Below are 72,089 nucleotides of genomic sequence, written 5' to 3' on the forward strand. Positions count from 1 at the left end.
GAGAACCAGTTCAAAGGTCACTCGGTACCATTACACATTTGTCACAGAGAAATCTACGTTCATTCCAAATGGTTGAAGAGCTCTCATCTCAAAGATCCAATTAAGCTCCTTTTTACGTAGAATCCGATCCTTGTCCCCCCCACGTCTCAGAGGGCCGACAGAATCAATGATTCTAAACCTGAGTTGGTTGACCGAGTGTCCACGTTCCAGAAAATGTTTCGCCACCGGCTTATCAATCTGGGCCCTACGAATATTGCTCTTATGGGAGTTGATGCGTTCCCTGGCTTCCATTGTGGTCTCCGCTATGTAAATAAGGCCACACGGGCATGTGATCATATATATCACGTCCCGTGATCTGCATGTAAAGAAATTTTTAATCTTATAGGGCTTGCCACTATAGAGATGGGCAAAGGTATCTCCCTTTAACATGTTGCCGCAGTTGCAACAACCAAGGCAGGGAAAGCATCCCAACTTCCTTGGTGCCAGATACCTTTGCCCATCCCCATGTGGCTCACCAACCTCGGTTCTCACCAATTTATCACTTAGGTTGGCCCCTCTCTTATATGCCATCATGGGGAAACCCACAAATTCGTCTATCATGGGTAACCCTTTTTGCAAAACATGCCACTATTTGCGTATAATACGCGCTATGTCACCACTGTTGGTTCCATACGTTGAAACAAACGGGATCCATTTAAGGTCCCTCTCCTTCTTCTTTCCCTGGAACGTGGACTCCCGGTCAACCTCCCCTACTTTTTGTGAGATCCTCTCCACCAATCGTCGTGGATATCCCCTCTCAAGGAACTTCCTCCCCATTTCCTCCACCCTTGTCCCAAATCGCTCATCCCCTGATACCACCCGTCTCACCCTCAGCATCTGACTCCAGGGCAGTGACTCCACCATCCGTCGTGGGTGATTACTCCTGAACTCTAATAGGTTGTTTCTGTCTGTCGGTTTGTGGAAAATATCAGTTTCAATGCTCCCCTCCCTGAGGTGTACCATCACATCCAAAAATTGAAGAGAGACTGTCGACATTGTCATGGTGAACCCCAACCCGGGCACCATGCCATTAAGGAATTCAAAAAACTGTTGTAGTTCACCATGAGAGCCTCCCCACACCACAAAAATGTCGTCGATGTAGCGCCACCAGCACCGGGCTCTCCCAAACAGGGCCACTTGGTAGATGAGTCTGTCCTCCACCTCCGCGATGAACATATTGGCGTACGTGGGCGCCATGTTCGAGCCCATGGCCACTCCACGTAATTGTTGGTAGTAGGTGTCCCCAAATCGGAAATAATTCCGCCTTAGGACCACCTCTAAGAGATGGAGGACAAACCCACGACCGCCCAGGGAGAGCCCGGTGCCGGCCAGGGCCACATCGACGACATTCAGTCCATATGTGTGCTCTATGGAGGTGTATAGAGAGACTACATCGAAGCTGACAAGGAGAGGGTCGGCAGGTAAGCTCAAATCTCTGAGCTTCAATAAAAAATGGCTGGTGTCCCTGATGTAGGATGGGGCGCTGGTGGCATGGACACGCAACACCCTGTCGAAGAATATAGCTATATTGCTCAAAATCGATCCCCTGCCCGACACAATCGGCCGGCCAGGGGGATCGACCAAGCTTTTATGTATCTTGGGAAGTACATAGAACAGGGGAGTGACCGGGTGTTTAATCAGAAGAAATTCCCTGACATCATTATCGATGATACCCTCAACCAAGGCTTCACTGATAATTTTTTCCAAGTTACGCTTGATGTCCCATTTGGGGTCATTCTGAAGCTCAATGTACACCTCCCGGTCACCCAGCTGTCTATGTACCTCCCGTTCATAGCTTGGTGTGTCCATCACCACCACCGCCCCTCCCTTGTCAGCAGGTTTAATCGTCAGGGATTTGTCCTCTGTCAGCTGTCGAAGTGCCTCTCTCTCTCCCCTTGTCAGGTTCGACACAGTCCCCCTCTCCTTCTGCTCTCTCAATGCATCAATCTGTTTGGAAACAATCGCAATATATGCCTCCACAACGTGGTTATTACGTGGTGGAACAAAATCACTCTTATTCCTCTAATCAAGTGTTTTCAAAACAAAGTCAGCACTCCCAACTACATCAGTAGCTGACACCGCCTTTCTTCCCTCCTTGTCCAGGAAGAAGGCCTTCAATCTCAGCATACGATAAAAGCGATGAAGGTCAAGTTCCAATTCGAACCAGTCCCTGTCATGTCCAGGGCAGAAGGACAATCCACGTCCCAAGACAAGATGTTGATCATTAGATAACTGTCTTGTTGAAATATTGACAACCAGGTTTGGAGCTATGACTGGTTGCGTCTCGTCGTCCGTCCCCGTGTGCTCTTGTATTTCTGAAATGGTGGAGGCAAGCCCTATAAGATTAAAATTTCTTTTTATGCAGATCACGGGACGTGATATATATGATCACGTGCCCGTGTGGCCTTATTTACATAGGGGAGACCACAATGGAAGCCAGGGAACACATCAACTCCCATAAGAGCAATATTCGTAGGGCCCAGATTGATAAGCCGGTGGCGAAACATTTTCTGGAACGTGGACACTCGGTCAACCAACTCAGGTTTAGAATCATTGATTCTGTCGGCCCTCTGAGACGTGGGGGGGACAAGGATCGGATTCTACGTAAAAAGGAGCTTAAGTGGATCTTTGAGATGAGAGCTCTTCAACCATTTGGAATGAACGTAGATTTCTCTGTGACAAATGTGTAATGGTTCCGAGTGACCTTTGAACTGGTTCTCTGTATAGTGTTTTTTAATTGTACTTTGATTTTTGATTAATGCACATTTACACTTGTTCCTAACCCACATTGGATCATGGCACATCAATAGATTATGGGGCTCGTTCCTGCCTGCACCCCTGCTGTGAGTGTGGGTGTCTCCCACCACACGTCACTGCTGGGGGCGGTGTTAGATCCTGGTTGCGTCTCTGGCAACACGGGGTTGGTCGGATGGTAGAGAGGCGGGGCTATGACGTCACCTAGGCCGGGTCTCGGCTTGAGACATGGAGGTTGGGAGCCTCCGCCTGCACCTCTGCGGACGACCCCCGGTGGTGCCAGATGATGTGATGTGGTGGCCGGTGAGTTCTGACTACCGCACCGCTTGATTCAGGACCTGACTGCTGACGCTGATGACGTGGTGGTGTGAGGCGATCGCTTTCATCGCATGGAGGTGGGCGGACCGGCTCAGTGGCGTCCTTGGCAACGGCGCACATGACATGGGATGTTTATGATGATCGCCTGGGCGGAGTCGCTCGCGATCAGCTGATCTCGGGTTAGTCAGGCAGTGACGTAACTCCCTCTTCCCTGACATGCGCGCTGGCGGCCTGGGAACGCCGAGGAACATGTGTGCCCTGAAGGTATGTGGGGTAATGGATCTGATACCTATTGTAGGTGTATACTGAGACACTAAGTAGGAGCACTAGAGGACGCATCCTTGATGACATCAGCACCTTATTCACTGTGTTATTGGCCACTCCTGTGTGAGTGGGTGTGTTTTAATTTATTTAAACAGGTACTTTTAGATTTCACATTGTGTTTGATAAAGGCTGTGGATCATCCGAAACGTCACAACCTGTTGCACGTCTTTTCACTTGGCGGTTCCCATTAAAGGGATTTTTTATACCGGACATGCTGCCTCCATCTTCTTTTCTGGAACCGTAAAAGGTGACATCCTGGCAAGACTGGGGATGAATATATTGGTCTGGGCTCAGCGGGTTCACGAGTGGGAATTTAAAGAAATGGATGCAGCCTGACGTATTGAATCCCACTGCTATGCTGGACCATCTGTTGGCGGATGTGTTTTGGAGGGCTTTACCGTACCCTTTCCAGCACTGGATCGGCCAGGTGTCTACTGGTAATGCCTTAGAGATGGTCGACCTGGTGGAACGCTACGAGGCCACCAGAAATCTGCAGGGGGGTTCTTTTGGGAGGGGGAATGTCAAACCCCGTAAATCTCTGCCCCAAACCCGGTAGCCGGTGCCAGCCAAACGCGCCTGGGATGCATCCCCTGCAGACCCAGCCCCGGTGATTTGCTGACGGTTTCACGAGCCTGCACACATAAGGGCCTACTATCCCCATTAGGGTGAATCCATGGATACCAACTATGGCTACCGCCACTCATTGTATGCCAGGAAGATGTGTGCCACAGGTAACTCAGACTGTAGAGAATAACCACCTGTGCCAGGTGGAAGTGTGAGACACTCTGGCGGTGGCACTGCTGGATTCAGGGAGCCTGGTGTCCCTTGTAAGAGCGTCCCTGGTGCGGCCAATCATGTATACTGGCCGAATGGTCGGCATTATGTGCATTCATGGGGACTTAAAGGACTATCCTACCGCCCTGATCGCTATATCAATGGTGGTTGGCAGGTGGACTCATGAGGTGGCCATCACCACAAAATTACCGTATGAACTAAAAATTGGGAGACACTACCTCGGTTTCCCAGCACTATGGCCGGATAAGAAAGTTACCAGTACCCGTAAGACAGATGTGACCCTAGAAAAGTGGCCCGGCTCAGGTGGGAGACCAGAACCATGGGAACCTGAGTCCAAAGGGCCAGCAGTAGGAGTGACCACCACTTCTGTAGAAGAGGGGTAGACAACCCCGCTAAGTATGATGGTGGGAGACATGGAGGAATTGCCGCCAGGTCCAGAGCTAGCCAATACCTCCATAGTAAGATCACTAATACAATGGGAGGGTAGGAGGAGGCTGTGTGACCTACCTATAACAGGCCATGTGACACAGGCTACCAGGTGCACAGAATGTTACCAACGATAAAGTATGGCACATTCCATATATATCAAGAAGAAAAATATCACAGAATGAAGTGGCCTAAATGGGAGGAAGTGCTCAAAATCCCTAACACTGTAGCGTGTTTATATCAGGGGGAGCAATCCCTCTGCATGTGATCCGCTGCTAACGGCAATCCCCAGCAAAAATGCATACAATGGAGGATGTCGGCAGTGGACCACATGCACCACAAAAACATCCTACACAAGATGGAATAATGTGTGGATGAGAATCTAAAAATCTATAAATCACTGCAAAAGGTGCACTACAATAATATGCTACTGACAATACTGGCCAAACCCTCATGCTCATGTTAAAAACAGACTTTGGCCAATATATTCCAGTCAGTAATAGAGATGGCCTTGCGGTTCGCCCGGCGCCATATTCTTTTGCATTGTGCTGAACTTGACACATCCATCAAGTGGGACAGGACAGCCAATTGAGACGTTTCAGCACATGGACACACCCTACCCTATAAATAAACCCGATCTGGCCACCATTTTACATTCAGTCTTTTCCCAGTGTAGGCAGAGGTTGCTGTGTGGAGCAGGGACAGACTGTTAGAGAAACCAAACGCTAGCTAATAGGGCCACAAAAGTCATTTTAAGGACTGGTATAGGTGTGCTATCGATAGGTGTGACATACTGAAGGGTGTGATATACTTATAATATAGTTTCTAAAGTATATCATAGTGCATTTGTATTGTGCAGCAGTTGTGTGCGGTTCTGCTGCAATACCGCAGCTATACAGAGGTACAAAAGCTATTGGAACAACTAATTGCAACTGGTGTGATTATACCAGTTCCCCTCCCCCCCCCAAAAAAATAAAAAGATTAAGGCAGGGGTGTGATATACCTATAATATACTTTCTATATAGTGCATTTGTATTATGCAGCAATTGTGTGGAGTTCTGCTGAGATACCACAGCTATACAGAGGGACAAACGCTATTAGAACAACTAATTGCAACTGGTGTGATATACCAGTTGCCCCCCAAAAAAGCTGATTGAGGCAGGGATGTGATATACCTATAATATAATTTATATATAGTGCATGTGCAGCATTTGTTTGCGGTTCTGCTGTGGAGGTCAATGTTAAAGGGACGGCCACTGTGGATGTCAATGTTAAAGGGACGAGCACTGTGGAGGTCATTGTTAAAGGGGCGGGTACTGCAGAGGTCACTGTTATGGGAGAAACTGTCGATATCTTTTTACGACACACTGAAACATAAAATGAAATAGATAAAATATACCCGTGTGAATCTGTGTCATTCTGCTACTAATTTATATATAGTGCATGTGCAGCATTTGTGTGCGGTTCTGCTGAGATACCGCAGCTATACAGAGGCACAAATGCTCCTGAAACAACTAATTTCAACTGGTGTGATATACCAGTTGCCCCCAAAAAAACGGATTGAGGCAGGTGTGTGATATACCTATAATATCTATTATGATATAAATACTACTGGCAGCACCAGCCTTAAAAGAAAATAAAGGCAGGTGCAAAGTCCAAGTACGGTAACTGGATCTTACCCACTTGTAGACAATGGAAAAAAAATCAGACTGCACTCGAATGTGGCCCCCAGGTACGCCAATATTTACCTGCGCCGATTTGAGGAAGATGTCGTCTATGGCTCCCGCCACGCCCAATACATCAGGGGGTGGTGGAGATACATAGACGACATCTTCCTCATTTGGACTGGAACAGTGCAACAACTACAAGACTTCCACCGACATCTGAATAGTGTAGACGAGGAATTACAGTTTACTATTATCTACTCGGATGTTTCTGTACAATTTTTGGACACTAATGTTATTGTGTCCAATGGATCTTTAAGTACGCAACTTTATATAAAACCCACGGACAGAAACATGACGTTGAGGTATGAGAGTTGTCACCCCCGCAGCATGGTGAAACATCTACCGTACTCACAGTTTTTGAGGGCAAGGAGGATTGTCACTGACAGGGACACTCTAGACAAAACTGTTGAGGAGATGATCTCTAAATTTAAGCTACGAGGGTACCCCAGTACATTACTGGAGATACAGAAAGACAAAGCATTAGCTTTGGACAGAGATTCTTTGCTACAGGCTAGTAACAAAAGCAGGAAGACAGAAAAGAGAGTTACATTTGTATCTACTTATTCTGAATATAGTAATGACATTAATAAGATTTTGAGACGACATTGGCCCGTATTAAGTGGTTGCAAAAAAGTTGCGCCTGAATTTAAGATACCTCCCCTTTGTGCATATCGGAGATGCAAAAATATCAGAGATCTATTAGTTAGAGCAGATGTGGGACCCAAAATTGTTACCAGACAAACCACATTGGCACCATCGGGCACTGGTTGTTTCCCGTGCCTGCATTGTGTCAATTGTCGATTTTTTTTTTAGATCTAGGTCCTTTACACATCCCAATACGGGAATATCATACCCTATTAAATTTCATCTATCATGCGATTCTACTTTTGGAGTATATGTTCTTTCCTGTCCCTGTCAGTTACTGTATGTCGGTGAAACCTCCACTGACCTAAAAACCAGGCTCAATAACCATAGGTTCACTATCAGAAAGGGCCGTACAGATCTTCCAGTGCCAAGACATTTTTCACTCAAAAAACATAATGAAAAAGACTTGAGATGCTGGATTATTGACCAGATACAAATGCCCCGTAGGGGTGGTGCTCGTGTAGCATTACTTAAAAAGAGAGAATCATTTTGGATTCAGACTCTTAATAGCTTACAGGACAGCCTAATGGTTTGAATATTGATTATAGGTATGGAGGCGGACTGTGAGGGGAGAAGTTTGCCCTCTGTATATGCTGCTTATGTTATGTCGAGTATTTCCTCCTGCAGAGGACATATTCATTGATAAAAATATCTTGTATAAAAAATGTAAATTGTAAAAAATAATAACAAAAAACAATAGAAAAAAGTAAAACAAGGGCATTGGGCCTTTTGGGTGTCACTTGTATCACTAATACTGTGTATCATTTCAGATTTATTGGAATTCCGGGGAAAGATATGAAGGAAAAATGATGAGCCTGGACGGTGGATGAGGAGCCCACAAAGTATTCGCCTTTCCTTTTTTGTGTAAATGGTTGCGTTTTTTTTCTTTGGGGTGTAATGTTGTTGTCCCGATTACATATAAAGAAGGGTGGTTTGTAGATCAGATCTATATTGCTGACCGCTTGTAAATTATCATTCTGGCATATGTAATTGAGGAGAACCCTCTAGGTCACGAGCCGCAGTAAGAACGTAACCCGCGGTGCTGATGGCACTAGCGTGCTTGCAGCATCGGGGTCACATGCAGAGGAGGGTTTCCCATCTAGGAAAAGTGGGGACCCTCCTCTTGATTGCGATTAGTGGAATCTATCCACTGTGACCTGATATTGAACTTAACAGGCTCTCAGCATATAATATACAAACCGGATTCCAAAAAAGTTGGGACACTAAACAAATTGTGAATAAAAACTGAATGCAATGATGTGGAGATGGCAAATGTCAATATTTTATTTGTAATAGAACGTAGATGACAGATCAAACGTTTAATCCGAGTAAATGTATAATTTTAAAGGAAAAATACGTTGATTCAAATTTTCTCGGTGTCAAATCCCAAAAAAAGTTGGGACAAGTAGCAATAAGAGGCTGGAAAAAGTAAATTTGAGCATAACGAAGAGCTGGAAGACCAAGTAACACTATTTAGGTCAATTGGCAACATGATTGGGTATAAAAAGAGCTTCTCAGAGCGGCAGTGTCTCTCAGAAGCCAAGATGGGTAGAGGATAACCAATTCCCACAATGTTGCGCAGAAAGATAGTGGAGCAATATCAGAAAGGTGCTACCCAGCAAAAAATTGCAAAGACTTTGCATCTATCATCATCAACTGTGCATAACATCATCCGAAGATTCCGAGAATCTGGAACAATCTCTGTGCGTAAGGGTCAAGGCCGTAAAACCATACTGGATGCCCGTGATCTCCGGGCCCTTAAACGACACTGCACCACAAACAGGAATGCTACTGTAAAGGAAATCACAGAATGGGCTCAGGAATACTTCCAGAAACCATTGTCAGTGAACACAATCCACCGTGCCATCCGCCGTTGCCAGCTAAAACTCTACAGTGCAAAGAAGAAGCCATTTCTAAGCAAGATCCACAAGCTCAGGCGTTTTCACTGGGCCAGGGATCATTTAAAATGGAGTGTGGCAAAATGGAAGACTGTTCTGTGGTCAGACGAGTCACGATTCAAAGTTCTTTTTGGAAATCTGGGAAGCCATGTCATCCGGACCAAAGAGGACAAGGACAACCCAAGTTGTTATCAACGCTCAGTTCAGAAGCCTGCATCTCTGATGGTATGGGGTTGCATGAGTGCATGTGGCATGGGCAGCTTGCATGTCTGGAAAGGCACCATCAATGCAGAAAAATATATTCAGGTTCTAGAACAACATATGCTCCCATCCAGACGTCATCTCTTTCAGGGAAGACCCTGCATTTTTCAACAAGATAATGCCAGACCACATTCTGCATCAATCACAACATCGTGGCTGCATAAGAGAAGGATCCGGGTACTGAAATGGCCAGTCTGCAGTCCAGATCTTTCACCTATAGAGAACATTTGGCGCATCATAAAGAGGAAGGTGCAACAAAGAAGGCCCAAGACGATTGAACAGTTAGAGGCCTGTATTAGACAAGAATGGGAGAGCATTCCTATTTCTAAACTTGAGAAACTGGTCTCCTTGGTCCCCAGACGTCTGTTGAGTGTTGTAAAAAGAAGGGGAGTTGCCGCACAGTGGTGAAAATGGCCTTGTCCCAACTTTTTGGGGATTTGTTGACACCATGAAATTCTGATTCAACATATTTTTCCCTTAAAATGGTACATTTTCTCAGTTTAAACTTTTGTTCCGTGATTTATGTTCTATTCTGAATAAAATATTAGAAGTTGGCACCTCCACATCATTGCATTCAGTTTTTAGTCACGATTTGTATAGTGTCCCAACTTTTTGGGAATCCGGTTTGTAGTATAAACACATATACTGGCTATACTCCCTTCAACATTATGGTGGCCTTAGGCTTCAATGATGGGGGTGCGCATGCACTTCCTCCCTCTACTATCAGTATACCTGACTTAGCAGGAGTCAGCGATATGCGCCGGTTACGCAACTGAAGAGCGACATCACTGGACAAGCGTGGTGCTGCTCGGACGCGGACTGATTAGGTATATGCGACCGGGACATGCGCACTTGCACCCTAGAGACGCGATAGTATGCGTGGGCTACATCACTCCCCCAGGTACTAACTCATCATTATATCCCCGCCACATATGTGCACAATTAATGTATTATTAATAATTATGTACAAACCGGATTCCCAAAAAGTTAGGACACTATACAAATCGTGAATAAAAACTGAATGCAATGATGTGGAGGTGCCAACTTCTAATATTTTATTCAGAATAGAACATAAATCACGGAACAAAAGTTTAAACTGAGAAAATGTACCATTTTAAGGGAAAAATATGTTGAATCAGAATTTCATGGTGTCAACAAATCCCCAAAAAGTTGGGACAAGGCCATTTTCACCACTGTGTGGCATCTCCCCCTCTTCTTACAACACTCAACAGACGTCTGGGGACGAAGGAGACCAGTTTCTCAAGTTTAGAAATAGGAATGCTCTCCCATTCTTGTCTAATACAGGCCTCTAACTGTTCAATCGTCTTGGGCCTTCTTTGTTGCACCTTTCTCTTTATGATGTGCCAAATGTTCTCTATAGGTGAAAGATCTGGACTGCAGACTGGCCATTTCAGTACCCGGATCCTTCTCCTATGCAGCCATGATTTTGTGATTGATGCAGAATGTGGTCTGGCATTATCTTGTTGAAAAATGCAGGGTCTTCCCTGAAAGAGATGACGTCTGGATGGGAGCAGATGTTGTTCTAGAACCTGAATATATTTTTCTGCATTGATGGTGCCTTTCCAGACATGCAAGCTGCCCATGCCACACGCACTCATGCAACCCCATACCATCAGAGGTGCAGGCTTCTGAACTGAGCGTTGATAACAACTTGGGTTGTCCTTGTCCTCTTTGGTCCGGATGACATGGCGTCCCAGATTTCCAAAAAGAACTTTGAATCGTGACTCGTCTGACCACAGAACAGTCTTCCATTTTGCCACACTCCATTTTAAATGATCCCTGGCCCAGTGAAAACGCCTGAGCTTGTGGATCTTGCTTAGAAATGGCTTCTTCTTTGCACTGTAGAGTTTCAGCTGGCAACGGCGGATGGCACAGTGGATTGTGTTCACTGACAATGGTTTCTGGAAGTATTCCTGAGCCCATTCATAGTAACATAGTAACATAGTACATAAGGCCGAAAAAAGACATTTGTCCATCCAGTTCGGCCTGTTATCCCGCAAGTTGATCCAGAGGAAGACCCCTCTCTAGTAGCTATAGCCTGTAATATTATTAAGCTCCAGAAATACGTCCATGGCCCTCTTGAATTCCTTTATTGTACTCACCATCACCACCTCCTCAGGCAGAGAGTTCCATATTCTCACTGCTCTTACCGTAAAGAATCCTTTTCTATGTTTGTGTACAAACCTTCTTTCCTCCAGACGCAGAGGATGTCCCCTCGTCACAGTCACAGTCCTGGGGATAAATAGCTGATGGGATAGATCTCTGTACTGACCCTTGATATATTTATACATATTAATTAGATCTCCCCTCAGTCGTCTTTTTTCTAAAGTGAATAACCCTAATTTTGATAATCTTTCAGGGTACTGTAGTTGCCCCATTCCAGTTATTACTTTAGTTGCCCTCCTCTGGACCTTCTCCAGCTCTGCTATGTCTGCCTTGTTTACAGGAGCCCAGAACTGTACACAGTACTCCATGTGTGGTCTGACTAGCGATTTGTAAAGTGGTAGGACTATGTTCTTATCACTGGAATCTATGCCCCTTCTGATGCAACCCATTATCTTGTTGGCCTTGGCAGCAGCTGCCTGACACTGGTTTTTGCAGCTTAGTTTGCTGTTTATTAAAATTCCTAGATCCTTTTCCATGTCAGTGTTACCGAGTGTTTTACCATTTAGTATGTACGGTTGACTTGCATTTTTCCTTCCCATGTGCATAACTTTACATTTATCAGTGTTAAACCCCATCTGCCACTTATCTGCCCAAGCCTCCAGTCTATCCAGATCCCTCTGTAGTAGTATACTGTCCTCATCAGTGTAAATTACTTTACACAGTTTAGTGTCATCTGCGAAAATTGATACTTTACTATGCAAGCCTTCTACAAGATCATTAATAAATATATTGAAGAGAATAGGGCCCAATACTGACCCCTGAGGTACCCCACTAGTGACAGTGACCCAATCTGAGTGTGTACCGTTAATAACCACCCTCTGTTTTCTATCACTGAGCCAGTTACTTACCCACATACAGATGTTTTCTCCCAGTCCGAGCATTCTCATTTTATATACTAACCTTTTATGTGGTACAGTGTCAAATGCTTTGGAGAAGTCCAGATATACGACATCCATTGATTCGCCGCTGTCAAGTCTAGAACTTACCTCCTCATAGAAACTGATTAAATTAGTCTGACATGACCGATCCCTCACGAAGCCATGCTGATATGGCGTTATTTGCTTATTTCTGTTGAGATGCTCTAATATAGCATCTCTCAGAAAACCTTCAAACAGTTTACCCACAACAGATGTTAAACTTACCGGCCTATAGTTTCCAGGGTCTGTTTTTGGCCCCTTTTTGAATATTGGCACCACATATGCCATGCGCCAATCCTGTGGGACATTCCCTGTCAGTATAGAGTCTGCAAATATCAGAAATAAGGGTCTGGCTATGACATTACTTAATTCCTTTAGGATACGGGGGTGTATGTCATCCGGTCCTGGCGATTTGTCTATTTTAATCTTTTCAAGTCGCTGATGTACTTCTTCCTGGGTCAGACAGGACACTTTTAATGGGGAATTTATTTTTGCATTCTGCATGTCATCTGACAATTTATTTTCCTCAGTGAATACATTGGAGAAAAAAATATTTAACAGCTTTGCTTTCTCCTCATCGCTCTCTGCGACTTCCCCCTCATTACTCTTTAAAGGGCCGACACCTTCAGATTTATACTTTTTAACATTTATATAATTGAAGAACATTTTAGGGTTAGTTTTACTCTCTTTGGCAATTAATCTCTCGGTCTCTAGTTTGGCCGCTTTTATTTGTTTTTTACATGTTCTATTTTTTCCTTATAGTTTTTCAGTGCTTCCGTGCTCCCCTCCTGTTTCAGTGAATGATATGCTTTCTTTTTGTCATTTATTGCTTTCGTTACAGTTCTATTTATCCACATTGGTTTCTTTTTGTTCCTTAACCTTTTATTACCATACGGTATGTACCTCTCACAATGAGATTTTAGGATGTTTTTAAAGATATCCCATTTTGTGGCTGTATTTTTATTTTTGAGGACTTTGTCCCAGTTAGTTTGGCCTATGGCCTCTCTTAGTTGGCTAAATTTAGCTTTTTTGAAGTTTGGTATTTTTGTTCCTCCCTGTAGAAACGCTCTTTTGAATGATAATTGGAAGGTTATTACTTTGTGGTCACTATTTCCCAGGTGTCCCCCAACCTGCACGTCTGTTGTTCTGTCCGGCCTATTGGTTAATACTAAGTCCAGTATGGCCGTCCCTCTAGTCGGGTCCTGAACCAGTTGGGAGAGGTAATTGTCTTTGGTTATTGCCAAGAACCTGTTTCCTTTATGAGATATACAAGTTTCAGTTTCCCAGTCTATATCTGGGTAGTTGAAGTCCCCCATAATAACCACCTCATTATGATTTGCCGCCTCGTCTATCTCGTTTAGTAATAGATTTTCTGTGGACTCTGGTATATTAGGTGGTTTATAGTAAACTCCTATTAGTAATTTATTGTTGTTTTTAGCTCCATGTATCTCTACCCACAGTGACTCCACATGTTCATGTCCCTCATTTATATCTTCGCGGAGTGTGGGCTTTAGACCGGACTTTACATAGAGGCAGACCCCTCCTCCTCTCCGGTTTTGACGATCCTTTCTAAACAGACTGTAACCTTGTACATTAACCGCCCAGTCATAGCTATCATCCAGCCATGTCTCAGTTATTCCCACTATGTCATAGTTCTCCTCACACATCACTAATTCCAGTTCACCAGTTTTATTAGTCAGGCTTCTGGCATTAGTATACATACATTTGAGAGGTTTATGTATATTTTTTACCCTACACCTTTCCTTCTGAACTGTTCTAGTCCCTCCTTCCATTCCTCCCCCAGTCCCATTACTTTGCCCCCGGTCTCTATCTGCACTATCTTCCCGTCCTATAACGTAATTACCCTCCCCCCCAGTCCCTAGTTTAAACACTCCTCCAACCTTCTAGCCATCTTTCTCCCCAGCACAGCTGCCCCTTCCCCATTGAGGTGCAGCCCGTCCCTACGATAGAGCCTGTAGCCGATAGAAAAATCGGCCCAGTTCTCCAGGAACCCAAACCCCTCCTTCCTACACCAGTTCTTGAGCCACTTGTTAATCTCCATAATCTCCCGTTGCCTTTCTTGTGTGGCTCGTGGTACAGGCAGTATTTCGGAAAATACTACCTTTGAGGTCCTTGCCCTCAGCTTTTGACCTAAATCCCTGAAATCATTTTTAAGGACTCTCCACCTACCTCTAACTTTGTCATTGGTTCCGATATGGACCATGACCGCTGGATCTTCTCCAGCCCCTCCCAGTAATCTGTCAACCCGATCCGCAATGTGTCGAACTCTAGCGCCAGGAAGACAGCACACTGTTCGGCGATCACGGTCTTTGTGACAGATTTCCCTATCTGTTCCCCTAATAATGGAGTCGCCCACTACCAGCACCTGTCTGGCCTGCCCTGCTCTCCTGGTTCCCTGCTTACTGGAGCTGACATTCCCCTGACTGGCAGAGGAAGTGTCCGGCTGCAGCAGTGCCGTCCCCGGACTGACATCCCCCTCATCTGCCAAACGTGCAAACTTGTTGGGGTGTGTCAGATCAGGGCTAGCCTCCCTGGCACTCTTCCCTCTACCCCGCTTTCTAACTGTTACCCAGCTAGCTACCTCACTTTCCTCAGCCTCCTCTCTGTCACCCTCCCCCTCATCTACCCCAAAGAGTGCTTGCTCGGTGAGAAGAAAACTCTTTTGCAAATTATCAATGCCTCTCAGTGTTGCAACTTGCCCGTTTAGAGACTCGATTTGCGATTCCAAACGGGTTATTTGCTCACATCTAGAACAAAGATATGCACCCTTGAACTCCTGTTCCAGGACTGCATACATCATGCAAGATGTGCACTGGACTGCGTTGTAAATTGTGCAACACATACTAAATGGGGATTACAACAGTAAAACAGTATATATGATTCAGACCTAGACCCTGTCTGCTGTAGCCGAAGGGCTACGCAAAACCAAGCCAACAACACACAAGGAAATTATATCCAACCTTAGTTTCCAAACTCCTTTTCTTAAACTCCTTGTTTTTTTAACTCCACTTAATAAGAAGCCCACTTAGTAGAGCAAGCCCCAGGAAGAGCAGGCTCTACAGAGTTTTAGTGGGTCAATTTATAGCACCTGGTTGCCCAGGGCACTCCCCTTAATTAAGCAGAGAAAAAAAAAAAAAAAAAGGTTTAAATGGCAGTACTAGAATACCAACACTTAACTTTCAATGATCTCTGCTGCAATCCACACTCAGCCACCTGCAATCACTCCCACAAAACCACACACAGCACTAGAACTCCTTGTGATTTCCTTTACAGTAGCATTCCTGTTTGTTGTGCAGTGTCGTTTAAGGGCCCGGAGATCACGGGCATCCAGTATGGTTTTACGGCCTTGACCCTTACGCACAGAGATTGTTCCAGATTCTCAGAATCTTCGGATGATGTTATGCACAGTTGATGATGATAGATGCAAAGTCCTTGCAATTTTTAGCTTGGTAACACTTTTCTGATATTGCTCCACTATCTTTCTGCGCAACATTGTGGGAATTGGTGATCCTCTACCCATCTTGGCTTCTGAGAGACACTGCCACTCTGAGAAGCTCTTTTTATACCTAATCATGTTGCCAATTGACCTAATTAGTGTTAATTGGTCTTCCAGCTCTTCGTTATGCTCAAATTTACTTTTTCCAGCCTCTTATTGCTACTTGTCCCTACTTTTTGGGGATTTGTTGACACCGAGAAAATTTGAATCAACGTATTTTCCCTTTAAAATGATACATTTACTTGGATTAAACGTTTGATCTGTCATCTACGTTCTATTACAAATAAAATATTGACATTTGCCATCTCCACATCATTGCATTCAGTTTTTATTCACAATTTGTTTAGTGTCCCAACTTTTTTGGAATCCGGTTTGTATGTACAGTCATGTGAAAAAATTAGGACACCCTTTGAAAGCATGTGGTTTTTTGTAACATTTTTAATAAAAGGTTATTTCATCTCCGTTTCAACAATACAGAGAGATTAAAGTAATCCGACTAAACAAAGAAAACTGAAGAAAAGTCTTTTCAAGATCTTCTGTAAATGTCATTCTACAAAAATGCCTATTCTAACTGAGGAAAAAGATAGGACACCCTTGCCCCTAATAGCGAGTGTTACCTCCTTTGGCTGAAATAACTGCAGTGAGACGGTTCTTGTAGCCATCTACCAGTCTTCGACATCGGTCTGAGGAAATTTTACCCCACTCCTCAATGCAGAACTTTTTCAGCTGTGAGATGTTTGAGGGGTTTCTTGCACGTACAGCCCTTTTCAAGTCACCCCACAGCATCTCAATGGGATTCAAATCTGGACTTTGACTTGGCCATTCCAGGACTCTCCATTTCTTCTTTTTCAGCCAATCTTTGGTTGATTTACTAGTATGTTTTGGGTCATTGTCATGTTGCATGGTCCAGTTCCGCTTCAGCTTTAATTTTCTAACTGATGGTCTCACATGTTCTTCAAGCACCTTCTGATACACAGTAGAATTCATCGTGGATTCTATGATGGTGAGCTGACCAGGTCCTGCTGCAGCAAAGCAGCCCCAAACCATGACACTTCCACCTCCATGCTTCACAGTTGGTATGAGGTTCTTTTCTTGGAATGCTGTGTTTGGTTTACGCCAAACATGTCCTCTGCTGTTGTGTCCAAATAATTCAATTTTGGACTCATCTGTCCAAAGAACATTATTCCAGAAGTCCTGGTCTTTGTCAACTTTATCTCTGGCAAATGTCAGTCTGGCCTCGATGTTTCTCTTGGAAAGCAAAGGTTTCCTCCTTGCACACCTCCCATGCAAGTTAAACTTGTACAGTCTCTTTCTGATTGTAGAGGCATGTACTTCTACATCAACAGTAGCCAGAGCCTGCTGTAGTTCTCGAGATGACACTTTAGGGTTTTTGGAGACCTCTTTTAGCATCTTGCGGTCTGCTCTTGGGGTGAACTTGCTGGGGCGACCAGTCCTGGGCATGTTGGCAGTTGTTTTGAAAGCCCTCCACTTGTAGACTATCTTCCGGACAGTGGAATGGCTGATTTCAAAATCTTTTGAGATCTTTTTAAATCCCTTCCCAGACTCATAGGCTGCTACAATCTTTTTTCTGAAGTCCTCTGACAGCTCTTTTGCTCTCACCATGGTGCTCACTCTCACTTCAACAGTCAGGAGCACACCAAACTAAATGTCTGAGGTTTAAATAGGGCAAGCCTCATTCAACATGCAGAGTAACGATCTACTAATTATGTGCACCTGGTGTGATATACCTGTGTGAGATCTGAGCCAATTTAAGAGGGAATACATGTGAGGGTGTCCTATCTTTTTCCTCAGTTAGAATAGGCATTTTTGTAGAATGACATTTACAGAAGATCTTGAAAAGACTTTTCTTCAGTTTTCTTTGTTTAGTTGGATTACTTTAATCTCTCTGTATTGTTGAAACGGAGATGAAATAACCTTTTATTAAAAATGTTACAAAAAACCACATGCTTTTCAAAGGGTGTCCTAATTTTTTCACATGACTGTATAAGGAACAGCTGACAAGGTTTATGGATTTTATGTACTATTATATGATAGTCAGCCTTATTATGCACTTGTTTTATTGTTAGCACTAGTCACTTTACTAATGATCACTAGGATGACCTCCTTATGACTGTATGTATACTTTTTATACAGATTTTTATTAAGCATCAATCATGTTGATGTATCAAATGATCTGATTGGTTCACCTATATATGCTTGCTTTGCACTTTTATTAATGCTTGAGAAAGGCTCATGTTGAGCCAAAACATCGCTTTTTTGCTGCTACCACATGGGTGAATAAACACTACCTGTTGTTTTACTGAAGAAACCGTTTGGAGTGCAGGCCGATTTTTTTCCATTATAATATCTATTATATATAGTGATGAGCGAGAGGTGCCGTATTCAATTTCGCGATATATCGCGAATATTCGAGTGAATATTCGTGTTATATTCGTCGAAATCGAATATTCGTAATTATTTCAATTTTCGCGAATAATATGCGATTATTTTAATCGCGTGTTGCGATTTTTCTAGTATAATAGTATAAGGCAATGGTATTTTACGAAATTTCGTACTATTGCTCTAACTTCTTCTTTTAGAATATTTCGAATATTCTAAAAGACGAAGTTAGAGCAATATTACGAAATTTCGTAAAATACACATATATATTGTAATTTAGCTAATATAGTGCTATAATCATTTTTTTTTCTTTCATTTTTTTCCCCTCTTCTGAACTTAAGCTTTGTAAAATATGTACACTGTTAAAAAAAGTTAATATAGCAGTATATTAGCTAAATTACAATATATATGTGTATTTTACGAAATTTCGTAATATTGCTCTAACTTCGTCTTTTAGAATATTCGTAATATTCTAAAAGACGAAGTTAGAGCAATAGTAGGAAATTTCGTAAAATACACATATATGGAATATAGCAGTGCGAAGCTGAAATTGCGATGCGATTAATATAACACGAAATAATCGCATGGTGATTTCTACTTAGTACTGCTATAGTCCATATTCGGCGAATATGGAATATAGCAGTACTATACTTCGAGTTATATTCATCGCATGGCGATTTCAACTGATGGACTATAGCTGTACTAAGTAGAAATCACCATGCGATTACTTTATAAAAAAAATTAAAAAAAAATGAATATTCGATTTCGCAAATATATAGCACTATATTCTAAATATTTGCAAAATCTCGAAATCGCGATATTCGAGAAAAATATTTGCAATTCGAATATTCGCGCTCAACACTAATTATATATATAAAAATGAGTTTCTGTCTGTCTGTCTAGATGTCTGTCTGTCTGGAAGTTATTTATGCGCGACCAAAAGACTGGACCGATCTTCACCAAATTTGGCACACCAATCTTCACCAAATTTAGACCGGGTCTCAGCTCACTAGGACTTACCGTTCCTGAGATATTCTCAAAAAATTACCTGCAATAGAAGCCAGCAAGCCTTTCACTTAAATCTGAACTGCCATTTACACGGTCACATGTCCCTTATTAGCCAATAGAAGCTCACAGGTCCTGCTCCAGGTTGCCAGAACAACTGATCACAGGTTTTAGCAGTTCACAGGTCCTTAAATATTCAGTCATATGACAGCACAACAACACTGCTACATGCATGGGGGGGCAGGGGCCACTATTAAATGTACGGGCGCTGTGGAGTTTACTGTTAAAGGGGCGGGCACTGTGATGGTCACTGTTAAAGGGACAGGTACTGTGGAGGTCACTGTTAAAGGGGGCGACCACTAGGAAGGTCACTGTTAAAGGGGTGGGCAATGTTAAAGGGGCAGTCCCTGTTAAAGGGGCGGGCATTGTGGAAGTCACTGTTAAAGGTACTGACACTGTGGAGGACACTATTAAAGGGGTGGGTACTGTGGAGGTCACTGTTAAACGGGCTGTCTCTGTTAAAGGGGCGGACACTGTGGAGGTCTCTGTTAAAGGGACGGGCACTGTGGAAGTCACTGGTAAAGGGGCGGGCACTATGAAGGTCACTGTTAAAGGGATGGTCATTGTTAATGGGGCGGGCATTGTTTAGGTCACTGTTAATGGGGCAGGCACTGTGGAGGTCACTGTTAAAAGGGCGGGCACTGTTAAAGGAGCAGGCAATGTGGAGTTCACTGTTAAAGGGGAAGGCAGTGCGGAGGTCACTGTTAAAGGGGCGTGCACTATGGAAGTCACTGTTAAAGGGATGGGTACTGTGGAGGTCACTATTAAAGGAATGGGTACTGTGGAGGTCACTATTAAAGGGGCGGGTACTGTGGAGGTCACTGTTAAAGGGGCTGTCACTGGTAAAGGTCACTGTTAAAAATGTAGTCAATGTTAAAGGGGCGAGCACTGTGGAGGTCACTGTTAAAGGGGCGGGCACTCTGTGGTATCCTCCTGATGCTGTTGCTACTGCCATCTCCAACTTTATTACCTTGCCACTCTGTGGTATCCTGATGCTGCTACTGCCATCCCCACACTATGTCACCTTGCCATTCTGTGGTATCCTCCTGATGCTGCTGCTACTGCTGCCATCTCCACACTGTCACCTTGCCACTCTGTGGTATCCTCCTGATGCTGCTGCTACTGCTGCCATCTCCACACTATGCCACCTTGCCATTCTGTGGTATCCTCCTGATGCTGCTGTTACTGCTGCCATCTCCACACTATGTCACCTTGCCATTCTGTGGTATCCTCCTGATGCTGCTGCTACTGCTGCCATCTCCACACTATGTCACCTTGCCACTCTGTGGTATCCTCCTGATGCTGCTGCTACTGCTGCCATCTCCACACTATGTCACCTTGCCACTCTGTAGTATCCTCCTGATGCTGCTGCTACTGCTGCCATCTCCACACTATGTCACCTTGCCACTCTGTGGTATCCTCCTGCTACCACTGCTGCTGCTACTGCCATATTCACACTATGTCACCTTGCCACTCTGTGGTATCCTCCTGATGCTGCTGCTACTGCTGCAATCTCCACACTGTCACCTTGCCATTCTGTGGTATCCTCCTGATGCTGCTGCTACTGCTGCCATCTCCACACTATGTCACCTTGCCACTCTGTGGTATCCTCCTGCTACTACTGCTGCTACTGCTGCCATCTCCACACTATGTCACCTTGCCACTCTGTGGTATCCTCCTGCTACCACTGCTGCTGCTACTGCCATATTCACACTATGTCACCTTGCCACTCTGTGGTATCCTCCTGATGCTGCTGCTACTGCTGCCATCTCCACACTGTCACCTTGCCATTCTGTGGTATCCTCCTGATGCTGCTGCTACTGCTGCCATCTCCACACTATGTCACCTTGCCACTCTGTGGTATCCTCCTGCTACTACTGCTGCTGCTACTGCCATCTCCACACTATGCCACCTTGCCACTCTGTGGTATCCTCCTGATGCTGCTGCTATTGCTGCCATCTCCACACTATGTCACCTTGCCATTCTGTGGTATCCTCCTGATGCTGCTGCTACTGCTGCCATTTCCACACTATGTCACCTTGCCACTCTGTGGTATCCTCCTGATGCTGCTGCTGCTACTGCCATATTCACACTATGTCACCTTGCCACTCTGTGGTATCCTCCTGATGCTGCTGCTGCTACTGCCATATTCACACTATGTCACCTTGCCACTCTGTGGTATCCTGATCTGTCAGAAGGAAGGAAAAATGGGAAGCACAACGGATCCTGTGTGTGTAGCAGCTGTAAGGCCTGTATGGTCTGATCAAAATTGGCTTATGATTTTGTAGCCAAAAGCAGGAGTGGGTACAAAACACAGAAGACTTGCAAATATTCCATTCATGTATCATTTCTGTTTTAGATCCACTCCTGTTTTTTTTTGGGCATTAGCAATACTAATGGATTTTTGAGAGGATGCTGACTGAGTGAAGGTGTATGCTCCACAGACAGGATCCGTTTTTTGTGGGTTATTGTTGTGACGGATCAGAGGAATCAGTGATGTAAACACAAACTTACTGCTGACACTCTCTCCGCTCTGTCGGAGGCTCTACTTGTATAAGCGTTTAATAGAACAGGTTCTGATAACATCTATGTGGAATCAGCTGGCAACGGTGTAAAAGGAGTGTGCTTCTTCTTGGCGCTAACATCGACCTTTAAGGCTGAATTCATACTTGAGTTATTTGCTCAGTTTTGGCTCTGTGACTGCCCAAATAAGTGAAGTTTGCAGTCATTCTAAGAGCGACACCTGTCATCTGCATGTCATACTGACTCACAGTTTAATTTCACTACCTCAGCATACTCCGTATGCATGTTACTGCAAGGCACAGTGTTCTACACCACTATAAAGGCTCTCAGCAGCTAGGAAATAGCTTTTTTTTTTTTTACATAATTTGCCGCAAATATATTTGGATCGAACCAAATTTTTCCCCAAAAATTTGGCAAACTGATTTTTTGAAAAATTTGCTCATCGCTAATCTTAGCGTTTCAAAATATTGTATAATGAGCAACTTTTTGCTATAATTATTTACAAATAAACTTAAGCGTAAGCGTATTGCTAGAATGATGGAAAATAAACCATATGGCAGATGTAAAGCAATCTGTGCAAATATTTGAACACCCTCCCGCGAGTTAAATATCCTGTTCCAAAATGTATGGCCTTTGTATTTAACTATCTTACATATTTGTACAGTATAAGTATACTTATTTAGTTACTGCATCCTAGAGATGCAGCTCACAACATTTTATTTCTGGGGTTGCTCTAATTATGTGAATTGCAACAAATTGCACATGCTGCCATCAAGAACAGATTGTTCTGCACTGCACAGCATTACCTGTCAGATACTTTCATTAGATCAGACAGCAAAACTATATTATAGTGTTAAATGAGTAGTACAAGAAAAAATTGATATTTCTATTTATATCAATATAATACTGTAGCTGAACATTGTTTATTATAAATTATAGTATATAAAGCACCTCAGTCTAGAAAGATTCCAGCCCTGCTATTACAATAGCAACTGAATAAATACATATATTCAGTTATGTGACACAAAGTTCTGGTTTGCTTTTCATTAGCAATGAATGTCCCTATACCCTGCCCTACCCCACTCTGCATTAACTGGTAGATATTGTGGACATACCACATAAATAGTTGCAAGCCAATAACTATCAGGACATTGGTCTGTACTGATGCTATACACAGAATATTATTTTTCAATGAAGAAAGACTGCACCATATATAAGGGCTCGTTCACACGACCGTTGGTGTCCCGTACTGTGAACCGCAAATTGCTGTCCGCAATGCACAGGCACCTTCCATGGGGCAGGCGCACGGGGATTGCAGACCCATTCACTTGAAAGGGTCTGCGATCCCTCCGTTCCGCAAAAAGATAGAGCATGTTCTATCTTTTTACGGTGCAGAGGCATGGAACGGAACCCCAGAAAGCACTCCGTAGTGCTTCCGTAGTGTTCCGTTCCGTGCTTCCGTTCCGCACCATTCCCGCATCTCCGGATTTGTAGACCCATTGAAATTAATGGGTCCGCATCTGTGATGCGGAATGACGACAAAACAGGGTCGTGTATTGCGTATCCGCAATACGGGAATGGGACACCAACGGTCGTGTGAACGAACCCTTACTGTGTAGCAGTGTTGCCTTGCAGAATTGGTGTCCTAGGTCTAAATTCAACCTAGGTTATCCTCCTACACCAAAAGCATACTGGTAGGCCAACTGGCCATAGAGTACATTGCAAGCTCCACTAGCTATAGGATAATACAAGACACAAATTCTGCACAGTGCGACCAAATACTGTATGTTGGCTGTGGGAAATAAGTAAAAACATAATTCTCTATTAAGTTTACCACAGAGAATAAACATCTAAAGTGCTATTTTATAGCTAGCATTGTGGATAAATGTGAGCCCCCTGGAATCTACTGTAGGAAATCCAGAAATTGTTTGGCCGCTGGTGACAGCGACATTACCTGCGCTACATCTCCTGTATAACATTTGCGCATCTTAAATATCTGTGACATTCAATGTAATTTTTTCGCTGCTGGTGAAAGCGACATTACCTGCGCTACATCTCCTGTATAACGTTTGCGCATCCTAAATATCAGTGAAATTCAGTGTAATTTATTTGTGCATGCACTTACAAAACCTGCGCTACTGTACATGTGACATACTTGCAAGCATATATACCATTTAATATGCTCAAGGCGAGCAGTAAGGGACGAGGAAGTGGCCTTGCTGCTGATGGTGCACGCAGAGGCCGTGGCCCTTGGCACGGTGAAACTGTGCCTGCTGCAAGAGCACAAAAATACCTAGCACACAATACCTAGCTTCAAGACACCACTCTCGAAGTCACACCATTGCGACCAGGTGGATCGGTTGGATTGCAGCAGATAATGCTTCCAGTCGGTTAAGCACCACCCTGTCTTCCACAAAGTCCAGTCTCAGTAGTCAAGAGTCTGGTCAACAGAATCCTCACTCTGATCCTCCTTCCTCCCACTATGGAGAGTCTTTGAAAACAAGTGATCCCACACTTGGATCTCCCGAGGAGCTCTTTTCATCGCCACGAGAAGGTTGGCCACACCAAACAAGCCCGCAACTGTTCTCCGGAGCACCCCCTTACGGCCAAGGGCTACGTGTTCCGCAGTCTGGCGCCTTTTTTGAGGAAAGTGCGGACGATAAAAGAATTGTCGTTTGCAACCTAAGCCGTACCAAAATGAGCAGGGGCGTGAACACTAGCAACCTCACCACCACCAACATGATCCGCCACATGGCATCAAAGCACCCTAATAGGTGGGCCGAATGCCTGGGTACACAATCAGTGTCTGCGGGTCATACCACTGCCTCCTCTTCCCCTGTGTTACATGCTGGCCAATACACTGTCCAAGACGCAGGCCCAGAGGCCTCACGCCCTGCGCCTGGACCTTCGCAAGCACCATCAGCTAGCACATCCACTTATGTGTCCCAGCGCAGCGTACAGATGTCCATACCCCAGGCCTTTGAACAAAAGCGCAAATACCCAGCCACCCACCCACAGTCCGTAGCACTAAATGCGCACCTTTTCTAATTGCTGGCCCTGAAAATGTTGGCATTTATGCTTGTGGACACTGAGGCTTTCCGCCGCCTGATGGCGGTGGCTGTCCCACGGTACTCTGTCCCAGGCCGCCAATATTTTTCATGGTGTGCAGTTCCAGCCTTACACCGGCATGTGTCGCGTAAAATCACCCGTGCCTCTGACCAATGCAGTTATTGGGAAGGTCCACTTAACGACTGACACATGGACAAGTGTTTTTGGCCAGGGACGCTACATTTCCATGACGGCAAACTGGGTGAACGTTGTGGAGGCCGAGAGCGAGCCGTACCCTGGGATGGCACAGGTGCTACCGACGCCAAGGATTGCGGGCCCTACTTACATCAGTGTTTCCGCCGCCACCTACGTTAGTGGCTTGAACCCCCCTTTTCCTCCTCTGCCTCCTCCTCCACTTACACCTCTGAATTATCATCTTGCAGCACCAGTCAGCCATCAGTCAGTAGCTGGATGCACTGTAGCACTGCATTGGGGAAGCGGCAACAGGCCAATCTTAAACTGTTCTGCTTAGGTGACAAACAGCACATCGCCGCAGAGCTGTGGCAGGGAATAAGGGACCAAACTGAGCTGTGGCTAGCCCACGTGTTAAACTTAGTGGTTCAGCGGTCTCTCAAAACTTACTCCAATTTGCCTGAGCTACTGGTGAAGGTGCGCCGCGTGTGGTGGGCCCATTTCCGAAAGTCATCTATAGCTGCCACCAGTCTGGCAATGCTTCAGCAGCGCTTGCAATTGCCAGGTAACCAACTGTTGTGCGACGTGAGCACGCACTGGAACTCCACGTTCCACATGTTGGCCAGGCTTAGTAAGCAGCAGAGGGCAGTAGTGGAATACCAGCTGCAACATGGTCGTCACCTTTCCAATCAGCTTCCGCTCTTAAAGGGAACCTGTCACCTGGAAAAGACAATTTGCACTAATCACAGTACCTTAAACTATCTCTCATAGTGTGCCCAAAGATGTATTCATATCTTCTTTCTGCGTTGTGCTGTCTCATAAAATCGACTTATAAAACTGTGTTTGCCACCTTTTTGAAGTCGTGCTGAAGTCACGGGGGCAGCGGCCTCCTTGACTTAACCGTCAGATAAGCCCGCCCCTATGCCGCTCCTCCGCATATTGATAGACATTTTTCCCTGTAGCCGTGACCGCGCTCTTCTCGCGCATGCGTCGTGCGTGTCCTGCCACAGCATGATCCCGGCTACGGCTCCCTCCCTCCCTGGCATCTTCTTGTTCACTGCGCCTGCGCCGTTCCTATACAGCACGCTCGCGCCCATCGCTTCTCCCCTGCGGCGTGAGCGCGATCACTGTCTGCTTGCACTGCAGCGCAGGCGCAGTGAACATGCAGATGCCAGGGAGGGAGGGAGCCGTAGCCAGGATCGCGCTGCAGCAGGACGCGCACGGCGCATGCGCGAGAAGAGCGCGGTCATGGCTACAGGGAAAAATGTCCATCAATATGCGGAGGAGCGGCATAGGGGCGGGCTTATCCGACGGTTGAGTCAAGGAGGCCGCTGCCCCCGTGACTTCAGCACGACTTCAAAAAGGTGGCAAACACAGTTTTATAAGTCGATTTTATGAGACCGCATAATGCAGAAAGAAGATATGAATACATCTTTGGGCACACTATGAGAGATACTTTAAGGTACTGTGATTAGTGTAAATTGTCTTTTCCAGGTGACAGGTTCCCTTTAACAAGCGACGAGTGGGCAAAGATGTACGACCTCTGTGAGGTTTTACGCAACTTTGAGGAATCAACAGAGATGGTGAGCGGCGATGCCGCTATTATCAGCATAACCATCCAACTTCTGTGTCTACTGAAACACTCGCTGCTCACAATGAAGGCGGACGCTTTTCATGTGGAAGAGGTGGAAATTTTGTAAGACAGTACACAGGGTGATAGCCAGACCACCCTCCGTTCGTCTTCTCAGCGCAAATTGGATGATAATGATGATGAGGAGAAGAAGATTGTTGTCTCCATTACAGATGTTTATTCCATCTGTTCAGGGTGGATGGGCCAAAGAGGAGGAAGAGGATGAGGAGATTGAGAGTCATCCTTCTGATGAGGACAGCGAAGTCTTGTCTGTTGGGACTTATGCTGCCTTTCCCGTGACCTTCGCGTTATACGTATTTTGGCCAACACCAATTACTGGTTGTTCACCCTTCTCGACCCACGCTACAAAGAGAACTTCTCATCTCTCATTCCTGTGGTGGAGAGGACTAGCAAAATGGTACAATACCAGAAGGTCCTTGTGGAAAAATTGCTTCAAAAAATATCCAGCTGACAACGCTAGCGGCAGAGTACGTAGTTCCTTGGGCAACCAAGGAGGGGGATATGAGGGGAACACATAGCAGTTCCAACAGAGGCAGGGCAACACTCTCCAAGGCCTGGGGCAGTTTTATGACACCCCGCCAGCACCCTCAACCTGATGCGCGACCTAGTGTCACAAGGAGGGAAAATTTTTGGAAGATGGTGAAGGAGTACGTAGCAGACAGTGTCAGCATCCTCAATGATCCCTCAGTGCCTTACAACTATTGGGTGTCCAAGCTGGACACGTGGCACAAATGGTACTCTACGCCTTGGAGGTTTTGGCCTGCCCTGCCGCCGGCCTTTTGTCAGAGCGGGTATTTAGTGCTGCTGGGGGCATAATAGCTGATAAGCGCATCCGCCTGTCAACTGAAAATGCTGACAGGTTGACTCTTATCAAAATGAACAAGGCCTTGATTGCCTCTGACTTCTCTACTGCACCAGAGGAAAGCGGCTTAACATAAAGGCACTTTAAATGTGGCTTTTATGGTGTATTAAATACACTGCAGTCCCATGCACCCCTTCCACTACAAAAAAGGTATATGATTCAATCTTCCTTTTCTCGTCCTTCTCCTCCATAATATCAACATGTTTATTAGGCTGCCCTTGCTCCTAATGTTTTAGAGGGTCAGCTCAGCAGCAGACCCTCACCCCTAATGTTTTAGAGAGTCACCAGCAGGCCATCACCCCTAATGTTTTAGATGGTCAGATCAGCAGCAGACACTGGCCCCTAATGTTTTAGCTGGTCACCAGCAGGTCCTTGCTCCTAATGTTTTTGAGGGTCACCAGCAGGCCACCAATCATAATTTTTCAAGGGTGTGTATGATGCCCTCCTTTATGTGTAATAAAGGGTGTACTGGAGTGCCTATTCCTTGTAATTTTTGGCAGCCCTTTCACTTAGTTCATAGGCTTTATGAGTGTAGGATTCCCACTACCTGAGCAATTGTACCCCAATATGAATGAGGCCCTCTTTTATGTTATATAAAGGTTATATCTGAGTGCCTCTTCCTTGTAATTTTTGGCAGCACTTGCACTTTATATACAAGTAAATATACAGGAAAGAATGTTTCCTAACAATTTTTCCTCTAAAATTGATTTTATCTTCGGTTTTGTGCGGATTATTGTCAGTCTGTAAAAGTGGCATACTACTTGGACAACATCGTTACCAGCAGTGATCTAGGAGTCCAAGATGCATCCAGACATCCTCCCCATGCTGTTCCCAAACCATTTTAGTGGTGTTTTAATCAATTTCTAACCTTTTCCTGTGAACCAGACACCCTCCCCTCTTCAGAACAGGGATGCCTGCTTTAATGCTCTGGTTCTCCCATTGACTTCCATTGTGCTCTGGTGCTCTGTAGAGCACCCGAGCATCCCAAAGTGTTCTACACAAACACCAGAGCACTTTGGTGCTCAATCAACACTAGTGGTCAACATATTAGTAATGTATTTGGTATCCCTAGGTCAATTGGATGTTCACTATTGGATTACTGGTTTTCAATAGACTATTTAGTGCTTAGTTGTGATGGACAACATTAGTGTAGCATTGTGGGTCATTCAGAGTTTAGTTTTTGAGATCAGCAGTTAATCCTTTACGCTGGGTTCACACCTGAGCGTTCTGAAACGAGCGCTCTGTATGCGCGATTGTACTGGCGTTTACAATCGCGCATACAGAGACTGGCGTTCACACATTGTCGCGCGTTCCCGAATTTCTATGTGCGGGAACGCGCGACAAACGCCCAAAAAAAAGCTCAAGCACTTGTTTGAGCGTCAGGCGTTTTACAGCGCGATCGTACACGCTGTAAAACGCCCAGGTGAGAACCATTCCCATAGGGAATCATTGGTTCTTGCCTGTTGTGCGTTTTACAGCGCGTAGGAACGCGCTGTAAAACGCTCAGGTGTGAACCCAGCGGTATAGTTAGAACAGCTCATTGTCTTTGGTTATCTGGGGAACATTCCGTGTTTTTTGCTATTGTTCACCCTCTGATCACTTATAGAGGAACTTTCAACACTTTGTGATGATCAGTTATACACTCCAGTGTATGAAGGGTTCAACCTCTGGGGGTCCATTTAGACAATCAGATCACTAACATATGGCCCTTTTTATATATCTGTCCTCATGGAGTACAAATCTGGTGGACTGCAAAGGTCTTATATATCAGCTATCCTAAGAACACTCACAGACCATGATGGGCACCAAATGGTTATTGGCCCCCATACAATACAACGAATGCTATGGAAAAAATAAAAATGTAAATCCAGCTTCTGTAATAAAAATAAAATAGTCTTTATTATTCCATCAGTATAAAATCCATGCAGTCACCAAGTCCAAGTATTTCAGGTCTCGCACGGACCCTTACTCATGACATAATGGTAACTGATTAAACAGGTGTTTAAATGCAACCACCCACCAATTATACGTGGATGGGGTGTGAGTATATTTCAAGGTATGTATAAAAAAACACCTGTAATTTAAAGCAACATGCACACACAAAAAGCAGAAATAAAAACACAACATGGGTAGAGAAAAAAGACAATTAAAAACCCTTAAATATATACTAACACCCCTTTTACGTATAATTGGTGGGTGGTTGTATTTAAACACCTGTTTAATGTGTTACCATTATGTCATGAGTAAGGGTCCGTGCGAGAGCTGAAATGCGTAGACTTGGTGACTGCATGGATTTTATTCTAATGGAATAATAAAGGCTATTTTATTTTTATTACGGAAGCTGGATTTATATTTTTCTTCTGCTTGCTCCTGGCTGTATCCTTGCTTCCATAAATGGTGCAGGTGAGCTTGGCTATTCTTTTCTCTTCTACTTATAACTAATACTATGGTAACATTTTTCTTGTTACTTGTGTAACCCCTGCAGAGAAAGCAGAGGGTCTAATGAATGTTACTGCTGCCAATTTCAAGCAGAGACTCACTACAGAAGGCATTAGTGCTGATTCTTCTGAGATGAAGTGGACTGCATATCCCATGAGCACCTGCTTTGCAAATCCCATGAGCGCGTCCTGCAGCCAATAGCAGAGGGACCAGGTGAAAAGTGTAGAGAAGAAGGAGGAACAGCAGCCTTCTTAGAGAGAGCAGCATGGCCAAGAGATGGAGAAACGGAGATATCTCCACAGACAGATGTGCTCAGCCCAGCCAGCTCCTGTGATTCCTGTGGGAGAAAAGAAAGCTGAGCTGCTGCATTAACCCTACCGCACAGCACAGACAACTCCTGTGATTCCAGTGTGAGAAGAAAGAGCTCAGCTGCTGCATTAACCCTACCGCACAGCACAGACAACTCCTGTGATTCCAGTGTGAGAAGAAAGAGCTCAGCTGCTGCATTAACCCTACCGCACAGCACAGACAACTCCTGTGATTCCAGTGTGAGAAGAAAGAGCTCAGCTGCTGTATTAACCCTACCGCACAGCGCAGACAACTCCTGTGATTCCAGTGTGAGAAGAAAGAGCTCAGCTGCTGTATTAACCCTACCGCACAGCGCAGACAACTCCTGTGATTCCTGTGGGAGAAAAGAAAGCTGAGCTGCTGCATTAACCCTACCGCACAGCGCAGACAACTCCTGTGATTCCTGTGGGAGGAAAGAAAGCTGAGCTGCTGCATTAACCCTACCGCACAGCACAGACAACTCCTGTGATTCCAGTGTGAGAAGAAAGAGCTCAGCTGCTGTATTAACCCTACCGCACAGCGCAGACAACTCCTGTGATTCCAGTGTGAGAAGAAAGAGCTCAGCTGCTGTATTAACCCTACCGCACAGCGCAGACAACTCCTGTGATTCCTGTGGGAGGAAAGAAAGCTGAGCTGCTGCATTAACCCTACCGCACAGCACAGACAACTCCTGTGATTCCTGTGGGAGGAAAGAAAGCTGAGCTGCTGCATTAACCCTACCGCACAGCACAGACAACTCCTGTGATTCCAGTGTGAGAAGAAAGAGCTCAGCTGCTGTATTAATCCTACAGCACAACTCAGACAAATCCTGTGTTTCCAGTGTGGGAAGAGAAAACTCAGCTGCTGTATTACCCCTACAGCCAAGCATGCATCCGAGGAAGACCTTGCCCTCGACTCCACTGCCGTTTCCGCAACATTTGGACTGGGTTAATTGCTAGACTGTAGGTTTTAGCAAGCTGAGTATTAGGAGTAGATAGCTGGGAAGTGCATACTGTCTTTGTCTTCCAACGGAATGTGTGACCACCATCACTGCTTACTGTTACAGATAGCCTGCCCCCTTCACCAGGGGTTTAGACAGAATTGCAATCTGTGCCTTGTTCCTTTTAGTGCATTCTCTTTATGTTCTTCACCATTGTTCACCCTTTCCCTAATAAATCTGTTGACCAGTTAATTCCTTTCTGGAGTGTGTACTGAGCTGCGCAGTCGGCCCTGGCAGAAGAGGAAACCCCTCCTGCAATCCTGCAGAGCTCCAAGCAAGATTTGGGTGGGGGCACTGCGCCATAGTGAGGTGAGAACCATCAAACACTCTGCCTAATAAGGGCTGCCCAAAGGGGTGTTAGACCTCTTTCACACGGGCAAGTTTTCTGCGCGAGTGCAATGCGTGAGGTGAACGCATTGCACCTGCACTGAATCCGGACCCATTCATTTCTATGGGGCTGTGCACATGAGCGGTGATTTTCACGTATCACTTGTGCGTTGCGTGAAAATCACAGGATGCTCTATATTGTGCGTTTTTCACGCAATGCAGGCCCCATAGAAGTGAATGTGCAGGTGCGGTGCGATTTTCACGCATGGTTGCTAGGTGACTATCGGGATGGGGACCTGATCTTTATTATTTTCCCTTATAACATTGTTATAAGGGGAAATAATAGCATTCTTCATACAGAATGCTTAGTAAATTAGGGATGGAGGGGTTAAAAAAATTATAATAATAATAATTTAACTCACCTTAATCCACTTGTTCGTGCTGCCCGGCTTCTCTTCTGCCTTCCATGGTGATGGACCATGTGATGAGCGCAGTGATGTCACCACCGGTCCTTTTCCTCACAGATCATCAAAGAAGAAGACAGAAGAGAAGCCGGGCTGCGCGAACAAGTGGATTAAGGTGGGTTAAATTATTTATTTATTTTTTAACCCATCCATCCTTATTTTACTAAGCATTCTGTATTAAGAATGCTATTATTTTCCCTTATAACCATATTATAAAGGAAAATAATAAAATCTACACAACAAATAACCCAAACCCGAACCTGTGTGAAGAAGTCCGGGTTCTGGGGTACCAAACATGCTGATTTTTCTCACGCGCGTTAAAACGCTTTGCACTCGCGGGGAAAAATCACACATTTTCCTGCAACGCACCCGCATCTGTTCCAGCATGTCACCCGCAACGCCCGTGTGAACCCAGCCTTAAACTTGTATTTTCTTTTGTCTATCACAGAATAATAGATGCCATCTAGATCAGTGTTTCCCAACTAGTGTGCCTCCAGCTGTTGCAAAACTACAACTCCCAGCATGCCCGCACAGCCAAAGGCTGTCCAGGCATGCTGGGAGTTATAGTTTTGCAACAGCTGGAGGAACACTGGTTGGGAAACACTGATCTAGATAATGTTAATAGTGGTCTCTACAGTGCTAGTGACCATCCTTAATCCCAATTAAGTACAATTAAAGTCAATGGAGAAAAGTTACATATTGGATGCATTAAATAACATATGATAGAGATGCCATGATGTCAGTGTGAACACAGCATAAGCAGTGGTAGAACAATAGTGAGAAAATATTTGGTGACTGCCTTCTGGTTTATTATTGACATGCTATGTTTCATGTACAGTATAGCCATCAAATCGATAATGTACTATTACACTGATCAGATTGTAGGTATGCTTGTATTTTGGGAATGTGAACAATTATAGAAACACAGCAATATATTTGCTGAAGCAGTTATTCCCCCAAGCAATTGATCAATGTCAATTATCTGGACATATATACAGGTCCTTCTAAAAAAATTAGCATATTGTGATAAAGTTCATTATTTTCTGTAATGTACTGATAAACATTAGACTTTCATATATTTTAGATTCATTACACACAACTGAAGTAGTTCAAGCCTTTTATTGTTTTAATATTGATGATTTTGGCATACAGCTCATGAAAACCCAAAATTCCTATCTAAAAAAATTTGCATATCATGAAAAGGTTCTCTAAACGAGCTATTAACCTAATCATCTGAATCAACTAATTAACTCTAAACACCTGCAAAAGATTCCTGAGGCTTTTAAAAACTCCCAGCCTGGTTCATTACTCCAAACCGCAATCATGGGTAAGACTGCCGACCTGACTGCTGTCCAGAAGGCCATCATTGACACCCTCAAGCAAGAGGGTAAGACACAGAAAGAAATTTCTGAACGAATAGGCTGTTCCCAGAGTGCTGTATCAAGGCACCTCAGTGGGAAGTCTGTGGGAAGGAAAAAGTGTGGCAGAAAACGCTGCACAACGAGAAGAGGTGACCGGAGGAAGATTGTGGAGAAGGACCGATTCCAGACCTTGGGGGACCTGCGGAAGCAGTGGACTGAGTCTGGAGTAGAAACATCCAGAGCCACCGTGTACAAGCGTGTGCAGGAAATGGGCTACAGGTGCCGCATTCCCCAGGTCAAGCCACTTTTGAACCAGAAACAGCGGCAGAAGCGCCTGACCTGGGCTACAGAGAAGCAGCACTGGACTGTTGCTCAGTGGTCCAAAGTACTTTTTTCGGATGAAAGCAAATTTTGCATGTCATTCGGAAATCAAGGTGCCAGAGTCTGGAGGAAGACTGGGGAGAGGGAAATGCCAAAATGCCTGAAGTCCAGTGTCAAGTACCCACAGACAGTGATGGTCTGGGGTGCCATGTCAGCTTCTGGTGTTGGTCCACTGTGTTTTATCAAGGGCAGGGTCAATGCAGCTAGCTATCAGGAGATTTTGGAGCACTTCATGCTTCCATCTGCTGAAAAGCTTTATGGAGATGAAGATTTCATTTTTCAGCACGACCTGGCACCTGCTCACAGTGCCAAAACCACTGGTAAATGGTTTACTGACCATGGTATTACTGTGCTCAATTGGCCTGCCAACTCTCCTGACCTGAACCCCATAGAGAATCTGTGGGATATTGGGAAGAGAAAGTTGAGAGACGCAAGACCCAACACTCTGGATGAGCTTAAGGCCGCTATCGAAGCATCCTGTGCCTCCATAACACCTCAGCAGTGCCACAGGCTGATTGCCTCCATGCCACGCCGCATTGAAGCAGTCATTTCTGCAAAAGGATTCCTGACCAAGTGTTGAGTGCATAACTGAACATAATTATTTGAAGGTTGACTTTTTTTGTATTAAAAACACTTTTCTTTTATTGGTCGGATGAAATATGCTAATTTTTTGAGATAGGAAATTTGGGTTTTCATGAGCTGTATGCCAAAATCATCAATATTAAAACAATAAAAGGCTTGAACTACTTCAGTTGTGTATAATGAATCTAAAATATATGAAAGTCTAATGTTTATCAGTACATTACAGAAAATAATGAACTTTATCACAATATGCTAATTTTTTTAGAAGGACCTGTATATTGCAGTAGTTATACGCAGTGGCGTAGCATCAATAGTGGAAGACCATGCAGTAGCTAAGGGGCCCGTGAGCTTCGGGGGCCTGGCCAGGTTAAATTTCCTGCCCCCTTTCCTAACTGAATACATGCCACATACAGACGCTGGACAGATAAATGGCAGCCCTCCTGAGTACTCCTCCTGAAGCCCCCTGCCAGTGTATGGCTACTTTCACACTTGCGTTCGGAGCAGATCCGTCTGGTGTCTGCACAGACGGATCCGCTCCTATAATGCAGACGATGGGATCCGTTCAGAACGGATCCGTCTGCATTATATTTCAGAAAAAATTCTAAGTGTGAAAGTTAGGCCTCATGCACAACAGTATTTTTTCACGGTCCGCAAAAACGGGGTCCGTAGGTCCGTGATCCGTGACCGTTTTTTCGTCCGTGGGTCTTCCTTGATTTTTGGAGGATCCACGGACATGAAAAAAGAGTTGTTTTGGTGTCCGCCTGGCCGTGCGGAGCCAAACGGATCCGTCCTGAATTACAATGCAAGTCAATAGGGACGGATCCGTTTGACGTTGACACAATATGGTGCCATTTCAAACGGATCCGTCACCATTGACTTTCAATGTAAAGTCTGGAGTCCCTTTTATACCATCAGATCGGAGTTTTCTCCAATCCAATAGTATATTTTAACTTGAAGCGTCCCCATCACCATGGGAACGCCTCTATGTTAGAATATACTGTTGGATATGAGTTAGATCGTGAAAACTCATTTCCGACAGTATATTCTAACACAGAGGCGTTCCCATGGTGATGGGGACGCTTCTAGTTACTACAAACTGTGTACATGCCCCTTGCTGCCTGGCAGCACCCAATCTCTTACAGAGGGCCGTGATCAGCACAATTAACCCCTCAGGTGCCGCACCTGAAGGGGTTAATTGTACTATCATATCCCCCTGTAAGAGATCAGGGTTGCCAGGCAGCAGGGGGCAGACCCCCCCCTCCCCAGTTTGAATATCATTGGTGGCCAGTGCGGCCCCCCTCCCTCCCTCTATTGTAATAATAGGTTGGTGGCACAGTGTGCGGCCCCCCCGCCCCCCCTTCCTCCCTCTATTGTAATAATTCGTTGGTGGCACAGTGTGCGCCCCCCATCGGCCCCCCTCCCTCTATAGCATTAACAACATTGGTGGCCAGTGTGCGGCCTCCCATCTCCCCCCCCCCCCCTCGATCATTGGTGGCAGCAGAGTTCCGATCGGAGTCCCAGTTTAATCGCTGGGGCTACGATCGGTAACCATGGCAACCAGGACGCTACTGCAGCCCTGGTTGCCATGGTTACTTAGCAATAGTACAATAGTAGAAGATTCATACTTAACTGCTGGCTGCTGCGATGTCTGTGTCCGGCCGGGAGCTCCTCCTACTGGTAAGTGACAGTTCATTTAGCAATGCGCCGCACAGACCTGTCACTTACCAGTAGGTGGAGCTCCCGGCCGGACACGAACATCGCAGCAGCCAGCAGGTAAGTATGAATCTTCTACTATTGTACTATTGCTAAGTAACCATGGCAACCAGGATTGCAGTAGCGTCCTGTTGCTAATGCTATAGAGGGAGGGGGGGGCGATGGGGGGTGCACACTGTGCCACCAACAAATTATTACAATAGAGGGAGGGAGGAAGGGGGGGCGGGGGGGCGCACACTGTGCCACCAACGAATTATTACAATAGAGGGGGGGGCCGCACTGGCCACCAATGATATTCAAACTGGGGAGGGGGGGTCTGCCTGGCAGCCCTGATCTCTTACAGGGGGATATGATAGTACAATTAACCCCTTCAGGTGCGGCACCTGAGGGGTTAATTGTGCGGATTACAGCCCCCTGTAAGAGATCGGGTGCTGCCAGGCAGCAGGGGGCAGTCTTGTACACAGTTTGTAGTGTATTCTAACTAGAAGCGTCCCCATCACCATGGGAACGCCTCTGTGTTAGAATATACTGTCGGATATGAGTTTTCACAAAGTGAAAACTTAGATCTGAAAAAGCTTTTATGCAGACGGATCTTCGGATCCGTCTGTATGAAAGTAACCTACGGATCACGGACACGGATGCCAATCTTGTGTGCATCCGTGTTCTTTCACGGACCCATTGACTTGAATGGGTCCGTGAACCGTTGTCTGTCAAAAAAATAGGACAGGTCATATTTTTTTGGACGGACAGGATACACAGATCACGGTCTCGGCTGCAAAACGGTGCATTTTCCGATTTTTCCACGGACCCATTGAAAGTCAATGGGTCCGCGAAAAAAAACGGAAAACGGCACAACGGCCACGGATGCACACAACGGTCGTGTGCATGAGGCCTTAGTCAGACAGATCCGTCCAGACTTTACATTAAATGTCAATGGGGGATGGATCCGTTTGAAATTGAGCCATATTGTGTCAACTTCAAACGGATCCGTCCCCATTGACTTACATCGTAAGTCTGGACGGATCCGTTTGCCTCCGCACGGCCAGGCGGACACCCGAACGCTGCAAGCAGCTTTCGGGTGTCCGCCTGCTGAGCGGAGCGGAGGCCAAACTGTGCCAGACTGAGGCATTCTGAGCGGATCCCCATCCACTCAGAATGCATTAGGGCAGTACGGATGCATTCGGGGCCGCTTGTGAGAGCCTTCAAACGGAACTCACAAGCAGAGTCTCGAACGCTAGTGTGAAAGTAGCCTAAGGAGAGGGGCGGTCCGCCCAGGGGGATGCCAGAAGCAATGAGCGCTTCCATCAATACAGATGGAAGCGCTCATTGCTGGAACGCTGGGAGCTGGGTCCTGTCACTCACCGCTCAGTTTCCGCGCTCCTCCCCTCCTTCAGCCCTGCGGCGCTCTGAATGGTGAAGCAGGAAGACTTCTCCGCCATTTAGCCTGCAGGCACAGATTGCGCTGCCGACATGTGTGGGCAGGGCCTGTAGCCTGGAAATCAGCATTAGCTCCGCCCACACCGTGCTCCAGAGCGATCTGTGCCGGCAGATAGGTAGAGAGGTATTTGAGCTTCAGGAGCGGGACAAGGTAAGTAGTTACTGTGTTTTTTTGTTTAGTTTTTTTCAATACAGAGGAGGCACAGAGGGCTTTATTACTATGGAGGGGGCACAGTGGACTTTATTACTATGAAGGGGGCACAGAGGACTTTATTACTATGGAGGGGGCACAGAGGGCATTACTACTATGGAGGGGGCACAGAGAGCATTACTAATGTGAAGGGGGCACAATGGGCATTTCTACTATGGAGGGGGCACAGAGCCAGAAGTCATTACTACAATGAAGGGGGCACAGAGGGCATTATTATTGTGAAGGGGGCACCGTTGGGCATTATTACTGTGAAGGGGGCACAATGGGCATTTCTACTATGGAGGGGGCACAGAGCCAGAAGTCATTACTATAATGAAGGGGGCACAGAGGGCATTATTATTGTGAAGGGGGCACCGTGGGCATTATTACTGTGAAGGGGGCACAATGAGGATTTCTACTATAGAGGGGGCACAGAGGGCATTACTAGCACAGTGGGCTACTATTAACTGGTTACAATGGGCATTATTACTGTGAAGAGGGCACAATGGGGATTATTACTATGAAGGGGGCACAAAAAGGGATTACAACTGTGAAAGGGGCACAGAAAGTGCACAATGTGGGCATAACTACTTTGAGGCACCACACATCTGTACAAAACTACTGTGAAGGTTGTAAGATGAGGGCAGTACTACTGTGAGGGGGTACAATTGTTTTTAAGTTTTTTGGGGGGGCTGCCAAAGATAATATACAATTTTATAAAAAGTAAAAGAAAAACAAAAAACACTTCACAAGCTTTTTTTCTCACCAATATCAGATTAAACCCCACACCCCAACGGATCAGATACAAAAATTCTATTTTTTATTGCAAGGGGGGAGGGGGCCAAATTCTGAGTTTTGCTATGGGTCCCCATGATTTCTATGTACGCCCCTGGTTATACGTGTTTCAGAGGAAACTACTTAAGTAGATGAAAGGTTAGATTTTAATGATCCATTAATAGTGAAAAATATCAATAAGTGTCTCTATATTATTGTACAGCAGGTGCCTGTATGTTGTTCTGGGGATGAATGCTAGCTAATTTGTTGCAAATTATATGCTTCATACTCCATAATTAACAAAAAATAACAATATTCGATTATCTCTCTGTGTTATCTCAGTCTTTCACACAAGGGGATGATGCTGGTGAAAACTAAAAAAATGTGTCAGAAAGCGCTGCAGAAAGGAGTTGCTGCTGTGGTTCCGCTGTCGAGACTCCAACACTATTTAGCTTTCTAGCAGGCTAGTGTAACATTCTACTCAAAGGTAGCTCCAAGAGAATGTGCCACTAGAAAAAAAAATCATCTATTGTTTAAATCACGTTTTATGTTACACCTTTTTTAAAATAATTTTTATTTGTATTTATTTATTTTTTCCATATTCCTCTGTTTTGTTTTTAAAGCTGTTTTTGCTTTTTTTCATTTCTTGGTCTGTACAGATCACTTGCCATATATAAATATATATCAAAGTGTATCTACTCCTTCCTTGTACAATGACACCTGCATAGGTTATTGGCACACTGGATGGTAATGACTAGGGTACACGTGTGCTGGGCCTTTATGAGCCAGAGGGAGAGTGCAACCTTGGTGGGGTACCGGATCAGGCCTGGTGGCCAGATCCACTTGGCAAAAGGCAGTGGAAGGCAAGTCCAGACCTCCGGGTTAGGCTACTTTCACACTAGCGTTTGGCTGTCCGCTTGTGAGCTCCGTTTGAAGGGGCTCACAAGCGGACCCGAACGCTTCCGTCCAGCCCTAATGCATTCTGAGTGGACGCGGATCCGCTCAGAATGCATCAGTCTGGCAGCGTTCAGCCTCCGCTCCGCTCAGCAGGCGGACACCTGAACGCTGCTTGCAGCGTTCGGATGTCCGCCTGGCCGTGCGGAGGCGTGCGGATCCGTCCAGACTTACAATGTAAGTCAATGGGGACGGATCCGTTTGAAGATGACACACTATGGCTCAATCTTCAAACTGATCCGTCCCCCATTGACTTTCAATGTAAAAGTCTGGACGGATCCGCTCAGGCTAATTTCACACTTAGAAAATTTTATACAATATAATGCAGACGGATCCGTTCTGAACGGAGCCACCGTCTGCATTATATGAGCGGATCCGTTCAGAACGGATCCGCTCTGAACGCTAGTGTGAAAGTAGCCTTAGGTGTAAGGAGCAGTGACGCTCGCAGCTGCTGCTATAACATAGGGCTGATCTAGAAAGCTATCACATAGTAGGCAGTAAGTCCCCTCCAGATTATTTTGTCTATGGCCCTTAGTGGCTGCTGTAAAGCATATCTCTAAATGCTTATAACAACAGCTCAAGCAAGATGGATGCCGCTATAATAACGTTTAGGAAATAAAACCAAAAAATGCAACAACACTTTTAAACAAAGAATATAAGAACTAATGTTATATTCACTATATAAATGAATATGAGGTAGTACGGAAATATATTTGATCCTTATCATTTGTGCCCATCTACCACAGCAAGTTGACCTCTTTTGGGTGGGACCCTGCTCTATAATGTCTCCTTTCCTAGTGCCAACAAGTCTCAAATAAATTCAGGGATAGCAGGCTCTAACTACTATATATACGTATATACAGCACTAATTAAAAACAGCCTGTGGAAAAGATGAGTTTGTTAAGCATGCATGACCAAAATGAAGACACACCTCCACATGCCTAATGCAAAACAAAGCACAAAGTTAGGATACTTTCACACTTGCACTGTTAATTCCAGTATTGAGATCGGGCAGAGGATCTCAATCCGGGAATTAAAGGGATCAGTTTTGATTTTGCACATCAGGATGCATCCCTTCTGTTAGGAAGCGGTTGTGTGAAATCAAAATGGTAAAAAAAAATTGATCAGTCACTAAATACATTGAAAGTCATTGTTTTCCATTTTTTTCCATTTTTATGACTGGACACAACATCACAGCTTGCAGCAGTTTTGTGTCCGGTCAGAAAATGGAATACTGATGGAACGAAAGACATCCTGACGCATCCTGAATAGATTTCTTTCCATTCAGAATGTGTTTTTTTCCCAGTATTGAGATCCTCTCCCGCAAGTGTAAAAGTAGCCTGAATCTGGACCCATTAATTTATATTGGGCTGTGCACATGAGCGGTGATTTTCACGCATCACTTGTGCGTTGGTGAAAATCGCAGCATGCTCTATTTTGTGCCTTTTTCACGCAACGCAGGCCCCATAGAAGTGAATAGGGCTGCGTGAAAATCGCAAGCATCCGCAAGCAAGTGCGGATGCAGTGCAATTTTCATGCACGGTTGCTAGGAGACTATCGGGATGGGGACCCGATCTTTATTATTTTTCCTTATAACATGGTTATAATGGAAAATAATAGCATGCTGAATACAAAATGCATAGTACAATAGGGCTGGAGGGGTTAAAAAAATAATAATAATAATTTAACTCACCTTAATCCACTTGTTCGCGCAGCCGGCATCTCTTCTGTCTTCATCTGTGAGGAATACGACATTTGATGACATGGTCCGTCACATGATCCATCACCATGGTGATGGATCATGTGACGGACCATGTGATGAGCGCAGTGACATCATCAAAGGTCCTATTCCTCACAGATGAAGACAGAAGAGATGCCGGCTGTGCGAAAAAGTGGATTAAGGTGAGTTAAATTATTATTATTATTTTTAACCCCTCCAGCGCTATTGTACTATGCATTCTGTATTCAGAATGCTATTATTTTCCCTTATAACCATGTTATAAGGGAAAATAACACAATCTACACAACCTTGAACCCAAACCTGAACTTCTGTGAAGAAGTTTGGGTCTGTGTACCACATTCAGTTTTTTATCACGTGCGTGCAAAACACATTGCACCCAAGCTATAAAAACTGAAAAAACGGAACGCAAACGCAGTCAAAACTGACTGCAATTGGGTACCTACTCGCGCGGGTTTGCCGCAATGCACCGGGACGCATCTGGACCTAATCCGGACACGCTCGTGTGAAAGAGGCCTAAGTGAGCACATCCAATAAAATGAAGTAAGGGTGCAGATGTGCACTGTCATGGCTGAAAAAACATTAAAACACAAAAATGCTACAGAAAATTCAGGAAATAGGTTAAAAAAAAATCTCAGAAAACAAAAACAGATTTTATGTCGCTCTCTTTAAGTTTTAAGTGGCAGAAATAAATTATAGGTGATACATTTGGTCAACAGCTAAAGCCTTGAAGCTGATAATACAGTAGACTTGCACTGCAACCACTGTAGGACTATTAGTTCAAGGACCTCTAGTTCTCTGATGTGCCAGTCTGACACTGCACTCACTTGAAGCATCTGGCCATTTAATTTTCACATGAAAAGAAAATGCAAGTCAAAAATTATCCAAAAATGCTACAACCTTATGATCCTACCTTAAAATTTTACAAATTCTACAACCTTATGAAAATATAACAAAGATCAGTTACCATATGCCTTTATGCCTAATTAAAAAGTTTTCTCTTGTTATGGAACACCATGATGGACTTATATTTTATTCTTTATTTGATCTGCCGCATATTGTACAGTAAAATAAATCAGTTTACAACTTGATGATGATAGAAGATTGGCATACTGTCATTTCAGTATAAATTCTAGCGACAATAAATCTAAGTTAGGGACATTTTCCGTCTTATTTGATGTCATAAATCACACAAACTATGACATGACACATTAAAAATATTTCTCTTTTTGTTATATTTCAAACACGTCTGGTGGTAGCTGCTTAGCTTCATTATTTATCATAGTCTGAATCTACAAATCAAGTCTAATTAGACTCAGAGAACTGATTGGATTTCTAATTAAGCCATATTGGAAACAATGCACAATCAGTAAATATTCTGACTAGGTACATTTTAAAGAGCAACTCTTGGGCTTTTTGCTGATGACTAGACACCAATGTCATTAAATTTGTTGGTGGCAAGCAAATTTTAAAGTTAACAGCTTCTTTAAATAGAGGCAATTAGTAAGGATCTTGAAATATTTAATCACGTTTGTCCAATTAGTGTGCAATTAAGCAATGGTGTGGCATGGGACAAGCAGTCTGTTATTGAGCCTGCTAGAGAAAGCTGCCTTTGAAATCATGTTGTTTTCATTTATTGATATGTAAAAAACAGGCTATAGCTGTAATTTCCAATTTGACTAAAACACCATGCAGATGGTCTGACTGTGTTCTTAATAGTGTGCAAAAATTAAATTAAAAGAAGCCACTTACCTGAGTATGATTCATCTGTAATGTGGGAATATGTTTCACTTAGCATTTAATTACAAGGGTTATTCATGTGAATTAATTGTCTGAGGATTTATTCTATGTGCATGAAAGTAAGAGAAAATGCAAGCAGTATTTCACAGTAAAATGTAAAATACATAATCGGGAGGTTTTGAAAAACTAAGGCAATGGACTTATAGGGTTGTTCATAGAAATCATTACTTGCAGGCTTTATTTTTCAGTCTCCCTATGGGTGGCACTGGCACCCCGTGTTTTCATTTGCACTTCATTTTATTAATCTCTCTGTTATATCACGTTCTGTGTACAGTGAAAGTTCTAATATTTGTTTCTCCGCTCTTGAGCCCGTGCCATGTAAGTGCCGTACGTGTATAGCGCTTCATATTAACAGCCTCCTGTATAAATAAGGTGCAGGGTGGGAAGGGGTTAAAGGCTAGAGCTTAGATCTTAGTATTTCATTAAAACTTAGAATCTTCTAAATGATATCAACCTCAATATTCTAGGGCAGTGATGGCTAACCTCCGGCACTCCCGTTCTGGTGAAACTACGACTCCCAGCATGCTCCATTTTATTTTTATGGAGTTCTGAGAACAGCCAAGCAGGTGTGCATCTTGGGAGTTGTAGTTTTACCATAGCTGGAGTGGCGGAGATTAGCCATCGCTGTTCTAAGGGAAAGATTCGGGAACAGAACCCAAACAGAAAGTGTATCTGTAAGAGAAGGGGGGAAGCGGCAAAGCTGCAAGTGACATCAAGAAGAGAGATCACAGTTGATCACGTGCAGACTTCTTGTCACAGTCAGTCATTACTTTCAGGCTAATTTTTGGGGACAAGCGTTAAATGCTTGTCCCCAATAATTGGCCTGTATAATTGATCAGCTGATAAATGAGAAAATTCTTGTTTGTTGGCTGATGGTCAGTTCGCAGTGTTCGCCAGCGAACGCATGCGGGCTGCCTTCTTGACTCACAAGTCTGGCGATGAACAGGTAAGCCCTTACCTGTGCCTGTGCCGCAAGCCGGTCTGAAATCAAATGCGGTCACCGGGAGCAGGCAGTTCCGAGAACAGCCGCCGGGGGCCTTCATCGGGCTGTTCTCGGAACTGCCTGCTCCCGGTGACTGCATTTGATTTCAGACCGGCTCGCGGCACAGGCACAGGTAAGGGCTTACCTGTGCATCGCCGGACTTGTGAGTCAAGATGGCAGCCCGCATGCGTTCGCTGGCGAACACTGCAAACTGGCCATCACTGCTGATGGGTATCATTGATGAGGATTAAAGATGCACAATTATTTGCAGCACCTCTCTCTTTGTAATCAAGGATGTGCTGCCGATAAAAAGTAGACAAGATTGCCGTAGCAATCGTTCCTCCAACATTCAGTTTGCAAATGTGTAATCAGGCCAGTGCAACCGAGTGTCAATAGATGTGTCAGGCTACTTTCACGCTCGCGTTTGGTGCGGATCAGTCATGGATCTGCACAGACGGTTCCGTTCAGATAATACAACCGTCTGCATCCATTCAGAATAGATCCGTTTGTATTATCTTTATCATAGCCAAGATGAATCCGTCTTGAACACCATTGAAAGTCAATGGAGAACGGATCCATTTTCTATTGTACCAGATTGTGTCATAGAAAACATAGGATCCGTCCCCATTAACTTACATTGTGTGTCAGAACGGATCCGTTTGGCTCAGTTGCGTCAGACAGACACCAAAACGCTGCAAGCAGCGTTCTGGTGTCCGCCTCCAAAGCGGAATGGAGACAGACCAGAGGCAAACTGATGCATTCTGAGCGGATCCTTTTCCATTCAGAATGCATTAGGGCAAAACTGATAAGTTTTGGACAGCTTTTGAGAGCCCTGAACGAATCTCACAAACGGAAAGCCAAAACGCCAGTGTGAAAGTAGCCTTAGACATCATAAAGGAGAGAAAGGATAAAGGCCCCTTTAGGGCCAGTTCACACTGAGTTTTTGGGGCTTATTTTGGTGGTCAAAATTAGCTACAAAAAACACCTGAAAACAGCCTCCCACTCATTTCAATGGGATGCAGCATTTGCATTTTTTCTGTGTGGGAAAAAAGAAGCAGCATGTCCTATATTGGGGCAGGATTCACATTGCATGAATGAGAAGTATAAAAAAAACTGTCTGTACGTGTCCGCATGTTTTTTTGCACATTTTCTGTCATGGATCCATACAAAAAACCATGAGCTAAAAATGTAGTTTTGTACTGAAGTAAACACCCATTGTTTAAAAAAAAAGCTATGAAAATTGCATAAAAAAACACACGAAAAATGCACTGAAAAAAACATGTGGATTCCATGTCAAATTTTGTAGGCAGATTTTCAAAATACGTTGTGTAAACATATACACTGCCCACTGATGATCAAGGCAATTATCGAGAAGCAGAGTTCCTCAGTTCCTAGATAACAGCCATATATATAGCGTATTTAGGTAAGTGCAGCTTACTTCTTCATTGCAGTCTATTCCCCAATTTTGTCTGGTTTCTTACTGAATCCAGACAACCCCTTAAATTCTCAAATAATTCACAATTGTTCCTCAGCACCATCCAATATTGGCTGTGCATCAATGATTCCTGACTCCACCATTACCAGGCATCTGTAATGGGTCAAAAATAAAATGTCACTGCACCAAGCTCCAGATAAAGATCAAAAATTCACTTTATTCCATATACAGCAGATACACATACCGTGAAGGCAGCATTTCGGTCAGCCTTTTCAAGTCCTTTTTAAGGTGCGCTCTGTAATAAATCTGGCACATGTTTAGACTGTCTAGTCTACATTTACACTATTTGTTTTTGCTAAATACAGATAACTATAATCTTCATTTACATCGTTCTAGCATATTCTGTAGCTCTTTACATTATAAGGCTACTTTCACATATGCGTTTTTGCCTGATCTGGCAGGGATCAGCAAAATGCTTCCATTATTGCTAATACAACCGGCTGCATCCGTTATGAACAGATCCGGTTGTATTATCTTTAAAATAGCAATAACAGATCCAACATTAAAACCATTGTAAGGGTCTATTCACACGTCCGTTTTTTCTTTCCTGATCTGTTCCGTTTTTTGCTGAACAGATCTGGACCAGATCTGGACCCATTCATTTTCAATGGGTCCTGAAAAAAAATCAGACATTGTGCTGTCCGTTTTTTTTCAGGACCCATTGAAAATGAATGGGTCCAGATCTGGTCCAGATCTGTTCAGCAAAAAACGGAACAGATCAGGAAAGAAAAAAACGGACGTGTGAATAGACCCTTAGTCAATGGGTGTCAGATCCATTTTCTATTGTGTCTGAGAAAACATGATGTGTCATAACAGATCCATTTTGCCTCCCCATCCCATGCCGGACAGAAAAACGCTGCTTGTAGCTGTTTTCTGTCCGGTATGGGAACGCAACCAAACTGAACGGAATGCATTCTGGTGCACTCCATTCCCTTCAGTTCCTTTTTGTTCCCTTTAGGCTGGGTTCACACCTGAGCGTTTTACAGCGCGTTCCTACGCGCTGTAAAACGCTCGACAAGGAGAAACCAATGATTCCCTATGGGAATGGTTCACACCTGGGCGTTTTACAGCGCGTACGATCGCGCTGTAAAACGCCCTACGCTCCAAAAAGTACATGAGCTTCTTTGGGGCGTTTTGTCGCGCGTTCCCGTACATAGACATTCGGGAACACGCGACAATAGGCGTTCGCTTGTCTCTGTATGTGCGATTGTAAACGCCGGTACAATCGCGCATACAGAGCGCTCCTTTCGGAACGCTCAGGTGTGAACCCAGCGTTAACAATGAATAGGGACACAACTGAAGCGTTTTTCTCCGGTATTGAGATCCTCTGCCGGATCTCAATATCGGAAAAGAAAAAAAGCAGATATAAAAGTAGCCTTAGGATACAAATACAAAGAAAATCAGCCAATTCAAAGGTCTATTACCAAGAGATTACAATCTGTGCAATCACAGCTTTATGTATCATAAATTCACCTATGTAACAAATATAATACGTTGATACCTTGCACTAGCTAGGCATACTGCTTGATCCTGCTACATTGTGATCAGATTATAGAACAATCCATATTTCAATTCCACAGTGTGCTACCAAATTAGCTTTGCATTATTCTGCAGTACCTGAGCAGAGCAAAGGAGGGCAGTACGTTACTTAAAGAAATGCTTCTTCTAGGATTCAAGAAGGCCTTGACGGTTTCAAGAAAAAATTCAGGCAGTTTTTTTTTTTTTTTTAAAGAAAGTGCTTCCACAATACTATTGTTCTGTATGACTAAAATTGATGCTCCATTCAAGTCTACGGCAGCTACCTCACAATCTTAGAATAATACGTTATCTATCTTTATTGTATTTTCTCTATATAGAAGCAATGCAAAGCTATTCAGTGCTTTTCTCAAGCAGCACAACGGAGCAATCCAAATATCTACCTATCTATCTATTACCTATGTACATGGGGATAACCATATCCATAGCACTTGTTATGGGGTCCAGAGGTTTGGGGTGACCCTATCAGGTGCAAGATCATTGTACCTTTTTTTGGAGGAAAAAACAAAGCTGTTATTTATTTATATTTTTTTGTTTTGCTATATTGGGGGTTTTCTGATATATAGTGCCATTACAAATACTATACTGTAGCATTATTGTTCCAGTAAAGTCAGGCAAAATCAGTTTGTCCACTCCTCTAGACAAAATATGTTTTTGAAATATCAAATTTAGCTTTGGGTTCAGAATGTCCGTGTGAGTGATGCTAGCCTTAGGGTTCATGTTAATATTTCTGTACACACAACACCAGGAACAGAGCATGGCCTATTGCATTTGACACAGAGGTGTCACATTTTTCTTCCTATTCTTTGATTTATGTCATCCATGTAATGAACAGTGCTAAATGAGTAAAAAATGTTTTTCTATGTAAACCAGCTGAGGACAGGAAATTAAAGATGAATATTTTAAATTAATCCATATGACCAGTGAAAATAGTGACAGAAGATTTCAGTATTCTTAATTTGTTGATGATATCACAATAAATAAATAATCAATGTACAATACAATTTTAAATATAGATATACACCAGGTTTTATTTCAATAAACAAACACTGAATTACTAGATGCATTATATTTCAGCCTGGCCTATGAGGACTGATGCTGGTTTTGACTTTACTGGGGGATTCTGTTGAAATTTTAGGAAAACAGCCCTAGATAATAATTAAGTAGCTTTTTTCATTTAATTTTTTTTAACAAAAGGTAGGTTCATTCATCCTGCGATAGCGTCGCCCCCGTCATTGTACCCCTCAGATCATACATGATTGCAGCATCTGAGTGTAAAATTAACAATAAAAAAAATTAAATCAAACTTACCGCCTCCATTTGCTCGCGGTGGGCCAGCCGTCGCCATCTTGCTTGAAGATCTCGTCCAAAATCCTGTACAGCGCGAGCTGGAGGCCCATCGCGAGCAAATGGAGGTAAATTAGAATTTTTTAGTTTTTTTTATACTAGTCCAGGTTAAACCGATTCGCTGACAGCACGAAGAAATTCGGCTTCTAGGCGAATTGAATTTATCCTGAAATTCGGATCTAATTCCACTTTGTGGGATTCGATTCGCTGATCTCTAACAATGATCTATTGCTCCTAGTCCCCATAATAGACACATCCGAATGATAAAATTCTGTCTTCTACTGCTTATACATAGTATGTGCTAGAAAAAATAAATGAATAGTCTTCAGGTCCATGGCTCGTTTACTTTTTCCCCAGCTTGGGCATGATCATCTGCTCTGCTGCAGACAACCACTGGCTCCAGCAGTGACATGTCCACAAGAGACATTTATTGACTTCAGTGGAGCATGCATGCATGCCCATGCGGAAGGATACGAGCCACAGACTGGCAGACACATGGGAGCCAGTGCGCAGGACTAGAATGGCAGGGAGCAGGTATGATTTTTACCTAGCAGAGACAAGCTGTGGGCATCAGGGAATATTCTGAGACATATTGATCAAATGTAAATGGGCAAATGTTAAAAAAGTTAAAATAAACACAAATCATCACCTTTTTCCCCCAGCAATCCAGTGCAAAAGCTTTGGCAGCCCTCACAGTCAATGCCTAAAAGTGGCCAGCTTCTGACTGCTGCAGCCAATCGGTGGCCACAGTGATCATATGCTGTACTACTGGAACCACTCTGTGATGGTAGCCGTGAGGCCAGTAATTCTACATTTGACTGCTGTGGCCACTGACTGGCTGCAGTGGTTACATGCTGGCTGCTAGTAGACAATGACAGAAAGGACAACTTGAGAGTGGAGGTGAGATGAGCGGTCTTAATTTTTATTTTATTTTTTTCTAACATTTTCAGCTGGTTTTATTATTTTCTCACAAGGTGAATGACTCTTTTAAACATTTATACTTATGACTAGTGGTGATCGAATTGAAGCATCCAAAGTTTAGGAAAAATTCAATTTGTTGCAATGCTGAATTTCCTCACGCTTTGTGGTAACAAATCCAGATTAGTTTTTTTAATGGCTGCTGCACGTGTTACAAAGTAAAAGTAAGAAGCCTGGGAACACAATATGACCAATAATGCCATGCAGCTAGCCAATCAGCAGATAGCCCAATCCCGTCTCTCGTGACAAGTGCTTATGCGCTAGGGACAGTATTTCAGAAAGCTTTTCATTGTAGAATATTGGATAGGGAGAGTGCAAGGACAGCACAATAACAGTGCAGGGAAATTGTAGGGAGAGTTTTTAGACACTGTAGGGAGAGTATAGGAACAATACAGGTTGAGTGTAATCTCCATGTGCATCTTGTTGAACTGCTGCCACAATCCCAATTAATCTGTCAGTTTATATATAGAAATACTGTGCCTCAGTATTAAAGGATGGTCTTATAAATTGCCACGTTTATCTTGTTCAACTGCTTCCACAATCCTCCTTAATCTTTTAAGCAATGGGCAGTGGCAAAAATGTTGCTGTAGCTGGCACAAGTAGCAGAATAAAGGAGAGTGACTAATAAGTCATAAAAATTTACACCCCTATGAGAAGCGCCAAAAACCCCAGAATATACGGAAGATAAAATTAAGTAAGCAATTAAGGTATGGTAGATCATATAACCAGATCAGGGTAACCAGGAGAAGGAGGTGAACTCAGTGAACAGTAGACACACCAATAAGGCGTCCTAAAGTGAACAATGAGTAAAAGTATTCACATATGGTCAACCTATACGGTATATTAGAAAAGCCAAAAATAGTCAACTCACTTCACGGGGGGTGGCCAGCTGGATAAGCTCAAGACACCAGCATGGACCAATACCCCCCAATCCGGAGTGCCTGTAGAGTCGTCCAACACTGACGATTGCCCAGTATGGAAAGGAAAGGCTTCACTTCAGTGGTATTGTTTGAAGACTTTGGCTTCTTTATTAATTCATAAAAGGCTCAACGCGTTTCGGGGTATGCAAACCCCTTCTTCAGGAGCAAGTACAGACAGAATAAAAATAAGCTTTATAATAATAATACCTGGTGGCCCTATATATAGGGCTTGTGAAAGGATGCCAATATGGAGTCTTTTGGCGCCAAAAAGGAGGGGGTGGAGACCACGTGGGACGCGGATGGGCGTAGAACGCCTCCTCTCTCAATCAGGGAATGCTGTAGAAGCGCAAATAATGAACTTCCGGTATCCGATGCGTTCCAGCCTGGAACGCACCCGGAACTTCCGGTCCGGCGGGCGCTCCAACCTGGAACGCACAGAGAGCCGGGACACATCCTTCATAAGACAGATCCTTAATAAGTATTGGCCAATTCTACAAAAAGACCCTATTTTAGGCAAACAAATCCCCAAACAACCGAATCTAATCTATCGTAGAGCCAAAACACTTAAGAATATAATAGCCCCCTCTTGCCCAAAGCTAACCAGTGAGAGAAGTAGCCTGACACCCCACGACAAAAAACAAGGAACGACCAAAGGTGTATTTAAATGTGGATTAAGAAGATGCAAGTGTTGCGCTATGCTACAATGTGCAACAGGCGAATTTCACTTACCAACACTTAACAATAAAATTTCCTTCAAACACCATATGAATTGTGGTACAACGAATGTTGTTTATTTACTTTGGTGTCCGTGTGGGCTCTATTATGTGGGTCGTACCACCCAAACCCTAAGGGAGCGTATGAATGAGCATCGCTCCAATATTAATAGAAAAACCACTACTCACAGTGTACCACGCCATTTTGCCCTTAAGCATGAAGGAAATTCGGCTATCCTCAAGATGATTCCACTAGAATATGTACCATCTTCTTTCCAACAACTCAGCCTTAAAGAAATGTTCTGGATATATCATCTCAATACGTTAGCGCCATTTGGCCTAAATGAGGCACTTGAATATGTCAATTATTGATGGGATTCTCCGTTTTGATTATTTTTGATCCCCCCTTTTAAATAATGTTATAGAGGAAGGGAATTAAGAGACTGTTAAAAATCATAATACTTTTAATATATTTATATAATAATAATATTTTTATTATTAGTTTTTTATATTTTTATATTTTAACTATACGTTTGGTTTTCTTAAAAAATCTCTTCCCCATGTCCATTTTATTCTATTTTTATATATATATTTCATTCTTTTTTTACTGCTGTTTATGTCTGTGTGTATATATGTGTATATATGTGTACATATACATTTATGTATGTGTTTATATATATATATATATGTATCAATTGACTGCCAAAATGTGTCTTTATATAAGTGGTATAAGCCCATGCACATATGGGGTTATATGAATCCTTGTGTGCCCCTATTGCCGTTATATATGCGATTTCCAGCTCTAGATATACGATTTGTATTAACTGGCACTTTCACCGCCGGACCGGAAGTTAGTTTATGCGGTCCGGCGTGAGACGCACACCGGAAGTGATGTATCCCGGCTCTCTGTGCGTTCCAGGTTGGAGCGCCCGCCGGACCGGAAGTTCCGGGTGCGTTCCAGGCTGGAACGCATCGGATACCGGAAGTTCATTATTTGCGCTTCTACAGCATTCCCTGATTGAGAGAGGAGGCGTTCTACGCCCATCCGCGTCCCACGTGGTCTCCACCCCCTCCTTTTTGGCGCCAAAAGACTCCATATTGGCATCCTTTCACAAGCCCTATATATAGGGCCACCAGGTATTATTATTATAAAGCTTATTTTTATTCTGTCTGTACTTGCTCCTGAAGAAGGGGTTTGCATACCCCGAAACGCGTTGAGCCTTTTATGAATTAATAAAGAAGCCAAAGTCTTCAAACAATACCACTGAAGTGAAGCCTTTCCTTTCCATACTGGGCAATCGTCAGTGTTGGACGACTCTACAGGCACTCCGGATTGGGGGGTATTGGTCCATGCTGGTGTCTTGAGCTTATCCAGCTGGCCACCCCCCGTGAAGTGAGTTGACTATTTTTGGCTTTTCTAATATACCGTATAGGTTGACCATATGTGAATACTTTTACTCATTGTTCACTTTAGGACGCCTTATTGGTGTGTCTACTGTTCACTGAGTTCACCTCCTTCTCCTGGTTACCCTGATCTGGTTATATGATCTACCATACCTTAATTGCTTACTTAATTTTATCTTCCGTATATTCTGGGGTTTTTGGCGCTTCTCATAGGGGTGTAAATTTTTATGACTTATTAGTCACTCTCCTTTATTCTCTTACACACCGAATTCTTTCGGTGTGAACACCCCTTCCAGCTGCCTCCCCTTTTACACATTTTTTTTTTTCTCTTTCCCCTGCCTCTGCTTTTTTACATCTTCCTGTCCTCCATCCACTGGCGCCTCTAGTTATATCCTTCCACCTGATTGGAATAACCCTCGCCTTTTTCTTTCTCTCTATACCTGCACAAGTAGCAGAAGCCACAGCAACAGGCCAGAGCTGCCACTGTCACCCAGCAGTCGTGTTTTGACCAACAATCCAGCTGTACTGGAATGGTTGACTCACTCTTCAACATCATCAAGTTACAACAGATACAAACAGCCAGGAATCCGTGCTTTCCTATGACATCATGCTTAGTTGACAGGTGCCCTCATCTGTCCTGAACCTGCCTCTTGATTTTGCTGCTCCTTCTGCTAGCCATGTAAGGCATGCCGCAGACTCTGCTCCGCTTTTCAGTGAGGATGAGCTTTTTGACGACAGTCAGCAGTTACAGACCAGCACACACTTGGGGAGAGGTCTGCTGTGGACTCCTCTAGGCCTGCCAATACTGATGATGTCAGTTGGGTGGGAGTACATGTTGCAAGAGGTCAGGGATGTGCGCAAGAGACGGGTGAGGGTGACACAAGTGACGACCAAACAGATGTAGATGATGATGTAGCCGATCTCACGTGGGAGCCGGGGAAAGAGAAGGGATTGTCATCATTGTGGGGCGAGTATGGCAGCGTGCCCATAAGCCAGTAGGGTGAAGGCGTGCCTGTGACACAGCAAGGTGGAAGCAGTGGGAGATCTGCAGCCAAACAAGGGAGGGGTACACCGTCTTCTACTTGGGAGACAACCTGTGAGGAGCACACTAGCACTGCACGGGTTCATAAAATCTGCGGCATTCAGGCATTACGCAGTGCTGGAGGCAAAATGCCATAATGAGCCGTGTGGGAATTTTTCACCAACTCTCTGGGAGACGTTAGCATGGTGGTATGCAGGATATGTGGGCAGAAGGTGAGAGGTACAGCCAGGGTGCTAATGTTGGCCCAACGGCCCTGCGTTAACACATGGATCATTACCATAAAGTGGCGTGGGTAAACAGTGCCACTCATTTAGTGTTACAGCCTCATGCAGCAACTGCTGCATCTCTCACTGACCCGCACCTCTCCAGCAGCCAGGGCTCAACAAAATCAGCAGAATGAAGTTGTTGTTACTTACCATCAACTTCAATGTCTTCTATTGCTCCTGATGCTCCTCCTACTCCTCATCACTTGTTGCGACAGGATTCAATCACCGAGGCAATTGCAAAAAACAGCAGCAAGCGTGCATTCATCCAATGGTGCAGAAACTGAACATTCACCTGGCCAAGTTGCTAGTACTACAGTCCTTCCCTTTTCATGTAGTTGACTCTGCACATTTCAGAGAACTGATGGCTTGTGCCCACCCAAGGTGGAGAGTCCCAAGCCGACATTACTTTTCCAAAAAAGCTGTACCAGCCCTGCACACGTATGTTGAGCAGAAGGTGGGCCAGTCCCAGGACCTCTCGGTGTCTTGTAGAGTTCACGTCAGCACTGACGTAGGGAGCCCACTGGGTAAATGTACTTGTATGATTTCTGTCTCCTCATCCTCCACCTTGTCCTCACCTTCCCCTCTAGGCACAGTTCACAGCGGTCCTCCAGCATATCACCTATGCAAAGCTAGGTGTTGTCATATGGTTCTGCACCTGGTCAGCATTGGTGAACATAGCCACACCGGGGAGGAACTGCTCCGTGTCTCCTCACCAACTGGAGATAGGAACCATGGTTACTGATAACGGGAAAAATATTTTGTCTGCGCAGGTTCAGATAGAGTGGAGCCCCTCTTTAATCTCGTTGTCAACCGTTTCCTCAACTCTTCCACTGAATTGCAAGAGCTGTTAAAAATATCCAGGAAACTGTGTATGCACTTCAGCCACTCTTACCATGCAAAACACGCCCTCCTTAGGCTGCAATGGCAAAATTCTCTTCCCCAACATCACCTGATAGGTGATGTTTCCACCCGTTGGAACTCCACGCTCCCTATGTTCGACCACCTGTATAAGCAAAGGAAGGCGGTCAACGATTTCTTAATGCTGCAGATGGACAAGCCTACTCCCCTGTGTAAATTCCATGTTAGTCAGTGGCAGCTCATGCATGACACATGCCGTTTGCTCAGGCCCTTCGAGGAGGCCACTTTATTCGTCAAAACTGCAGGATTTATTATGTCATTCCACTCCACATACTGAGGGGGATGCTAACAAATCTGATTGGCGAGGGGACAAACACCTGGAACCTCCATTTCATGTCCACCTTAGCCCCGAGGAAGATGAACTGGCAGTGGAGGAGGAGGAGGAGATAAATGCCCAGTTATATTATATTAGTAGTGTTTTATCTGTCCAAGCAACAGAAGAGGAGCAGGAAGAGCAGGAGGAACAGAAAGAGCATAAGGAGCAGGAGGCCAGGAGACACAGATTACCCTGACAGACTGTGACAGTATGCAGTGGAGATGGAGGCAGAGAAGCCCTCCAAGTCCCTTGTGCAAATGGCCAGATGCAAGCTGTTATGTTGGTGTAGTGAGATCCGCATTGTCATGATTCGGCAGAGGGATGACTACTGGCTATCCACATTGTTAGACCCTCGCTACCTGTCAAAAATGGGGATATTTTTTAGACCTTCTGAGAGGGATACAAAATGGACTAGTATAGAGACATGTGTAGTCGATTGGTCGCTGCCTACGAGCACCATCGCCTGTCCTCAAGAAAATCTGACCGTGGGACTCTCTCCACTCACGCTCCACTGCCATGACTGGTGTGTGGAGGGAGGATGGGGGAGCGGCACCAGCTCCATATGCAGCAACTTCAGTCTGCAGTCTATGATGAGCAATTTTCTTCCGCCGCCTACTGAAGAAAACAACCCAGCAGCAGCAGGACATGCAGCAGAACCTGAACCAGCAGGTGGTGGCATACTGTCACCCATGATCCAAGATCCCTATGGCTAATGGGCATGCAAACTTGAAGTGTGGCCGCAGCTGACCGAGTTTGCCATGGCTGGAACGCGTCATCGGGTGCTATATAGCACCCAATGACACGTGGTTCGGCTCAGTCTTAGGGCTTATGCACACGACCGTGCCATTTTTTGTGGGCCGCAAATTGCGGATCCGCAAAAAACGGATACCGCCCATGTGCCTTCAACAGGGGGCCCATTATAGAAATGCCTATTCTTGTCGGCAAAAAGGACAAAAATAGGACATGCCTTATCATTTTTGCAGGGCCATGGAACAGAGCCTTTTGCGGACCCCTTGAAATGAATGGTTCCGTATATGGACCATATGCGGAATCAAAATATGGCCCGGGCCGTATACAGAACGCAAAAAACAATTGTGTGCATGGAAGAATGTATATAGCCACTGAGGAAGAGGATTAACCCTCGAAACGCGTCTGGCCTGTTTTTGGAGAGGACCAACTACCCATCTAGACCTAGGAGAAAATCTAAAGAAAGTGTACCAGAGCAAATCGTTCCCTATACGGATCGACACAGACACTGATCCACAATCAGAAGGAGGTCTCGAATCTATCGTGAGCGAACACGAGAGTCGCCGGGTGAATGACACGCAAACCAGACGAGGTTTGATGACGTCAGAGGAAGGCCACGAGACTAACAAACAACGCTGAAATCAAACATCGTTTTCACCATATCCAGCGGTGATCTACAGCGAGCCGCACCGAAGCCGACCACCCAAAAGCAGTGAACATCACGCAGGGGAAGGTAAGAGGGGGAGCATCAGGGGGACGCCCCAGACGCAATCCCTATATACTAATACCTAACCCCAACTACTAATATTCAACCTCCATACTATATTGATTGCCAATATTGGAAATACTGACAGATATTGGGAGATCAACAGATCTATCCTAAGTTTTCAATCTGCTTGTCCGGATATCTTTACTGCACGAGGATTCTCATCACATTGAACAATATTCTGACACTTTGTTTCAGCATTTTTTACTTTGACACTAATTTTTGGAACTTATCTAACTAGTTCATCCACACTATGGACACTCTTTGGAATTATCTTTTGATATTTTGACCTTTTGATATTCGCACACAATTTTCTTATATATTTTGATAATGTATTAGACATTCCAGACATCAAGAGATCAGCGAGATTGAATAACTTTAGATAATAGCTAGAATCATCAGTTATATCCATCAGATATATTTACCAACATTTGTGCAAATATGTTTTAATGTTATATATGTTATTAATATAATTTTAACAAAATTTTGTAGAGATAAACTATTGACAGTATACCAGGTGGTGAGTGCTCATTTTATTTATTGCCTAATTTCAACAATTGTGTGCATGGTCCCTTAGTCAGGGAGACCCACAGAAGAAGGGACAGATAGTGTAGGAACAGGAATTATTTAGTGTTGAAAGGTGTTAGAGATTCAAAAAAGTCCTTTTAAGGACTATTGTTTTATCTGGCTGCCATATACAGTATATTATTAGCGCAACCTGTGCTAAATTGCGTGCAATTGCTTGGCCGCTGCTGACACAACCTCTGCTACATCTGTTGTGTTACATTTGCGCTGTGAAATTCAGCGCAATTGTTTGGCCGCTGGTGACAGCGACATTACCTGCACTACATCTACTGTATAACCTCAGCACATCCTAAATATGAGTGACATTCAGTCAAATTTTTTCACTGCTGGTGGCAGCGACATTACCTGTGCTACATCTCCAGTATAACATTTGCCCATCCTAAATATCAGTGACATTCACTCAAATTTTTTCGCTGCTGGTTTATAAATGGGTGATAAATGTTGTTTGTTGACCAAACCCTTTGCAAACACAGCCTTGCTTGGGCCTAAGGGCATAGCTTTGTTTTAGTTTTTTCATATCTACAATTCAAAACTCATAACTTTTTTATTTTTCTGTTGATACTGTTTGAAGGTATGTATACTGTAGGACAAGCTAAATTTGTATTGTTTTGGGGGACATATAATGTGTTAAACACATTCTATTGCTTTGTATAGAGCTATATGGCTCTACCAAACAGGAACAGACCAAGAGGAGGTGGTATAAGAGCTAGCAGCAGGAAGTGAGTGAGTGTGTAACTGAAGCCGCAAGTGAGGCAGAGACATAGAGTGATTGTCAAAGGAGGGTCCAGACAGTGGGAGAGCCTCAGAAGAGTCAGGGAGATATGTTAATAGTGGAATGTTGTAGCAGCTCCAACCCAGCCCCTGAAAAATGTCTGAGAAGATAGGAGACTATGACAGACAACAGCTATGAGGATAGTGGTTGAGGAGTGTGAGACCGACTTTGTTACTTGGGGTGGAGATGACTTTCAGGTGGATTAGCAATAATTTCTCCTCTGGAGACACTGTTGTGGTATAGAGAGTGCCGTGTGGCAATATGAAGTATCACATGGGGCCTATTAAAGATGTATAAAGCAAGTAGGCCCAAGTGCAGCCACCAAGTGATAGGTAGTGATGAGCGGCAGGGGCTATATTCAAATTTGCGATATTTTACAAATATTTATGCAAATATTCATGATATATTCGTAAATTCGAGATTATTTTCTTGATTTTGAAAAATCGACAATGTAATATTCGCGTAATGCATGCAAAATACAGACGTGGGTTACTTTTGCTAAATTTTCCAAGCTGCTAGAAGTTTCCTGAGACTGTAGAAAATGGTTGGCATGCAGAACATTAAAAATGGCTTTATATGCAGTTAGAGTGCTCCAATATATTCGCGATTGCGCTAATCGGCACTAATGATGCGAGTAATTTGGCGCAATATGTGAAACTTCACATTTTAGCAGGTCTGCATGTATGTATGGACAGCAGAACCTATCACACTACCTAACACACTGCATTGCAACAGCTACACTATATCAGGATATAACCTACACTCACTATCTCCCATTAACTATCTGTATTATATATATAAGCTATCTAACTATCTATATAATGTAGTATGGAAAGCACAGCAATGACACTGGTGTCGATCTCAGAACTTAACAAAAACTGTAGAAAATGGCTGCTGGGGAGGTTCTTATATAGTAAGGGGTAGGCAACTTTCCTATTGGTTGCTAGGGATGTTGCTAAGCTCAGACAAAGACATTGCTGCCTTCTCATTGGCCCACAAGCAAGAAGGGAGGTTACTGATGAAAAAAAAATCTAGAATATTTGAAATTCCGAATATGTATCACTATATTCTAAATATTTGCAAATTCTCGAAGTGCCGATATTCACAATGAATATTCGCGATTCGAATATTCGCGCCCAACACTATTGATAGGTTGGTGATCTGTGGACAGTGTTTGGCACCGTACAAGTTAGTGTTTCTAGAGTGAAACTGCAGCCCTGTGGATCATAGTGGGTCTTAGTGGGCAGTGTGGGACTAGAAGAGAATGAGCATCCAGTGTAGAGATTTGAAGGCTGGCTGCCCTTTGGTCTGAAAATTGGCCTATTTTATTCCTCAGAATTTGGTTGACTGGTAGAATCTAGGGAATGGGGTTGTTAACCCAACAGGCTCTTAGTAAGGCTACTTTCACACTTGCATTCAGAGCGGATCCGTCTGAGACGGATCCGCTCATATAATGCAGACGGTGGCTCCGTTCAGAACGGATCCGTCTGCATTATATTGTAAAAAAAATTCTAAGTGTGAAAGTAGCCTGAACTGATCCGTCCAGACTTTACATTGAAAGTCAATGGGGGACGGATCCGTTTGAAGATTGAGCCATATTGTGTCATCTTCAAACGGATCCGTCCCCATTGACTTACATTGTAAGTCTGGACGGATCCGCTTGCCTCCGCACGGCCAGGCGGACACCCGAACGCTGCAAGCAGCGTTCAGGTGTCCGCCTGCTGAGCGGAGCGGAGGACAAACGGTGCCAGACTGATGCATTCTGAGCGGATCCGCGTCCACTCAGAATGCATTAGGGCTGGACGGATGCGTTCAGGGCCGCTTGTGAGCCCCTTCAAACGGAGCTCACAAGCGGACACCCGAACGCTAGTGTGAAAGTAGCCTAATAAGCCAAATGTCAGACTATATCTCCTTCCTCCAATGTAGGTGGTCTGGGCCCATACTCTCATTCCGCAGGATGTTTGACGATGCAAACCTTGTGAAAGTTGCACATACCCCAAAATGGCACCAATAAATACTAAAGTTTGCCCTGCAAAAACAAGCCCTTATACAGCTATGTAGATGAAAATAGTGAATAAAAAATTATGGCTGTCAGAAAATGGCGATGCAAAATACATTTTTTTTTTCAAAGGTTTTTATTTATTTTTCTATTAAAAGGCAGAAAAAACTACAAATTTTGCATTTACTGACCTACAAAACAAGGATGTCATTAATTTTTTAGTGCACAGTGACCACTGTAATATGAAAGCCTAAGAAACCTTCTGAAATTGTGAGTTTTTTCCAATTTCACCGCACAATTTTTTTTCCAATATTAAATGGTACTATTAAAAAATACTACTTGTCCTGCAAAATGTAAGCCCTCATATGACTATATGAATGAAAAATATAAAAATGTGTGGCTTTTTGAAGGTAGAAATGAATAAACAAAAAACACAATAACAAAAATGATCCCACTCCTTAGGCTCCTTTCACATCACAGTTTGATGACGTCACTGCACTCATCACATGGTCCATCACATGATCGTTTACCATGGTGATGGATCATGTGACGGACCATGTGATAAGCGTAGTGAAGTCACCACAGGTCCTTTTCCTGTGCACAGCAAAGATGAAGACTAGGCTACTTTCACACTGGCGTTTTGGCTTTCCGTTTGTGAGATCCGTTCAGGGTTCTCGCAAGCGGTCCAAAATGGATCAGTTTTGCCCTCATGCATTCTGAATGGAAAAGGATCTGCTCAGAATTCATCAGTTTGCCTCCATTCAGTCTCCATTCCGGTCTGCTTGCAACGTTTTGGTGTCCGTCTGACGAAACTGAGCCAAACGGATCCGTTCTGACACACAATGTAAGTCAATGGGACGGAACTGTTTTCTGTGACACAATCTGGCACAATAGAAAACGGATCCGTCCTCCATTGACTTTCAATGGTGTTCAAGACGGATCCGTATTGGCTATGTTAACGATAATACAAACGGATCAGTTCTGAACGGATGCAGACATTTGTATTATCTGAACCGATCCGTCTGTGCAGATCCATGACGGATCAGTACCAAGCGCGAGTGTGAAAGTAGCCTTAGAAAGAGATTGTCATGTACTATATGATGTATGATTTTCATTTTTTACATTAGTCATGGGATAACTCCTTTAAGGGAACATTACTGGCACTCTGCTTTAGGCCTCATGCACACGGCCGTTGTTTGGGTCCGCATCCGAGCCGCCGTTTTGGCGGCTCAGATGCGGACCCGTTCATTTCAATGGAGCCGTAAAAGATGCGGACAGCACTCCGTGTGCTGTCCGCATCCGTGGCTCCGTTCCGCGGCACCGCAAAAAAGTATAACATGTCCTATTTGCGGACAAGACTAGGCATTTATATTGCCGGCGCTCATTCCGTTCCGCAAATTGCGAAAGGCAACATGGGCGCCTTCCGTTTTTTGCGGATCCGGAGTTTGCGGACCTCAAAAAGCGGCACAGTCGTGTGCATGAGACCTTAGTGTAATATTTAAGCTTACTATGGTGACATAAGACAAATGCATTATTTGTATGCCGAGATTTGGACTGTGTAGTTCTGACAACCAACGACAACTTTAATCAATCAAGAGCTCGAAATGAAACACCCCAATAACTTTTTTCTGTATCTAAATAAAGCTAAAATGCCTATGCACTATGATTCCGACCTGACATTTCTGAACTGACTGTTCCTTGTTACTTTCCTGTTGTCTAACAATAGTAACAGTCCACACACCTGTACAAATAATATAACTATTACCTAGTGTTGACACCCACCCTTTTTCTCTATATTATAATAATAGTGGCTGTTGAATTGCAGATTGAAAATCTAGTGGTAACATAGCTTGTTTGTTTATCTCCTGGCAGTAGGTTACCACATCTACTTTTGATAAAGCTGAGCTGACATCCTTGTTCAGCAGGATCCCCCTCCTACAGGTTCCACAGGTGTTCCACAATAACACCTGTTTCATGGAGAACAAATACGATTTGTTTCAATATGCATATTACCCTGGTAGTCTGACAACATTTCCACAGTATACACACTGAGCTGTTTGTCTTAAACTTTCAGTGAATCCAAACAAGCACAAGCCTGCTAGACTGGACATACTGTAGATGCATGGACATCTGCTGGACCTGAGGCTTCTTAAAGGAAACTACTATATCAGTGACTCAGGGTTTAACCAGGTATGGGAATAAAGATTAAAATTGTTCTATAGAATAATAATTTCTCGATGACATTTAGATAACTTATTGGTAGTGTTGAGCGAATCAAGCTTCGGATCCAAGATCCGAAGTCAATTTGCGTAAAAACTTCATCTCTGTACAGTATGAGGCCTCATGCACACAACCGTTGTTTGAATTCACCTCAATGGGGCTGCAAAAGATGTGGACAGCAGTGATGGCCAGTTCGCATTGTTCACCCGCGAACATATGCGGGCTGATATCTTTTTTCACAAGTCCGGCGAGGCACAGGTAAGCCCTTACCTGTGCCTGTGCGCGAGCTGGTCTGAAAACAAGTGCGGTCAGCGGGAGCAGGCAGTTCCGAGAACAGCCACCGGGGGCCTTCATCGGCATTTGTTTTCAGACCGGCTTGTGGCACAGGCACAGGTAAGGGCTTACCTGTGCCTTGCCGGACTTGTGAAAAAAGATATCAGCCCGCATATGTTCGCGGGCGAACAATGCGAACTGGCCATCACTGGTGGACAGCACTCTGTGTGCTGTCCACATCCGTTGCTCCGTTCCGTGGCCCCACAAAAAATAGGAATTGAACATGTCCTATTCTTGTCCGTTTTGTAGACAAGAATAGGCATTTCTATAATGGGCGGCCCGTTCTGTAATTGCAGAATGCACATGGGCGGTATCCGTGTTTTGCTGATCTGCAATTTGTGGACCGCAAAACACCTGTAGCGTTAAAATGTACGGCCTCCGACGAGGTGAAATTCGTTAAAACTTCGGCCATCGATTTTTAAACTTGAAAACCATTTTAAACAGGAATCTAAAGCAGCTTCAGTACCAGCTGATACCTCAGTACTAAAGCGGACATCAAATCCAAGTGTTAAAATGGGTTTTCAAGTTCTAAAATCAAAGTCCGAAGTTATTCACCGAAGTCCCGCAAGACTTCTGTGGTAACAAATTTCCCTCCTTGGAGGCTTGAAGTTTTGAGCAAATCGACTTTGCATCTGGGATCTAAAGCTTGATTCGCTCAACACTAATTATTGATATCACCTTCAGAAAGCTGTGAACAAGCTTTCTTAAAGGGGTTATCCATGAATAATATAAAAAAATGAATATCAGACCTCATAATAGTAAATGACAATGTCTTTCTAGAACCAGTCCAGAGATCTCCCCATTCATTGTTCTAACTGATTTGCTAGATTTATTTCAAGCTGGCAGCTCAGGGGACATCTACTTTCTGCAGGAGCTCTCTCCTTGTTACAGCTCAGGATTTGTCCTTTCTCAGGTGGTGTGTCCTTTCTGCTGCAGGTCTTTTGCTGTAACTGTCACATCCAGCTGAAGGATGGAGCAGAGAGAGCATGCACATCCACTTCAGCAATGAGGTGGATGAAGAAATAAGGACAAGAATAAACAGCAGGTGGCGCTATACAGCTGCATTTTATTGAATAGCTTAGTGGCTAAATGCAATTTCAAAAGTATTCAGAGCCAGTGTTTGGTTTGAAAAATGTAGAATATTTTTTGTAGAACAACCACTTTAATGATATTGTCAACTTTTACGTAACCCATTAACAATTTTTTTTAGTGTATGTGTCTAATTGGGAAGTGTATACTGCCCATGTAGCTGCTCTCAAAAGACAGAAAGTCAACATATTTTAGACCTAGTGGCCAGTGCAAAAACTGCATGATTTTCTTATAAAAATAAGTATAATATATATAAATATATACAAGTATAAGTAAAAATCTATATAAATATAGAAACGGAAAATTATAATATTCACTTGAAATTCAAAAAAAATATGCTGAACATAAAAACATGAACAAATCAGGTCATTTTCTGATGGCATGTTCCATTTAAGGTGGTCATACATAAGAGAATTAATTCTCCTGACCCTGACGATTTTGGAACAATGGAACTTATGTTTTGTAGAAGCAGCCTGACGGTCCCCTGACATTCCCATCGGGGGAGAAAAATGTATAGGTCATATTGGGTTGCAACATCACCATGCTCTGGTTCGAAGACGAGCTGCTGCCAGAAATGACTTGCAGTGCCTTATTCTGCTCTAAACATGCACGCTTGGCCCAACTAAGCATGTTAATGCTCTAATGTTCTACAGAAGCAGGTGTACTACTATTGCCATAGTGACTTGTCCACCTGTATGATAATGTAGTAAGAGTAGAGACACAATGGACTGCTAAATTAATAATTTAGGTGAAATATTTATGTGTGTACCATTCCAGGAAAATGTCTTATATGGACAGTGAAAGCTGCTAAATAAATTATTTAGGTTATATTTACGTTAAAATTTGAGGATTATTTTTCCTTCTGTGAAGCAGGTAAAGCACTCTGCTATGTTGCTTAATGCATTTTGCAGTTTGATGGTATCCTTTTCCCCACTTTATGTCAGGGCATCTGAAAAGTGGAATGGAAGTAAACCAGGTGAATCTCCCTTTACAAAACATCAGCCAAAGCAGTCAAAACTAAAGGGATTTAAGGATCATGCACACAAAAGTATTTTTGGTGCGCATCCAAACCGGATCCAACACTGCTGGATGCAGACGGAATTTCCGGTGGATCGCATTATATTTAACGGGTCCGGCAGACATCCCGTCCGCATCCGGCAGTGCTGGATCCAGTGAATTCAGTGTTGGTATGAAAATAGCCTAAATGTAACAGAGCCTGACGTTGTTCCAGGGGCCTCTAAACACTGTGTGGGTCATTTAATATTGGTAGTACACCACTTTTTGGCATAATTTTGTCGCAGATTTGGTCGCAAAGGGGTTTTAGGCCGAATCTGCAATTTTTTACCGCTCACGCCACTTTTCTGAGGTGGTAGAAAAGGAGATGTGGCATGGGTGCAGAAGAGGGCGGGGCTGGCTGCCCCGTCTTATTCATCATTTTTCTTGCCCATTCTTGGTGTGGAAAATTGTCTTAAACTACGCAAGCAAGGGAGCTGGCATACTTTAAATTGTGTCGCACAAACAGCTGCACCATGCGTCAAAGTTATGTAGAGGCCTCTACTTAAAGGGAGTCTGTCACCTCCATATGGCCATATACAGTGCTTACATGGCTCTGTAGCAAACCTATACAGGATTGTAACGGTACCTTTGTCTTTGTCTTTAGACTTGCACCAGCAGGAAAAACTATGTTAAATTCATATGCAAATGAGCACTCACAAGTGCCCAGGGGAGGGGTTCAGTGTGTAGGTGCCCAGACTGCTCTGCCTTCTTTTCACTTTACTCCTCCCCATTCTCTGCCTTTGCCCTATCAAAGAGGCAAAAGACTTGGAGGGCGGGCAAAGGCAGAGACTGGGGAGGAGTAAAGTGAAAAGAAGGCAGAGCAGCCTGGGCACCTACACACTGAACGCCGCCCCTGGGCACTCATGAGTGCTCATTTGCATATGAATTTAACATAGTTTTTCCTGCTGGTGCAAGTCTAAAGACAAAGACAAAGGTACCGTTACAATCCTGTATAGGTGTGCTGCAGAGCCATGTAAGCACTGTATATGGTCATATGGAGGTGACAGACTCCCTTTAACTTTGGCGCATCCAGCACCAGCGGAGGAGGATTAAGACTGTAGTCTAAATCGCCAGTCTTAATAAATGGCTCCCTGTTTCGTTATCTTGGGAACATATAACATTATCAATAGATAAAATATTTTTTGATATTAGGGGAAGTTGTATGGGTAGTGGAGGGACAAAAAGCAGAAGGATGCGCCACTAATAGTTTGTAACAAATCCTCAGTTGCAACAAATGTATATAATGTATTGCGTGAAAATCATATTTACTATTATTTTACTCCTAAATAATCCTAATTTTAAGAAACATAATAATATATAGCACTATAAAAACAACAGTAAAGGGATCTCTCTACCCTTTAAGTACAGGGATATTATTAAAGATTAATCATGGAGGGTTGAGTTGGAAGCAATAGGGACAAGCCTTATACATATTTTATAAGCTTCCTGTGGTGATCTAAAGTAACTGTACATACCAAGATGTACATAGTTTTTACAAATTCCAAAGACAAATAAAAGAAATAGTATTATTCTAGTAGATGTCCATCGATGCATGATAAAAAATTATTCAACACAGCATAAAAGCATACGTGTTTATATACATGATAAATGATAACACGACAAACACAAAATAACTGAAATAGCCTATGCTAAATAATTCTAAATGATGAATTTAAAGTACATTCTGTTACAATAACAATGGTTATTATAAGCATCAAATTAATCTGATTCTTAAAGAAAAGTCACATTCATGTATTAGGCCTATTGCACACGGCGTTTTTTTTTTTCCGTTTACTGGCCATTTTTTGCGTTCCGTATACGGTCCGTATACGGAACCATTCATTTCAATGGTTCCGCAAAAAAACCGGAATGTACTCCATATGCATTCCGTTTCCGTATTTCAGTTTTTCCGTTCCGTTTTAACATAGAACATGTCCTATTGTTGCCCGCAAATCAGGGTCCGTGGCTCTATTCAAGTCAATGGATCCGCAAAAAAAACGAAACACATACGGAAATGCATCCGTATGTCTTCCGTTTCCGTTCCGTTTTTTCCTGAACCATCTATTGAAAATGTTATGCCCAGCCCAATTTTATCTATGTAATTACTGTATACTGTATATGCCATACGGAAAAACGGAACGAAAAAACGGAACAGAAACGGAAACACAACGGAAACAAAAAACGGAACAACGGATCCATGAAAAACGGACCGCAAAACACTGAAAAAGCCATACGGTCGTGTGCAATAGGCCTTACAAAGATGCACAAGTAATAAACTTACAGTTTGAACTGTATTAAAGTGATCCCATGTACAACTGAGCTCAAAGTGCAAAGGTTTAAATAAGTTACAAGTTTTACTTTTACCCATAAAACTATATATCAATCTGCTCAGCAACTTCAGTTCTGTAACTTGCTGTGTGTATTGATTGATGTCTAAGTTCCATGCATTGTTTGTCCCTGCGCCAACTACGTCACAGTAAGGAAGCCGGCACCAGGAGCGCGGCCTTCACTCACTGTGCCTGCGCTGAATACAGAAGTGAACGGCGCAGGCGTGGGATTTCCTCAACGATGCATGGAACTTCGACATCAATCAAGAGGAGCGGGGCGGGCAGAACAGAGGAACTGGGCGGGATAAAGGGTGAGTAGACCGAGCCTCCAGGTGCTGAATCTACGCCCACATAGCACCTAGAGTTGCATTAGCATATTCTAAAAGTGTGTATTTTAGCAGAACGGCTGCAGGGACAAATGCAAAAAACATACTGTTATGTAGTGCTGACATTAGCGCATCGCTAATGTCAGTCAGCTACATAACAGTAATTCTGATGGTAGAAACCCTTTAATGGAATACCCCTTTAAGTCAATGGGACACTTATGTTAATTGTTTTTTGATAGGCTTGAGCTAATTGAGCTACGGCTCTTAGATCCAAAGTTGATATGTTCGAAAAACTTCATTTTTGAATGGGACCACAATCTGGAAGGTGCGGTGCGGAATGGAGGCACAAAACATTAAGCTGAATGGGTCTGCATCCGACTGGTGCCTGAGCATTGGGGACCGAAAGTTGCAATGGTCGTGTGCATGAGCCCTTAAAGTGGTTCTGGAAAAAAATCTGAAAGTGGCCTCATATTGTACGGGGGTCTAAATTAGGCTAGTTTCACTGCTGTGGTGTGAATTCTGGCAGGCTGTTCGGCAAACACTGCTGGGAATATGCCGGACACACAATGCTGCACGCTGCTGAAACTCTGCATTGTACTTATACTTATACTTAATGGTGCCAGCAGGCATTCTGTCTGCATCTGGCAGTGACGGATCTGGTGAATTCCGGCAGGCTGTTCTCTACTGGAACAGCCTGCCGGAATTCAAACCACAGCTGTGAAATTAGACTTGTGCTTGTATTTATGTACAGTATACTAATAAACCTATGTACACATGAAAGGTGGCCATTTCAAACAGGGAAGTAGAACTTTAATTCTGATGTCTCAGGAGATTAGCTATTGGCCCAATGCATTTCTCCCCAGGTAGTATATTTCCGGGGTTCATCAGAGGCTCTTACTATAGAAAAACAAATGGGGGATAGTTGGTAAATTAAGACAACCTTAGATATTGATAATTGGATTGCAGGACAATATTGCTCACTGACAATATATAGTTATTAAATGCAGGAATTTAATCTGCTTAGTAGAGTATGAGAATAATGACTGGTTAGATAACTAGTGTAACTTGATAATGATAACTATGTCATGTTACAGACAGTTCACATATATACTACAAATTATGTATTGTTATGTACTATATATTTTACTGTTTGCTTCTTTCTGTAGTTCTCAGCAAAGAATGGTTGGCAAAGGATGGCAGGAACAGGGTTAACCACCCTGTTCCTCACCTCTTGGTGGGAGTGGGCTGAGTAACCTCAGTGAGGAGAGGAAGCAATCTGCAGTGCTCCTCTTCCTGATAGAGGATTCTTTAAGAAGCACTACAGCCAAAAGTCTCAAGTAAAGACTTGAGGACAAGAGAGCAGAGTGAACAGCACTGATCAGCATCTACAGACCCTGCTGTAAGGTGAAGGACTACAGCTAAACCAGCCATCACCAAACAACCACTAAGCCAGCATTACCTAAGTGTTTAATTGCCACCAGACCCATCTCATTTATCATTTTCTATGCCGGTTTTAGGCATAGAAAACATTCTAAAACTATGCCAGCAAGGAAGCTGGCATAGATTTAGACCAGTGGTGGATGCACCAAAGTTATGTTGAGGTTGGCGCCTCTGCATAAGTTTGGTGTATCCACTGTGAGCGCAGGAGACATTAAGACCAGCGTTTAAAATGCCAATCTTAATAAATGACCCCCCATGTGTTTTGTATATGGGCAATGTCTCTTTGTCTTACATAAAAACCATGGAAATCTCCATGTTAGGTCACTTGTACACCACCATTATCTAGTAAATTATAGCATAATTAAGCAAAAAAAAATATCTATTTCACTTAAAGAAAGACTGGGCCTGTGAAATGGATGCCAACTGTATGCAAATGTACTCCTGTTTTGATGGATTTATCTATGATCACATATATTCAATATAAAACATTGATAAGCTAGTAGAAAACAAAGTCACTGTTTTTCCATTGGCTGCATATATATTTATATTTATATCAGTCCGGCCACATACTGTAATTTTATATTTTGTATACTCCTGACAAGGCATACTTTCATTGACTGGTGGTCAGGGAAGCTGTGGGAAGAGATTTATTAAACCTCTATGGTAATTTACTGCCATATAAGAGTCAAACATTTTGGCCCAAGTCTGGGACTGCACCAAAATTTGGGACTTTTCCCCCTTTCCAACACCCTGACCACTTTTGTAAAAAGTAGGAAAGACCTAGGCAGAAGTAGGCGCACATTACACTTAAATTCTACTCCAGCTCCTGCCTGGAGTAATTTTCAGTCCTGGTGTATGGGTGGCCTGAAACGCGCCAGTATGATCAATAATTGTAGCTCAGCTCATGCTAACTCAGGACAAATGAATACCAGTCTTAATAAATCTCTCCCATAGTTATTTGTACATATTCTGACTTGACTTGTAATTCTGCCAGTATGGCCGACAAACACTGATCTATATTTTGTATGCACATTTGGCAGTATTCAGACTCAAAGAAGGAAGTTTCAAATTGAACATTAAATTAACTTCCTTATGCTGTCAATTTGGATTTAGCTTAAATGATTTTGGCTGATGCCCATTGTACAATAAAAGTCTATGTTTAGCTGATGCCTTAGGGAAATGTATATGTTTTAATGTATAACTTACCATTGTGGCATGCATTTTGGGCAGTTATCATTATAAAGATATCGATTTACTTTCATGATTAGAAAGAATACATTTTTGAGAGCAATGATTTGTGCCCATTAGGAAAAATGTACTAGTGTAAAAATACGGATGGATTGGAAATTTAAAGTGGCCCTGGTTAAAAAAAAAATTGACTGACAGGTTTGGCCTACACGAGTAGGCAGGGTCAACTCAAGCAGGCAGGGTGAGAAATACCATAAAGGGAGCAGTATTATTGTGCTGAAATTTTTTATTTGGCTCAGTGCAGCACAAAATACTGCTCCAGAAGTACAGCACAATGTACTGCCCCAGAAGAACCAAAAACTTTCCTAAAAGATGCCCCTCTGTAGTGGTCAGACATAGTCAGCAGGCTGAGTTGTAACCAGGAGCAAACAGCGCAGGACTGAAGGATGAGGCAGAGGCCAAGTCAAACAAGCAATAGGTCAGGTCAGGAGGCACAGGTACAGGTCAGGCAGTCCGGGTTGGCAACAGGAGAGTCAAGGCAAGCAGGCAGGGATCAAACAGGTAGCAGAGTCCAGAAACACAAGCATGGCTCAAGTACACAGGAACACAAGCAGAGAAATCAGCAACCATTGCACTGCTTGCAGGACCTTGACACTAAGGCATCTGGAAAGGGGGCTGAGCCACTTATATACATGCAGGAGGGCTAGGATTGGGCAGCGAGATCACATAATTTAACCCATAAAGTACAGGAAGCAGATCACAGTTGAACACGGCGCCCAAGACCGCGATGGTAAGCAGAACAGCGGCGCACAGTAGCCGCTGTTACATGCCCCCAGTAATGTCCCTATAGTATCCACAATAATGTTCCTTCTGACCCAAGTAATAATGCCCCCAGTAATGCACCCAATTGCCCCCAGTAATGTCCCTCCCCCAGTAATGCCCCTGTAGTGGCCAAAGTAATTCCCCCCTGCCCCCATTAATGTACCTATGGTGCCCACAGTAATGCACCCCCTTGCCCCCAGTAATGTCCCTATAGTACCAACGGTAATGCTCCTCATTGCCCCCAGTAATGTCTCTATAGTGCCTACAATAATGCCCCACCTGCCCCCAGTAATGTCACTATAGTCCCACAGTAATAGTAACAGGAGGGGTAAGGAGCGCTACACAGCGTCAGAGTCGCAGTAATACCCCCTTGACCCCAGTAATGACCCTATAGTGCCCAGAGTAATGCCCCACTCCCCCCAGTAATGTCCCTATAGTGCCCACAGTAATGCCTCTCATGGCCCCAGTAATATACCTTTAGAGCCCACAGTAATGAACCCATTGCCCCCAGTAATGTCCCTATAGTACCCACAGTAATGCCCCCCTTCCCCAGTAATATACCTATAGTGCTTACAGTAATGCACCACATTGCCCCCAGTAATGTCCTTATAGTACCCAGAGTAACGCCTCCAGTAGTGTCCCTATAGTGCCCACAGTAATACTTCTCATGTCCCAAGTAATGTCCCTATAGTGGCCACAGTAATGCCCCCCAGTCCTCATTAATATACCTATAGTGTCCACAGTAATGAACCCCATTGCCCCCAGTAATGTCCCTATAGTGGCCACAGTAATTTCCCTCCTGCCCCCAGTAATGTTCCTTTAGTGGCCAAAGTAATTCCTCCCTGCCCCCATTAACGTCCCTTTAGTGCCCACAGTTATGCATCCCAATTGGGGATTTACATTGACCCTCATCAGATGTTTATTAGGGGGAATGGATTGGCCACCTAAATTAGGTACAACACGGTTGCCCCCACACATATTAATCCTTTAAGCCTCTGCGCCGTCATTGATAACCATTTAAGAGTATTATTAGTTAGCTGCCCTTGTCTTTGATGGCCACCAAACTACTGGGCTTGACCACCACGAGGGTTGGACATTTGTCCTCGGCTCATCCACGATCAAAAACCCGAGCATGCAATTGTAACTATCACAGCAAGTCCCAGGACAAATATATATTCAATAGTAACATTGATTGCATGGTTCTAAAATTGCCCACTTAACTAGGCCTAAGGCCTCATGCACACGACCGTTGTGTGCATCCGTGGCCATTGTGCCGTTTTCCGTTTTTTTTCGCGGACCCATTGACTTTCAATGGGTCCGTGGAAAAATCGGAAAATGCACCGTTTTGCAGCCGAGGCCGTGATCCGTGTATCCTGTCCGTCAAAAAAATATGACCTGTCCTATTTTTTTGACGGACAACGGTTCACGGACCCATTCAAGTCAATGGGTCCGTGAAAGAACACGGA

Source organism: Bufo gargarizans, unplaced genomic scaffold (genome assembly GCF_014858855.1).
Source record: "Bufo gargarizans isolate SCDJY-AF-19 unplaced genomic scaffold, ASM1485885v1 fragScaff_scaffold_320_pilon:::fragment_2:::debris, whole genome shotgun sequence".
NCBI lineage: Eukaryota > Metazoa > Chordata > Amphibia > Anura > Bufonidae > Bufo > Bufo gargarizans.